The sequence below is a fragment of the Ovis aries genome, chromosome 5 (genome assembly GCF_016772045.2).
Source record: "Ovis aries strain OAR_USU_Benz2616 breed Rambouillet chromosome 5, ARS-UI_Ramb_v3.0, whole genome shotgun sequence".
Taxonomy (NCBI): Eukaryota; Metazoa; Chordata; class Mammalia; order Artiodactyla; family Bovidae; genus Ovis; species Ovis aries.
The window spans coordinates 50579565-50645817 of NC_056058.1; the positions used below are offsets into that span (position 1 = coordinate 50579565).

The 66253-nt window shown below is 51.8% G+C and overlaps 1 protein-coding gene across 4 annotated transcripts; it reads right to left on the minus strand.

The window, feature by feature from the left end:
• Positions 1-11579: 11579 nt before the first annotated feature.
• PCDH1 (protocadherin 1) lies at positions 11580-38437 on the minus strand. Of its 4 annotated transcripts, XM_027970351.3 has the most exons (6): positions 38256-38437; positions 28447-29309; positions 23258-25453; positions 17706-17925; positions 16730-16768; positions 15484-15596 (listed from the first exon to the last, which is right to left on the minus strand). In XM_027970351.3, exons 1-5 carry the CDS (start codon positions 38293-38295, stop codon positions 16743-16745), a joined length of 3345 nt encoding a protein of 1114 aa, XP_027826152.1. In that variant the 5' UTR covers positions 38296-38437; the 3' UTR covers positions 15484-15596; positions 16730-16742. The 4 variants fall into 4 exon arrangements, with proteins under 4 accessions (XP_027826151.1, XP_042106536.1, XP_042106535.1 ...); XM_027970350.2 differs by lacking the exon at positions 16730-16768 and having other exon boundaries at positions 11580-15596; XM_042250602.2 differs by lacking the exons at positions 16730-16768; positions 38256-38437 and adding an exon at positions 35956-36186 and having other exon boundaries at positions 11580-15596.
• Between the last annotated feature and the right edge of the window lie 27816 nt (positions 38438-66253).

Genomic DNA, 66253 nt, shown 5'->3' on the forward strand with positions numbered 1-66253 from the left:
TGACCAGTGAGTAAATAGATGAACCAGCCACTCTTGATTTAGAGATAGGATGTCTCTTTCTCTTTCCATTGTCTCCTCAAGAGCACTAGACTAGGAGCAGAAGGACCTGGCCTGGGTTCAAGTTCTGACTGTTACTCACCAACTATGAAGCTTCAGGCAGGTCACCTTTGACCCTCCAAACCTTGATTTCTTTTCTCTGCAAAAGTAGGGATTAGAAATAAAACATCTACCTTACGGACTTGTCAGGATAAATCCAAAAAGCCTTTGTAAATTCTAAAGCAAAAGAATTATATACACACACACACACAAAAATCAAGAAGTATGACCATCAGTTACGTTCTTGTTAATCCTGCACCCAGTTCAGGGGTAGTACAAAGTATGGTGGTTTTGAGGCTGAGGAGTCCTGATAGTCGTGTGACTTTGGGCGACTTTCTAAACCTCTGTACGCTTCCGTTTCCTCATCTGCAAAATGGGGATTCTAATAGTACCTACAGTAAAGGGTTGTTGTAGGTATAAAAGAGAGACTACATATAAATGGTTTCCCCGGTACCTGGTGCATAGCAAATTCCACAAATAATAGCTATTATTATTTCAGCACCGATTCCCAACAATTCCTCCAGCTGCTTCAGCCCTGCCCTCCCAGCTGCAGGAGGTAATGGTCTCACCCATACCTTCCTTGCCTGACACAGACATTCCCAAACTCATTTGATGAAAACATATCCTGCAGAAGCTGCCTACCCCAAAACCCTCAGAGGAGGCAGAGCAGGAGTGGGTGCTGCTGACGGGAGGCCAGAGGATGAGGGCACTGTGCAAGGCTGTGTGGTGGCCAGGGTCAGGAAACGGAGGGTCAGAGGCTTTGTCCCTGCACTCTTGCCAGCTGCCCAGGACTGGGGCCTCCTCTGCTTGCCAGGCTGGCCCTCATTGATGTTGGGAGCTGCTTATCAGGTTAGCGCGGAGCCGCTGTCTCTGGCTGTCTCTGCGTATTACCCGACCCATCCGTCCCGGCCCTCCTGCGTGCTCTGCCTGCCCCCAGCTCTGCCTGCGCTAACTAGCTAATTGGATCTTGGCTAACCTGGTTATGAGCCAAGTCAGCCCAGCTCCTCTGCCTCCAGAAGCACAGGTGGGGGCAGGGCAGAGCAGTTGTGCATGAGTGTGTGAGTGTGTGTGTGTCTGTGTGTAGGAGCCTGTCTTGGCGCCCTTGTTCTAATCCTCCGGGATTCCCTGGGCCCACAGAGATTGGTTCTTAGGTGCCCGAGGTGAGCTCAGAGCACCCCAATCCGCTGTAAGTGGTTGAAGGCATGAGGGCATACGCCCCATTCCAAAACTCAGCTCTTCCACTGTCACCATCTAGATGACTTCGGGGCAGCTGAGCCTCAGCTTCCTCCTCTGTCAGCTGTATTACGGAATAATAAAATGTGCCACCTTGAGTGGCTGTGAGGACTAAGAGAAAACAGAAGACACACTCTAGTGCTTGGAGCTCAGTAGGCTCTCTGGGAATGATAACTGTGATGTGTGACCACATTGTCATCATCATCGTCATTAGGCACGCTGGGTTCCTGCCACTTCCCCCATCCTGCGGTGGGGGTGGGAGGGATCTCAGGGTGGGAGGCGGGAAAGGCTTTCATTCACAGTTCCTGGCAGGTGTTTCCTCTGAGGCAAGACTCCAATCTCCTCAATTGTTCCTTATGCAAATATAATGCTAATGATCACCTCCGAAAACCCTAGAGCTCGGGGAAGGTGAAGGACGGACTGATTCCCCAGGTTTCACTTCGGACATTCCTTCTCCTTCTTCCCCCAAAGAGGAGCAAGTGCTGATCCCCACCAGTCCTCAGGACAGAGAGAGGCAGAAAGACCCCGATTGAGAGAGAAACAAAAAAGGCCCCAGTCTTGGTGGGAGATGGACAGCCTCATCATCGCCATAATCACCAACATCAAAAAGGCCTTTGGAAACGTCAGATTCTTCCCCGCCCTGTGCAGGCTACTCTGCAATTACAGAGGCGCAGCCCCCTGGCCCTGGAGAGCTGGAGCGGGGGTGGGGAGGAGTTGGGGGGAGGGGGAGGGGGAAGGGGAGGAGGAAGGGAGAGAGCTAGGGTTTGCTAAAAGGCGAGGGGCGGCTCCCTCATTGTCCTTGAAGGCAGGGGACTTGCTCAGGCCTCTCCCAGTGCCCCAGTGCCCCAGCTCCAGGCTGAGGCCAGGCTCACAATCAAGTGGGGAGACTGGAAATAAAGAAAGTGATCCTGAGGCAGCCACAGTGGGCCTTGCCCTGCTCTGCTTTCACTTCTGACCAGCGAGGGGCCAGTCACTTCATAGTCTTTTCCCCTCAATGTTAAATGGGTATGATAATCCCTGCTTCTTTACATTCCTGTGAGAATTAAATGAGATGCTGTAGGCCTCACCCAAGGATGATCATAACTGGCAAGTAGAGTAAGAGCAAAATAAAAGCAAATGCACAGTAGGGTGATCTGACAAAACCAGCCTCATTCTGTACCTGGCAACGTGACATAGGGTCTCCACTGAACATTTACCCTGCCCTCTGGGTTATGTTGGACAAGATTTGCAGTTGAACCTTAGCCTTCTGGCACTGTCCTCTGTTAGAACAGAGATGGAAGGGAAGTGTAACTGTGCAGGCAAAAGTACTGCTGAGGCCAATGTGGAACCAGCCTCTTCCCTGAGGGAACTCCCAGTGCATACTGCCTTTTTTTTTGCTGAGATGTCAGACCTGTAGGCAGCTCTACGAACCATGACCCCTCCTGACCCTGTTGTGAGGACCCCCGGCCTTTGGAACCTACTCCAGGCACACCTGGTCCTCAAGACTTAGAAGGTGCTCAGGGACTTACCTGGTGGTTCAGTGGTTAAGAATTCCCCTTGCAATGCAGGGGCCTCAGTTTTGATCCCTGGTCAGGGAACTAAGATCCCATGTGCCTCAAGCAGCTAAGCTTGTATGTGAAACTACTGAGCCTGACATCACTAGAGAGTCCCTGTGCCACAACAAAAGATCCCACATGATGCAGTAAAAAGCCCACAGCCACAACTAAAAGGCAAATAAATAAAAATTAAAACAAATATGTCTCCTTAAAAAAAAAGACACAGTAGGCACTCAATATATACAAACTGGGTGGAATGAGGAGAAAGCCATGAGGACACTGCCAAATAAGAAACCAATTGTGCAAGCAGCAAGCCACTGTAATTAGACCAAGGAGGATAGTCAGTTATTAATATCAGACATGTGGCAGGGTTAACAGCCATGGAGGGTGGCTGTAAGGACGAGAGAGGCACCTGCTACGCCCTCAAGGCCTCCTCTCCCTTTTTGGCCTTCTGAGGAGGGCTGAACCGCTCCCTGTACCCTCCCTGCCTCAGGATTCCCTTGCCTTCATGGTGGCTTCCAAGATGGTCTCTGTCTTGGCCTCCCCCCAACCCATTAGGGTCCCTGCCTCTCTCATTCTTCCTCCCTCCTAGAATCGCCCCCATCCCAGCCTTCTATCTACACCTCTATTATGATGTCTATCAGGATGGAGCCCAATTACAGTTCTTTATGCCCAAGCTTTATCTCTTCTGTGGGATTCTAAACTCCCCAGGGCAGGATTTATCCAATGGTGTCCATTGCTGCATTCCCAATGGGGGAGGGCAGTCCCTGGCCTGTAAAGGATGCTTAATAAATCCGTGTTGAAATGGAAAATTAGAGTGAGGAGGAGAAGGGGAGTTGGAAAGAAGGGAGAGAAAGACCTGAGAGAGGGAGAAGAAAGGAGAGGGGCGAAGGGAGGAGAAGGGGAGGGAGGGAGAGGGGACCATGAGGCAACCGGGCTGTTCTCTGATGGGGGCCGCAGCCTAGCCCTCTTTGGGTGCTTATAGTCTGCTTGGAAACATAGGTGGCCACACAAAGGGTGCAGGCCCCAGGACTCCTGCTGTACTGCTGGCTCCTGTGTCCGTGCCCTGGACCTCCTGTCTCTGTCCTGTCAGTCTAGGCTCCCCTCACTCCCTGGCTCCCCTTGGCAGCCCGGCTCTGAGGAGGTGCTCTTGGGTGCCTTCCAGGGGGAAGGGGCTGGGCAGAAACCACACCAAGCCAGGGAGCACGGCCAGGAAGGAGTCGGCAAGGCAGATGCCGCCCCTCTCCTGCTGCCTTGATTAGAGAAATTGAGATGTTAATAATATTCCGAGATGCAAGGTGCTAATTAAAGTTAATTACTGTTTCCTTGTGAAGTAACCTCTCCTCATGTTTACCAGGAGCAAGGCTGCCAGCCGCTCCCCTGGCTCGTGCCAATCACGGTGCCCGCTGCTTAGTGTCCCCACATCCTCACAGGTACCCTCAGCTGCCCCAGTCCAGCAATCTGAGGTTCCCAGGCCCTGCCTCTTGGCACAGTACCAGACTAGCTCTGCCAAGGTGCATGGGGGCACACGGGCAGGAGTGTCATGTGGGGCCTGGGGATAGGACAAGTGGCCTTTGAGGTTGGCACTCTGTCCTTTGCCTTCTCCCCTCCTGCAGAGTCTTGCCCTGTCTCTTTCCAGTTCCTAGACCTACAGCAAGTTACTTCACCTCTTAGAACCTCAGTTTTCACATCTGAAAATGGGGCTAATAATTCCTACCTTGTACAGTTGTTGTGAGGATCAAATGAGACTGCCTGTAAAATGCTCACCACAATCACAGGACTGGGATTTAATAAGCTCTCAATTAAGGTTAACTGTGATTGCTGTTGTCTTTGTTAATAATCATCTCCCTCCCAAGTCCCTCTCCTGTGTGGTCTGACTGCAGGATTGGCAGTGGGTGAGTTGAGTAGACACATCCTCTACATATACCAGGGACACCACCTCAGGGACCCTCCATGCGCTCCCCCCACTGACACCCTTGGGAAGCACACCCTGCCTTGTGGAGGGCCTCCCCATCCCTGCCCCTCCCCCATACAGCTTTTTCTCAGGCTCAGTCCCCGGTCTCAGCCTCACCCAGGGAAGTAGAGAGCAGAAGCGGGGAAGCTGATAGGGCTCTCTCAGGGATAGAGTTCTGCAAAGCCGTGTGTGTGTGTGTGTGTGTGTGTGTGTGTGTGTGTGTGTGTTTCCACCTTTGGCCGTGTGTGTGTGTGTGTGTGTGTGTGTGTGTGTGTGTGTGTGTGTTTCCACCTTTGGCCGTGTGTGTGTGTGTGTGTGTGTTTCCACCTTTGGCCGTGTGTGTGTGTGTGTGTGTGTGTGTTTCCACCCTTGTGTTCCAGGCCACCCTCTTGGGATACAAGTCAGGTTGCCATGACAACCACTGCAGGTGCACAGCACCTCCAATCTTTTCTGCCTCCCCCTCCACAGCCACTCTGACCAATGCTGGGGGAGACACCATCTATCAGATGGGAGTCTCCCCATCCCCACCCCAGGCTACCACCCCTGTCCCTTTCCTGCCTTCTCAGGAAGCCACAGCCTCAGGAGGGGGCCCAGGGATAAGGAAGAGCCCTGGGAAAGGATTCCTCCTTTAAGCCCCGGTTCCTCTATGGGCTTAGTGCTAAGAGTTAATATTGCTGTCACCTTTGATTTGGGCAGACGGAGGCTTCTGAAGCTTGGGTAATCAGAGTCAGGACCCCCTACTGATTTTGTGTACCTCCCTCTCTCCTGCTCTGGGACATTCCTGACTCTCTCTCTGAGGGCGGCACTGGTCAGCCCAGCCTGGGGCATTTCCTGTTTATGGGCTTAGAAGGGCAAAGGGAGGGGCTCTCAGACTGGGCATCTGGCCCAGATTTCAGATGAGGGTAAGTTGGAGGAACACTGATGGTACCAGCAGCAGGCCCTGGGAAACTCCCATGGCTCAGCTATTCCTGGTAGATTTCTGCATTCCACCTATTCTGACCCCAAACCCGAATTCCAAGTGTAGCCTTGCTGAAGGTAGAGCCTGTCCTTAGCTTTCTATTCCAGACTTGATCTCTTTCTGCCCAAGTACCTGCCTCTAGCCCCTCTGGAGGCCTGGATCCCTTCCCCCAAAGCCCATGCCTCATGGCTCCAGCTCCATCTACCCTAGCCCCCTCCTCACAGCCCTCTTCCCCAGTCTCCCTCTCATCCCCATCCCACCCACCTTCCACACCTCCTTCCTCGTCTCCACCACAGCCCTCTCACCCATATCCCTGTTCACCTGTCACCACCCTCCCTCTGCCTCCTTTTCTTGCTCAGGCTGCAGAAACCCCAAGCAGATTTCCTCCCATTCATTCATTCATTCGTTCTTTCAGCAAACATTTGCTGAGGGCTGACAAATAAGTTAAACAAGATTTTTGCCTCCTGCAAGCAAGCTTTTATTCTAGTGAGAAGAGACAGAAATCGAAAAAGTAAACATAGAAATGAAATAATGACAGACTGGGCAAGGTCAAAGAAAAGGATAAAGAAGAACCTGTGACAGAGATCACAAGGGCACCTTCTAATCCCCCTCTTAGATATGGAGTCAGGAAAAGGATCATGGAGAGCAGCCGACAGGGGCCACCTGGAGGCAGAGATCTGGCAGAGGCTGTCCCTCAGCTCCTCTTTAAGCAGGAGACAGAGGAGCTACTAGACCCTGCTGCTCGGCACCCACTCCCCACCTGCTCTCATTAGATACCTTGCTCTTCAGTCAACCATGACGGACAGAGACAGGAAATCAGAGAGACCTCATCCCTACCAGCCCTGCCCCTACCCCCGCCCCACCAGCTTTTGCCAACAGCAGCTCTCCTGATGGCAAGGGCATCAGTCCTGGGGCATCTAGAGGGGGAAACGGAGATACAGGTAAGAAAAACGTGACCTTGTCAAAATAGTTTGTTCAGCTTCATGCCTGAACAAACTACCACAGCTGTAAGAAATAAAATATGCACGTACCGAGACACGTTCCTGGCCAGGAAAGGGTTCACTGTGGGCAGTTTCCCATGAGGTGCGGGCACTGAGCATGTGGAACAGCTCCAAGCCACGTGGAGTCCAGGGCACGTTCACAAACACAGCTCGGGGACTTTGCCCTTCCCAGTGCTGCAGCCCCATGAAATATTTAGGCTTCTGGACTCAGCTTATCCCTTCTTGTCCCCCTCAGCAAGTGCACTTCCCCTACATCATTTATGGCTGTCCCTTTCCCTCTTCTTGGAGTCCTGCAGAGGAGGGAAAACCAGTCCCCAGACTGGAGGAGGGTATGTCCTGAACCTCCCATCCTGGCCCCGTGGGCGGGTGGGGGCAGGAATCAAGCCTAACCTTCTATTCCCTGTCCCCTCCCCACCCCATAGCAAGGACAGCCACCCGCAGATAGAAGCCTTGAGAGCAGGGCAGTGGGGTTGAGTCTAGGAGCTGAGAAGTAATTTGGGGGCCACAATAAATGGGAAGAAGAACAAGAAACGGAAAATGCACACGATATGGTTCCTGAAGGGCCCCAGGAAAGGAAAAGAGCTGGGGACTGATGATGATAAAAGCTGTGTTCATTGAGCTCTCACAACTTACTGTTCTAAGCAGCTCACATGCATTATCCTTTTAAATCTACACTACAAAGTTAGGACTATTATCCCCATCTCAATAGCTAGAGAAACTGATGCTCAGAGAGGTTAAGTTACTTGTCCAAGGCAATTCAGACAGTTCAACTTCAGCTCCACATACTCCAGAAAGGTGATGAGACTTGGTTAGGGGTGGGAAGTGGGAATAGAGTTGCATGTGTGTGTGTGTGTGTGTGTGTCCGTGTGTGGGGAGTCATACTAGGGTAGTGTCTGCTCTCTTCCGTCTTACTCCCAAAAGATGAGGCTGCTCTCAGTATAATCCCACCCCCTTGCCCCTCCTCCACTCCAAAGTGGATCTGCCTCAGTCAGCAGTCCTCATGGCAAACGTTGTTGCCCAGGGATTGGGAGACCCTGAGGAAGGGGGAAAATGAAGGCGAGGAGACAGAGGAGGAGGAAGAGCTGGAGGAAGAGACAGACACTAAGCAGAAAGCAGGTGTGTGTGAGGGAACATGAGTGACAGCTGGGTGGGGGGATTAGAGTGACCCACAGCTTGGACAGCTATAGTCCAGCCCATCCACTGGATGGTGACAGAATGGATGGAAGGTGAGAGAAGGAACTCCGCTCCACTCCCCACCCCCACAGGGCTCCCTCTCCTCCCACCCTTCCCCCTTCACACCCCAGCTTCTCCTTCCCCTCCCCCACTGTCTTCTTCCCAACAATTCTAATTAGACTAAGTGACTAAGAGGTGGTTTCAGCCTGAACAGCCAATTAGGCTGGGAAGAAGGGAAAGAAGCTCCCCCAAGTCTCCCGTCCCTCCCCCTTCATCTGCCTTTTACTCAGACCAAGTATTCTGTGCCCCAAACTCCTGACTTGCTCAGATTCTCCTGATCCTGCTCCTCCTTCACTGGCCACTGGGCCCCAGTTACCTGTGTCCAGACAGCTGTCAGCCCATTGCTTAGTGCCCACCTTGAGGCCCTCCATTCTCAGGCACTGAGAGTCCATTCAGGTCTTTCTGATAGGAGATGCAAGGAGAAAGAGGGGCCTCCTTGGAAGGCTATCTTCCTGAGTCTCTTTATTTATAATGTTGCTCCTCTCTCTCTCTTTCCTCTTCCTCTGGCACTTATTTCTAACATCCATGGACCAGACCTACTGGTTGCCATGGAGACACAATGTGCAGCTGGATGGTAAGCGGGTGAGAGGAGCTGTGTGCACTCTGCAGCACGGGTGGCTGTGTGTGATACATATCCATGTGCGAGGAAGCTTTCCTCAAGGGCTCCCTGAAGTGAGACCCTGGCTGAGGGGGAGACTCCAGAGGGCCCCAAGGACCTTCAACCTCTGCAGGTCAGACACTAAATAATTTTCAATCCAGGCCTTTGATCAAAAGATTCTGGAGGGGCCCCAAGCTGCCCCACCTGTCCAAGGAGAGGATTGGGAACCCCAGGAAAGGAACAGGAGTGGGCAGAGACCTTTCCTGTATAGAACAGCTGGAGGGAAGATTAAGCTGTGCAGATGGACAGGCTGCTAAGAGGCCAAAAGCACCCCACCCCAACATACTCTAGGGGATAGAGGTGGGGAGGTTGGCCCAGCAAGCTGGAAATTCCTCTCCATTTCCATTTACTTCATCCCATGTTTATCCAGAAGGTTCTAAGAAGTGAGACCTCAGTTCCTGCCCACAGAAAGCTTAGCATCTTAGATGAAACAGGCTAACTTCCTTTTTATCTCCCATCTCAGGGTGTTGGCAGCTGTAATTTTCTGCACTGGAATACTGTTTTAAGCTCTGAAACTTAAGGTTCCCTTAGAGAAGCTTCCTGGGCCACACTGAGCAAGGCAGCCCCCTCCTCTCCCCCACCTCCAGTTATCCTCCTTCATGTCCCACTGTTTGTTTCCTTCACAGAGCTTTAACACAGTCTATAATTATCTCATTTGTTTGTTTATTGTCTGTCTTCTCCACTGGAATGGAAGTTCTAAGAGACAGTAGGGACCAGGCCTGTTTAAATGAGTGCAACTGGCACAGAGCCTGCCCCACAGTAGGTGTTAAATATGTGTTAAATACAAGAGTGGACACATTATTTCATTGAAGTCCCCAAATAATCCTCTGTGATGGTAAGCATTATTAGCTCCATTTTACAGATGGAAGTAGCCAAGGCTCAGTCATGTGCCCAAGCTCATACCACAGGAAGTGCTACAGATAGATTTCTAATGTAGATCTCTCTTGATTCCAGGAATGATGGAAGGACATGGGGACTGAATTTCCTGACATACACTGTGCTGTGGTTCCACTTCCCCACTATCTGTGGGTATATGCCTCCACCTCTACCCCAGGCATCTCCAGAAACCTGGGCAGAGAAGGCAAGAGGAGAGTTTTAGAATCTGTAAAGAACACAAATCTGATCTCTCCTTTTAGAGGCTTAGAATCCCTGAGTGACTCCCTTGCCCTCCTTAGGTTGACCAGCAGGCCCTGCCAGCTCTGGCCCCTGTCTTCTCCAATCTCTATGGCCTTCCTGAACCACTTCATCTTCTCCTGCTGTACCTTCAGGCCCTTGCACACACCACTCCATAGCCTGGGAAGCAGACCCCTTCCTCAGTGGGCTCTTCCCCAGCTGCCCTTCAAAACTCAGCTCTGGCCCAACTTCTTCCAGGAAGCCTGCTGCAAGGTGCTGGAAAAGGCACCTCCTTTGGCTCTCCAGCCTGAATTTACGGCTCAGGGCAGGGCTGAACATATGATGTGGTCATTGTTTACCTGTCTGCCTCTCCCAGAGACCTTGAAATGTCTGTAGCATGAATAAACCAACCAGCGACAGGATTCTAGTACCCAAGTCCCTTAACCCTGACATCATTTCCAAGGCTTGGCCTCAACAGGAGCTCCTCAGCCCTCACTGTCTGGCCAACTCAGAGGTGGAGATGACATGGGGCCCTCTTGCTGACTCAGTGCCTCCTCTGATCAGGAAGTGAGGCCTCAAGGTTAGGCGCAGGTCTCCCTGGCCTAACTGGTAGAGGAAGGGTTGGAGATTCTGTAACTGGAGGAAGGTGGGAGCACAGGGTTGCACACTGAGCCAGGGAGCTGATCTCACCCTTTGTGGATTCAGAGGCTGCCAGAGGGACCTCTGCCCTTCCTTTCAGGGTGTCCACTCCCGACCCCACTGCCAGGCTTGCTTGAGCACAACTGATCAGACCTGATCTTGGTGGTGTCTTCACTCAGCCCCCTCCCACTCTGCCCCTGCTGCCCCAACATCTTCCTCACAGCAGATCCAACCACTTGTCTCCGATTGTAGCGAGGGGGCCGACAGTAGCGAGGGGGCGTGGGGTGGGTCCAAGCCTTGCGAAGGCCGGAGTAAAGGAATGGATAAAGGAGCCCCCACGACCCACGCCGTAACCGCGGTCGATCCGGGTTTACAAGGAGGCTCATCCGGGATTAGTCCCTGAGCTCGACTAATCCCAGCAGCTGAACCGACCCCGGGGTCCGGGAGTCAGGCCCACGCTGCGAGAGCTGGGGGGTGGTGGGGTGGGGAAGGGTGCACGAAGACTGAGCGGAAGCGCACGCGGGAGGAGGGGCGCCCGGGCAGGCGGGGCCGCGAAACCGGCTGATCCGGCCTCTGTTCTTCGACTTCTTCCGAGCTGGTGTTTAGCAGGGAGCCGGACGGAGGAGGCCTGGCCACTCGGCCCGGAAGCGGGGTTGGGGGAGGGGAGCGCATTCTGGGCCAGAGGTTGAGACCTTATCGGGTCCCCATACATAAGACTTCCATCCCTCGTTCCTGAGCATGCGACGGAGCGACAGACAGGTGTCCCCTGCCCCTTCTCCCATCCAGTTCTGTGATTCAAACTGCTAAATGAGGGGTAGCAGGAATGGATACGTGCCCTAAGGAAGACGGCAGCATAGCGTAACCCTCCGCAGCGCGGCGCGTCCTCCAGCCTAAGGCCAAGCCTACACCGTAACTCCGGTGGGAATGGGTTGCCGGGAGCGGATCGAGCCCAGCGGATGGCTTTGGAGTACGAAGTAGATCTGCCATCAATTTCCGTCCTCTTGTCCCCATCCCTGCGTGGCGCCGATTAATGCCATTATGGATCTCGATCCCTCTTCTCCCGTCCGCATCCCCCGACCCCCTCCCAGGTCGCTACCCCAGATTTAGCCTCCACTTTCCTCGGGACGCCGACCCAGGGGCTGGAAGAAGCCAAGTGGGGTCCGGTTTTCACACTTTTATTGTAAAGCTCGGGAATAATTACACGGGTCTTTCATTGACAGCTCAGCAAACAAACCGGAAACGAACCGAACCCGAGGGGTAGGGGCGGTGCCTGCGCATGCTCGCGGCGGGGGGCGAGGGGCGGTCAGAGAAAGAGAAAGACAAGAGAGACAGAAATCATTACAAATCAACGGGATTGTGCTCGCAGCGCCAGGGACAGGGGTGGAGTGGGGCGGAGCGGGGGCCCTTCCCGGGAGGAGCGAGGCGGTGGGAAGTGGCACGAACCAAGAGAAACACGACCCCAGTGTGGGCACCCGACGCGCCCAAAACCCCCCTCCCTGATCCCCACCCCCCCAACACACGAGAGAGACACGGCCCCCCTCCCCACTCAGATAACCCGAGGAGACACAGTCTCCCCCTCCCCACGGGCAGACACACCGCCCGGAAACCCCATGGGCGAGACACAGTCCCCCCTCCCAGAGAAGTCCCACGTGGAGACGCCCCCTAAGAGGCTTTCTCTTGGCCAACACAAGCCAACCCAACACCAGGAGACAGCCCCCATCCAGGGAAGAAATGGCTCCAGAGGCTGGGCCCTCAGGAGATAGAGGTATCCCAGAGCCCCTAGGAGAAAAGACAACTTAGAGCTGCCCAGTCTCATCCCAAGAGCTGCAGGTCAGAGACACCCCTGGAGGAGAGGTGCGGGGAGGGCCAGAAACATCTCTTCCCAGACATGCTTCAGAGATAGCCCCCTTCCCTGGGAAGAGAGATGGCCCAAGACTGACATGCCTTAAGTACTCCCAGGAACCCTGGGAGGAAAACAGGCTCCCCAGAGAGCCTGGGTAGGGGGGAGACATGCTCCCTTGGTCCCCAGAGGGAAGACATATCCCTCTAGAGACTCCCGGGGGAGAGATAGGGCCTAGGGAGCCCCCAGAGGTGAGGGATGCCCCAGAGACTCTCCCCTGGGGATGTGAGACACGCTTCAGGGACCCTAGGAGAGAAGTATGTCCCCATATACCCTCCCCCTACCAAGAGACATGCTCTGAAGTAGGGGGTGAGGACAGACTAGGTCCCCTCTAGGAAGACACTGACTGGGTCAGGCTGGGTTTGAGCGGGGTCTCCTCTGGCCAGATGTCGCCTATTTGTACATAAAACTGTACGCGACACGAGGCATCGGGGAAGGGCTTCACAGACCTAGGACCAACCGGAGTGGTCCCCAGTGCTGCCACCCACCCCCTGCCCACCTTTGGTTTCACCTCTCCAGTGCCCAGGTGGTGACAGACTCAGTGCCCCGACCCCAACCAGGGGGCTAGGGGCTCTGCCTTCGCCTGTGGGAAGAGCTCCTCTGTGCTTCTCAGCCCTCCTGGCCACCTGGGCCACTCTCTTCCTTCTGGCTTCTCCATTGTGCAAAGTGCTCCTCTGCCCTTTCACTTAGTGCTCAGGGGCCTCCAAGACCAGGGCAGGGTACCCAGGCCACCAGGGGCTTCCAAGGGGAGTCTGCCAACCCCAGGAATGCCTCCTGTCTGGACCACCCTCTCCACCAAGCAAATGGGCCGCATACAGTCTTGCCAGAATCTTGAACTGCAGGACCCAGGACAGCCCTCAAAGCCACTGACCCACCAGCTGGGCAACTCATGGTACTAACTCCACCAGTATTGCACCTGCCCCGTTTGTGCAGGGGGAAGGGGCTATCTCTTTAACCAGCCCCAGCCCACCTCCTGGGCCTCCCCGAGGGAAAGGAGCCTTTGGCCAATCCCTGGACCTGGTTGCTGCCACCCCAGCCCACTCTACCCCCTGCCCTCCATAGAAGGGCTATGGATGCTGGGGCCACCAGCCTAACAATGTTCTCCTTCCCAGCACTGTTACCCCAAGCCAAGTTAGGGGCAAGGAGCAGAGAATAAGGTGATTCTTCAGCCCCCTGGCTTTCAGGGGTGGAGGTGGGGTCTATGGGGATACAGGAGTCAAGACCCCAGCAACACAGCTCCCAAAGGCACCAGACGACCCAGCAGCCTGTACCCACCCCTCCCACCCTTGGGCTGACCCCCCAAGCTTAGACGAAGTCAAGCAAGGGCCATACCCTGAGTCTCCAGCCTCCCAGCCTGGGCCCCTGGGGAGCTGGAGAGGTATGGGCCAAGGCAGTGGGGGTTTCTGGAAGGAAGGGGGACTGAGGCTTTGAGATGGCCACAGTGGGAGACGGAGGCTCTGCAGGATGCCCCTCACACCCTGGCCCCCTGAGGTGAAGAAAAGAATCCCACCTCATCATGGCTGACTGGGCTTCTCTGCCCCCCAATCTCCCCACCCCCATGGGACCCCTGACCCTGGCAAAGGGAAGCCCAACTGGAAGAAGGGGGCCTGGAGCCCAGGGTGCCCTGAGGCGCCCTTCCCACCCCCTGAGATCAAGGCAATGGTGGTTTTACAGGCTGACGGGTCAGTCATGGCAGGGGCTGGGGGTGGGGGGCAGAGAGGGGACAGGGTGCAGGTAACCCCTACTGGGGGCAGCAACCAGCCACCCCCTGAACAAACCTTCCTGCTCCCAACTCACCCGACCAGGCCAGAGGCACAGTCATCCCACCCCTGTCCAGCTGCCCCCCACAGCCTCAGGGCCCCTCTGTGATGCTCATCTGGATGTGGGGGCCAGCCTGAGTGGGGATTCCCCCCACCAGGGCACAGCATAACAGTTCCAAAAAAATAGAGATTTGTTTCTTAAAAAAAATTAAATAAAAGCCCAGCTCTGCTGATAGGCGAATGTTACCCTCACCCCCGCCCACCCTTTGTTTCCCTGGCCTGCACCCCCACCATGGCCCCAGGGGTATTTACAACATGGAACAATAGAGGCCTGGGGTGGGGGGCACTGCGGCAGGGAGGAGGGGGCGTAGGGCAGGCCCCCCCAGAGGGGTCCCCCAAGACAACACAACATCAACAAGAAAAGTTGCAAATCAGGCAGAAATGGGGACATCATTCCAAGGTCCTTATATACAGACACTGCATGACCAGTGGGGAAGGGGGGCCCCCAGATGGGACCAGGCATGGGCATGTGGCAGGCAGGTGGGCCGGCCCAGGAGCAGTACAGGAAGACAAGGCCTCTGCCCCACTCTCACCCCCATCCCCACCCCACCTTTGGTAACAACAGCCCTTTGGGGAGCCCCTGGTGGTTGAAGTTCCTCTGGGAGTTCCCAGGGAAGGGGGCTTCCCAGTTCAGCCCTGCTGCAGGGCTGGAATGGGGCATCCTATCCCCGCCCTGGTCGGCCATCCGGGAAACAATGACTTAAAAGTGTGCTACCTGCCCTTGACTCCACCATCTGCCCAAAGTAAGGGGGTGCTCCCTGGAAGTCGAGGGAAGGGAGCCTAGTCATCGGAGAGGAGCCCTCTTGGGCATCAGCTGGGAGGAGCCCCATAAAGGGGAAGAGGGGGCTCCCTAGGGTCTGGGGGATGAAGTGAAGGGAGAGGACCTGGACCCTGCATGGGGGAAGGGCCAGCGTGGTCATGAGGCCAGTACCCCACCCCACACTCAGGGCCCTGGCCAGGAAGTCCACGCTGGAGGAGTCAGGAGCGGGGACCCTGGAATGGGCCCGCCTGGGAGCTGGCCGGCGACTGGGGAAGGGATGGCCGGCCGGCCGGAAGGGGGCTCACAGGTAGATCTCGCGCTTGGCCGTCTGGGCAGATGCCGGTGTGGCTGCAGGTGGGAAGTCCGAGGTCTGGGTCAGGGGGATTTCCTCCAAGGTGGCCGAGTCCTTGCAGGAATCATGGCTACTGTGGGAGAAGGCACTGTAGGAGGGCAGGAGGCGCACGGGGGCCGTTTTGGTGTTCCGGTCTTCTGGGGGGCTGGGGCTGCCGGCGCCCGCAGGCTCCTGCCCTCCTCGGTCCTGGTAAGGCACGAAGGTGGAGAGTTTGAGGGCGCTGCTCTTGGTCCGGCGGCTGGGAGATGACTGGCCTGGCATCCAGCACGTGTCGGAGTGGCCAAACTCGCTGCACTCGCGGGTACAGGTGCCCGTCATGGCGACATCAGGCAGAGGGCGCAGGTCTGCAGGGAAGCAAGGGGAGGGTCTTCAGGCAGGGCAGCCTCCCAGGGCTCTGCTCCACGGCCTCCCAGCAGCACCTCCACTCTGTCTTGGAACAAGAGTGCACACCCCTTCCTGCCCACCAAGCTCACAGGCACACACACCCTCCCACCATCCACAGCGCGTGCACTCTCACACACACGGCCTGTCCTTAAATAGACACCTCCTTTCTTCCATCCTCACCCATCCTCCAGCTCTCCTCTCACACACCCACTGTATCTGCCCTCAGACAGGTGCACACACAACTCATCCATGCACTCTGTCATCTGCCTCCAGCCAGGCTGACACACGCACCTCTGCCCCCAGACAGGGATGAGGAAACCCCTGTGCTCATTACAGACACAAGCTCTCTCTCCCTTGTCGGCCCCCACCCCACACACACACACCCATAGCCTTCCCCTCAGATAGGCATGGACACACAAATCTACACTGGGCATCTCCATCCTCAGACAGAGGTGGGCACATATCTTCCTTCTGAGCCCCCTCGCGCCTCACCATGCCCCCAGCTGTCCTGAAACCCCACCCCAGCACAGCAAGGCCCTGCTACAAAGCCAGGGGTTCCCACAGAAGCACACACTCACATAGCCACAAGCACGCTCATGCAGCCCCACCACGCCTTACTCTGGCCCCTACAGCAACCACCACCCCTGGCCTTGCCCCGGCTCCCTGCCCAGAACACCCACGGGAACAGGAGTTGGCCGCCTGACATCAGCAGTAGCCAGTGTGGTTGCTGGGCAGCCGGGGTCTCTATGGGAACGGCTGGGCCTGGAGCACTTCCTGTCACAGTTGCCCCCGTCCCGCCCTCTCTTGGGGACAGCACCAGGCGGTGACTCCCCGCCCCCGCAGGGACATGACTGAGCAGCACCACCTGGGGTGGGGGCTCCCCTGGCACCACCCACCCTGGTTTGGCTTCCTGCCAGTGCAAGGTGAGAAGGGGTCAGCTCTGTTGTTAACCCTCAAAGCACTCAGGCTCTTTAGCTCAGGGCAGAATGGGGGACCCAACATGGCATGGAGCAGAGCACGGGCACTGGGTGGGCGGGGCTGGGTGCTGGGCCGAGTCCCACAGACCCCAGACCCCAGAGCAGCTCCCACATACCTGGCAGTCCGCCTCAGGGCCTGCTCCTGCCAGCCGGCTCTGCGCGGGCACAAAAAGGACGAGACGGGCATGAGATCGCGCGTGGACGGGCAGAGTGGGGAGAGAGGACACTCTGAGACCTGGGGCCTGGGAGGTCAGACAAGAACCTTGTGCCCAGGGGATGAGGTGTGGAACCTCTCATCTTTTGGGGGGCTTCGGGACTTCAGCCTGAGGGAGGGGGCGAGACCTGAGGACAGCTCCAAGCTGGAGAATCTGTCTATCCCAAGGGCAAGCTGATTTAGGCTCCCCACCACGGGCCACCACAGATGCCTTCACACACACGCACTGCACCCATACATTCTGACAACACATCCCCTGTCTGTCCCCACACTGCTCCTGCCCAGACTTCACTTCTGCCATCACCCTCCAAGCCTCTCCCAGACAAGACTTTCCACTCCCCCGCCCCACCACCCCTTTTCTCAGCCAAATAATCTCCTGCTCCCTCGGGGACCATAACACCCTTCTCTGGGCTCCTTAGAGCATCCAGGGCCCCTTGAGCATCCTCAAGGCCCTCTGACCCTCATTACATCAAAAGATTGCCTCAAGGCTCCCTCACCACTGCCTGAGCCCTCTGGTCCCCATTCTTGGGGTCCCTGTTCCTAGGAAGCAATACAGAGTAGTGCTACATGCAGTCTTTGCAATCAGAGAAGCCTGGGTTTGAATCTTTCCCAGCTTTGTCACTTCCTGTATACGACTTTGGGTAAGTGACTCAACCTCTCTGAGCCTCAGTTTTCTCCACTGTAAAGTGGGCACAATAAAGTTCTCAGATCAGAGTGGTTATGCAGATTCAACGAATATCTGCCAGGAAGCACTCTGCACAGTGATTACTGCTGACCACAGAAGAGCTCAAGAGATGGAGGCTGTTTTGTAAGGTCTTTTCATCATATTCAGGCTTCTACTCATTGCTGGGGTGCCCGACCATGCCAACGCCCCTCACCATTCTCGGGGTGCTCCATCTCTCCTATGCTGCCATCAGGGGTGGTGCGCTCATAGTGATCCTCAGGCAGAGCCAGGGGACCCAGTCGGGGCCCTGACGACGACTTGCTGGATGGCGTCTCGGACTCCTCCAGGCCACTATCGTAGTAACTATGCTGGGACGGGTCCTGCAGCTCCTGGGCCTGGCTGGTGGCGGAGAAGGTGACGCGGCGGTGAGGTAACTGCGGGGAGAGGAAGCGTCACTGCTCGCCGGCTAGCCTGCCCCACGGGCCCACCACCACACCAGGCTGCAGCCCCAGCCAAGCCTACCCTCAGAGCTTCTAGTCCTCTAGGCCTCAGCAGCAACCAAGAAGAGGCCCAGCCCCCCAGCACAGCACAGCCCCCCAGAAAGCAGACACCTTCATAGAGGACTGCTTTTCATTCTAGGACAGCTCCCAGGACAGCCAGGACCACACACTGGAAGTCCTAACACAGCACAGGCCCCAGTGTTATGATAGCCCCCAGGTCAGCAACGATAAGCCTAATCCAGTACAACCACTTGTTAGAGCACAGCTTCCCAGTGTTGGCACAGCCTCTCTTTCATTCCAGACAGCCAACACCAAAATAGCACAATACCAGCCAACTCCCTTAATTCCAGCATAGCCTCTAACCACCAGCAAGCCTCCAGTTTCTAGAACAGCTCCCTGAAAGCAGGACACACTCCTCATTCCAAAACAGCTCACCAATACCAGAACAGTTCCCTAATTTCCAAATAGCAGCCTCCAGACTCCAGCTCCTCACCTGTCTCATTGCTCCGTAACTTCCTATTGCCTCCATCCAGTTGGGTTGCTAACCGCTTTCTGAGCTTCTGTTCTTCACCCCTGGTGTGCAATGCCCCCTGGTCTGTAATGCCGTAGACGGGACTCCCTGCTGAGTCCTCTGCCACTCAACCCCTGTCCCCACTTGTTCCCCTTCAGAGAGGCCAGGGAGTGGAAAAAGGTGGGAAGGAAGAAGGAAAAGGAGCCTGATAACAAACCAGGGCACCTTGAGGGTGGGGTGGCAGAACAATGGACCAGCCCTCCACATCAGGAAACAGTATTAACTGGAGAGGGCAGGGCCCAGGAGGACCCGGGCATAGGAGGGGGGCGCCCGGCATCCATCAGGGATTCAGAAGGCTGGCTTCAGATGAAGACTCCTTCTAGGAAACAGGAAGGAGCGTCTGGGAGGGGCTGCTGGCTTGGTGGAGTCAGGATTTAGACTGGGAGCTGGGGTCGGGGGAGTGCAACAGTGACAGGCTGCTCCCAGCCAACAGCTCCGTCTGCCTGCCATGGGTTAATGATCATCCCAGGAACCTGGCAACCTCAGCCTGGCACTTGGCACAACCAACCAATCACCCAAATACCCACCTGGGACTGCCACTGGTTCTCCTGCCAACCAGAAATTAGGAGTTGTGGAGGGAAAAGATCAAGGGCCCCTGGAGCCCAGGGGTGGGAGCAGCCCATGCCCAGGCCCCTGCTGATGAGTCTCCAGGTTCCCTCTAATCCTCTGACTTTGTGCTGCTTTCTTCTTAAAAGTCTCAACAGGAGGTCATCGAGATGGAGGGTGGCGCAGGTTTGCATACCCACCCTCCTGATACCCTACACAATTTGTGTCCCATTCAAGGCAGCTGGAGGGGGGGGTGTCAGCACAGGGAGCTGCCTTCCCACCTTGCCTCCCACTCCATCTTCAGGCACAGGCAACCCTTCTCGAGATCCATGTTGGGATCCAAAACACTGAAAGGTCTGGGTGATAACAGACAAGATCTTCCAAACTGACCTGACAATAGGTTCCAGGTGCTCTGGGAGGCACAGAGTAGCCTGGCTATCAAGTGTTTTTTTCTTCAGTTTTCTTTTTAGACATTAGCCAGCAGCCCTCTGTCCCTGCAGAACCTGTCCCTGGTAATCCAAGGCTGCAATCCTGCCTCCTGGAATACACATTACTTGGTCTTTTTCTATGATGCTTTTCTTTAAAATGGAGGGTTGGGTCACACTCAATACTAAATATTCCCTATAGTTCTATGACTATCAAATCTTAAAAAGTCTAGGGGCTTCCCGGCAGTCCATTGGTTAAGATCCCACACTTCCACTGCAGGAGGCACAGGTTCAGTCCCCGGTTGAGGAACTAAGATTTCACATGCCATGCAGTGTCGCCAATAAATAAATCTTAAAAGCCTGTGTCCAAAATCTGTCTGAAACACGCCCTAGTCCAGAAGTTCTAGACACTTGCTAGATATTTCTAGTTGGTGTCCCCATGGATCCTTCAGATTCAACATGCCTGAAACCAAATTCTTTTTCTCCAGTCAGCTTATGCATGGGCAATGATCTTACCATTATCCCCCCTATCCAGACTCAGAAGGATGGTATCTACCTGGAAATCTTGGTAGCTCTCTCCTCACTTCCCACCCCTACCCCATATCCAATTATTCCTTGAGTCTTGTGGGTCTTTTCTCCAGAACATCAGCCTGATTCATCCATCCATCATTCCCTTTGCCACCATCCTTGCCTGGACCTTAGGGGTTCAGTCTTGTACCTTCACCTCTACCAATTTAAATCCACCATACACTCCAGTGAACTTTCTAAAACTCAGTTCATCCAAAATTTTAAGTGCTTTCAGGGGCTCCCATTTCCTCTTAAGGAACTTTTGACAAGGCCTCTATGTCCTCTATAGCCTACAGTCTTCCAATCTCCTGTCTTAGCTCCCCACTCCATCCTCCATTCCGTTCAGAATCCCCTCTCTGCCCTCTTCCTGCCTCCAGCTTGGTGACACTCACTCCTGCCTCAGGGACTGGCTCAGCCTCCCGTCCATCTCCTGCTCCTCACTTCATGAAGAGCTGGTTCAAGGTGCTCCCTCTCAGGAGCCCACTCCCATGTCTTCTCATACTATATGCCTCAAAGAAAGGGAGGGGACACCATGGTCAAGTAAATGTGGAAAACCCAGAGTTATACAAAGCTTAACACTTTCTCCCTTCTTGCAGAACTTTGTAGAGCCTTTATTAGGTTAATCTGAACTTAGTCAGAAAGTGCATAATGGAAAATAGACTCTGGCAACCAGATCTCCTGATGATTTGAATTTGACTCCATCGCTACCTAGTTTTCATTTCTGTAAAATGACCTACTCACAAAGAGTTATGAGCGTTGAATGAGCTAATTCACATAAAATGCTTAGCATGGTACGTTGCACCTGGTAAGGACTCAAAAAAAAAAAAAAAAGAAAGAAAGCCAGTAGTGGCAGAAGTGGCAGAACAAGTTGGGAAAAGCTTTTCTACGTGGCATTCTCACTGGTGAGAACCAACACCAAGATTCTCAACTGCCTCATCTTTTCACTTGTATGTCTTGTAGAAATATGACCATTTTTTCCTTAGGGTCTAGCACAGTGCTGAGCACACAGTAGGGATTCAGCCTTTGTGTTTTGATGATAACAGCGGTGTCGTGACTTGGTTATGTTCGAGTGTGCAGTGTGGCTCCATCCCTGGGTTGGTCTGGAGCCAAGTAAAGGATAATCCCTCAGACTCCGGGAAAGAAAAAGAGATGAAAGAGCTACAGGAACAGAAGAAGGAGGGAGAGGCAGCGGCAGCAAGGAGAGGAGCAAGAGAGAAAGGATGGTTGGTCAGGAGCTGCCGGAGGCCACCCGAGAGATGCTTATTCATCCAGGAGAAATGAGATGAAACCAGATTTCACTTCCCCATGCCCCACTCCTCCAAAACCCCCAGGATTTTCACTTTGGGGGTGCCCCAGGGCGTTGGGGAGTTTGTGGACGGAATCAGAATAGAGAGCTGGCGCCTTGGACCTCCTGGGAGTGTCTCAAGCCTCTTCAGTCACCATGGACACAGGTTGCCTCTGGCCTCAGAGACTCCCGCAGGACCTGAGTCCCCTCACTCTGACTTTAGCCTCCTCCTTGGGCACAGCCAGCGACAGGGCAGACCCAGGAGAGCAAGAAGTGAGAGACGGAGAGAGAGAGAGTGAATGAGAGCTAGCAGCTAAGGGTGGCCAGAGCAAGGAGCTGAAGGAAGGGAAAGGAGAGGGCAATATAGGGTGCCTCAGCCTGGGTCAGCAGTGGGGACACAGAGAGGAGGTCGGCCCGCAGCACTGGAGGATTCCCTCCCCTCTCCCTGGGCCCGCTCTCCCGGCAGCCCAGACTGGTGACCCTGGTGGGAAGACAGGGCAAAACAGGCTAATTGCTGGGTGTTGAGTGGTACTGGGATGAAGAGGCTGGGAAAGGGACCTGGGAAGATCTTGCCTCTAGGGAAGTTGCCTAGTATAATTAAGAGGTTCTGTGCCTTCCCCTGAGGCAGCCAGACTGCACTCCACCTACCCCTACCAGCTACTCGGCTCTGAGCTCTATTGGGACTGCTCGTCTGCACAGAGGGGAACGGTCAAGTCTTAGTCAGTGGAGAAAGGTCAGGACTTGGGTGCCTCTGCACCCACTTTCTTGATGAAGGGCATCATTCCCAGGGAGGCCTCACAAACATGAGGGGAGGGGGACTTCCCTAGTAGTACAGTGGGCAAGACTCTGTGCTCTCAATGCAAGGGGCCCTGGATTCGACTCCTGCTCAGGGAACTAGATCCCACATGCTACAACTAAGACCTGGCCCAGCCTAAACAAACAAATATTGTTTTTTTTTAAAAAAAAAAAAAAAAAAAAAACATGAGGAGAGGGATACGCTGCTGGACAGCTCTATTTGAAGGGTGCTTCACCCAGACATGGACTCGGTCATGGTCATGGGTTGGGGGGTGGGGAAGGTGATCAATTAAGATACAGTTGGCAGAGAGGTGCAGGCCTGAGACATGGGGAGGGACAAAGAGCAGGGATGGGGACCTTGAGGCAGGACCTCCAGACAAAGATTTGTTTCCAGTCTCTCTCACTTCTCCTCTCACTTCCAGGAAAATAAGAAACCAAAACTCCAAAAATAGAGAACTTTATTATCAGGGGGAAGTGTTTGGGATGGGGGAAGAGGAAGGGGGCGCCCAGCCCAGGAGTCTGGGGTGGGGAAGAGGGTGACACAGTACACAGAGAAGGCACAAAGGGGGGGCCCCTCCCTGACAGAGTCCCCACCTGGTTACCCACCAGGGCCCCAGGTCTCCCTGTTTCCCTTTTAGAGAAGCACCCATGGCTGGCCTCAGACAGAGACCCAGGTCTGAAGGAGACTTATTCTCCATTCCCTCCAAGCTTCTGCCTCCAAACCCTTCTGGCTCCCCTGCCCATCCGCCCCCACCTGCAGGACCTGGCATCTGGTCCTGTCCCAGGATGTAACAAATCACAGGCCTCTCCCAGTGGGGAGGGGTGATGGGTGGGGGGACACAGAATGCACCCTCCATTTTCACTGGGCCCAGCCCTCCAAGCCTGGGTGAGGCAGCAGGGTCATTGCCAGTCCCAGCATTCCCTGACCTTTGGTTCCACCTCCCACCACTGCCTTGGGCTGGTGAGCAGAGCAGGTCTGAGACACCAGCTCCGTCACTCCCACACCTCGGTCCAGATGGCCCCACGGTAGGGGTGGGATGGGGGCTGGGGTGTGCTGAGCCTCAAGGGCTGGCCTACCTGCTTGCTGGGGTATTTGGGGGGGTTGGTGCGGTAGCTGTAGTCGGAGTACTGCTCAGAGCCCGTGGACGTCGTGTCCCCGGTGCCCACGAATGTGTTTGCAGGTGGCAGTTCCTGCACCACCTGGTGCTTCTTGGAGGCAGAGGGCGACTGGGGCTGCAACTGGATGGAAGGCAGTGGGGAATTAGAACGATAGTGGCGACCCAGGTCAGGGCTGCCTGGTGGGTAGTTGAGGGGCAGGTGGATGCGCGGACTGTCCCCGGGGGCGTCGCTCATCAGGTTGAACTTGAGAGACTTCTGCAGGCCAGTCTCATCCTCATCCTCCACTGGTTTCACGGGCTTGGGAGACTTGCTCTTCTTGCCCTTGCTTTTGTTGCCCTTGGAAACTTTGCTGCTGGGCTTGGGGGCATACAGGTCCTTGGTCTCCTTCTTGCCAGCCTGGTAGCCACTCTTGGCCTCCCGTTGCCGGCAGTAGCGCACGAGCACAGCCAGGGCGATGAGCAAGGCCACGGCCACGACACCAGCCACCACGCCAAAGAGGATGTTGCCACGCTGCTTGGAGCGCTCGTATTCTGGGTCCCCGGCGATGTCGATGTCCAGTGGCGTGTCCAAGCTGTGGCCCAGTAGGGTCTCCAGCAGCGTGCGGTTGGCTAGAGTCTCATTGACATATAGGTGGACCAAGGCTGTGCCATAGCGTGGGGGCTTGCCGCGGTCACTGACCTTCACAACTAAGCGGTGCAGCCCATGGTGGCGGCGCTCAATCTCCTTCTCCAGGGTGATGGCACCAGAATGTGACCCAATCTGGAAAAGTCCATAAGGGTTGCCACCAGCGATGCTGTAGGTCAGCTCAGCATTGACACCAGAGTCAATGTCCTCAGCTGTCACCTGGCTGACCGTCTCACCCAGACGGGTCTGGGGGGTCAGCAGCCGGTGGGAGGTGTTGGAAGGGGCAGTGATAAAAGGTGCGTTGTCATTCTCATCCAGCACGTTGATGGTGACACCAACGTAAGCTGAGCGAGGTGGGACACCACCGTCCACAGCTTTCAGTTGGAAGGTATAGGTGCTTTGCTGCTCCCGATCGAAGCTCAGGCTGGAGAGTATGGTGCCCGTGCCATTCTGGATAACAAAGTCACCATTGTCCTGCTCCACCGTGAGCTGCACCCGTGCGTTCTCCCCCTTGTCCCCATCAATGACAGTCACCATGCCCACCGGACTCAGTGCTGGCATGTTCTCCATCACCGAGAAGTTGTAGCCACTCAGCATAAACTTGGGGTCATTGTCATTGCAGTCCAGCACGTTGACGAGGACAGTGGCTGTGCCCTGGAGACTAGGGCTGCCCCGGTCGGCTGCCACCACCTTCAACTCATAGCTTTCCCTCTGTTCCCTATCCAGGGATGTCTTCACCCGGATCTCTCCAGTTTCAGGTGAGATGGTGAAGAGGCCCTTGGCAGCTGGCTCAGGCTCGAGAGAGTAAACCAGCTCAGCATTGGAGCCCGAGTCGGCGTCACTGGCAGTGACCTCGGCAACCACTTCACCCGGCTTGTTGTTTTCTGGGAAAGCGACCTCAGTGACGCTCTGGGTGAAGACAGGCGCATTGTCATTGACGTCCACCACCTGCACCTTGAGGGAATTGGTGCTGGAGAGTGGCGGGTTGCCCGAGTCCACGGCCACAATCTCGATGGTGTAGTCTTTGACCTTCTCGTAGTCGAGCGGGGTGGTGGTTTGCAGGAAGTACTTCTTCTTGCTGTCGCTTCCCGTCTCGCTGGCCTGGCGGAGTTGGAAGGGCACATCGCCTGCGACCACACAGGTGACAGCCGCATTCTCTCCCTCGTCTCTGTCAGATACCTGCACCAGGGCCACAGCTGTCTCTTCCGCCACATCCTCTGAGATGTTGGCCATCCCGTCCTGGTGCGTCACCAGCCCTATGCCACGGATCTCGATGGTGGGTGCATTGTCGTTCATGTCCTTCACAGTCACCACCACCTGGGCTCGGGCACTCTTGGGGTTGGTGCCACGGTCCTTTGCAAGCACCGAGAAACGCAGGGTGCTCAGGTCCTCACGGTCCACGGGGCCCTGCACAGTGATAAGTCCGGTGTTCCTGTCCAGTCGCAGAAGGCGTCTCACGACTTCAGGCGCCTGGTGGAAAGTGTAGTCGATCTCTGCGTTGGCACCTTGGTCTGAGTCGTTGGCCTTCACCTACAGGGCAGGGGGAGAAATGAGGGAAACAGGGCTGGGTTAGCTTGGAAATAACAAATTAAGGGACACCAGGGCTGTCTTTCCAGAGAGCACAGCAGACATGACTAATCTAATAAGGCAGCCTTTCCAAAAGCAGCACGTGTGAGCCCTGCCCTTTCCCAGTTCCTGACACTGTAGCTGATATTACTGATCTATTTCCCTGAAGAGCACAGATAACAGCCCACAAATCCTCGATGGTGCTGCAGGCTTACTACTAGAGATGGGATAGGGCAGAACTGAACTCTACTTATCATTTCTATACTAGTCCACCCAAATGTGGGGATTAGGATCCAGCTAGCAACGAGGGTAGCCCTTCCACCCAGTTTAACTGACCTTCAACCCTTCTGAAGAGCTGGGAATGTGTGAGTAGTAGAGATGGTGTGTATGTACGGCATATGTGTATAATAGGCATGCATGAACATACACGTGTTGTGACTATGTGAGAAGGTATATATGTTTGTGTACGTGTGTGTTTGTACATGAATGGAGACCCACATGCCCGCCTGGAGGCCACAGGTGAGGGGACTGCTTTTTTTGAAAACAGCCAGATAGGGATGTGGGTCAGAGGGAGCCCGCCAAGCCAGGCCACTACCCTTGTCAAACCGGAGAAACCTGTTTCAAGTCTCTTCCCCTCCCAGGTCTGGTGCTGGCTAGGCACCAACTTGAGGAATCCGACCGAGCCCGCCGGCCAAGAAGGAGGGACTGGTGCAGGCCACAGAGCCTGCTGGTAGCAGGCTGGGCTCCCAGCATCAAACAACGAACTGCCTGTCCCTCTGCAGTGGGCACGCCCTCCCGCGCTGAGGCCGACGCACACCCGGCCCAGGTCTACACAAACACGGGTGGTGACGGAGCAACAGGAGCCAGGTGGGAATAGCCATGAGGGAGCACTGGTCAGGTAGAAACATGCGATCTAGAGTTAGGTCACAGCCCAGCAGAATGTGCTGGCAGTATGCGTGGGGAGATGAGACCTGATGGGTGCAACTAGGCAGAGTCTCTGGGGAGCAGAGCAACAGAGCCTTATGTTCAAATCCCAGCTCCACTACTTCCTAATAACGTGACCTTGGGCCAGTGGTTTAACATCCTCAAGCCTCGGTTTACAAATGTGTAAAAGGGGGATAATAATAGAACCTATTTCACAAGGTTGTGATGAGGGTTAAATGGGATGATGTCGGTAAAAATGTCTAACACTGCCTGGCACGTGCCAAGTGCCCCCTAAATAGCATGTATCTCTCTTTTTGTTCATCCATTCAGCCATCCATCCGTTCACCTCTGAAAATCAGTGCTGACACTCTAAGGGCCACTGCTAGTGTCTTTCCTTCCCATCAGGATTTTCTTCGGACAGTAAACACACGTGGGTCAGGATTCCCAGCTGCTTGACCTCTGCTCACTCCTTAACAGTTTCTCTTCGACCCTCCATCCCCTCAGTCTGTCACCGACTTTTCGTTATGATTCCCACTGTCTGCCTCCCTGTCTCTAGCTTGGTCACACACCTCCTTATCCCCCTTTCTTGCCAGCTTACCTCTCTCTCTGGCTCTTGACTTCTGTCTCTCCCCCCCATCTTGCTCAGTTCTTCAGCCTCTTTCCCACTGCTGGTTCTCTCCTATCCTCTCTTTTCTGCTCTATCTACCTGTAGCCTCGTCTCTGCCCCGTTGTCCTGCTTCATCCCACTTCTTGACTCTTACACCCACGGGCTTTGAAGTCAAACTGTTGGACCTCTGAAGTCAAACTGTTGGACGTCGCCGAGGTGGGATCTGAACACGTCAGATGGGTGATATGAGGAAAGTTTCCTAATCTCTGTGGGCTCAGTTCCCTATCTGTAAAATGGGATAATGCGTACTTTGTACTGTGGGGATTAAATGATATAATACACAGAATGTATTCAGAACAGTGCCCAGCACTTAGTCTATTATTAGTCACCATCCCCGACTGTCTGTCTCCCTTCTCTCTCTCAGTCTTTCTTCTACAGGTTCCAGTCCACCAGCCACTAAATACAGGTCCAAACTCCCCCTGTGCCCTGCTTCAGTTTGGGGATGTAGAAGGGATGGTTTCCTAGAACAGCTAACGGTGTGCAGGGCAGTCTGAGCCCTCCTCAGCTCCCTCACATCAAAGACAGACAACTTCAGCCCATGGGGAAGGAGAAAGGCTCTGGGGCTGGCAGGAGGCCAGGGCTGAGATGACAGCGCGAGATACACCCACCTGTCTACAGGGACGCTTTCTTTGCTCCCTCCCAGGCCCTGGCCCCACCAAGCTGCCCAGCCCCTGGGGAAGTTCCCACGGAAAGGGGTGCTGAGAACTGAAACAGAGGCCACCAACCCCCCAACTGTGCCCAGCACCCCATACCCATGGGTGCCCGGTGCCTAGGGGAGGAGACGAATGTATAGACATCTGAGCACAGTTTTCTAGAATTCTGAGGACTCACCTGGCTAAAATGATTTCATCTGACTGTCAGGGATGGGCAAAGGAAGGCTCTGGCTTTCAGCCTCGGGAAACTCATCTGGCTAACGGGCCCCTAGTTGGAAAGACATTCTCATCTCTGGAGAGAATCTACTTGGACAAAAGGCGATTCATTTGTTCAGCTCGCTTGGCTAGGGAGGAGAACGTCATTGGACTTGGGAGGGGGTCTCACTTTGCAGAGGTTTCTCCAACTCGACTCTGTCTCAGGGATGGGGGATCGCTGTTCTTATGCTATGTCACTGTCATGTAAATAGCTTGACAGAGGAAAGTCACTCCCCTGCTGGGGTGTGGTAGGAAAGTCTCACCAAGCAGGGGCTGGGAAGAGAGATCTCACTGCAGTATTTTGACCGTTTTGCCCTTAAGTGAAGGGAATTCTCACGAGGTTGGGGTGGGCTCCCATTTCTAAATGGAAGTCAGCCACAGGGTAGAGCAGGGAAGATGGAGGGTAGAGTGGACCCAGGGTAGAGTGGGTCACCCTGACAGACAGAGGGGCCTCTCACCTGGATGACTGAGTGGCCTATGGGGCTGTTCTCAGACAGCTCAGCCTCATAGGACGGCCGCTCGAACTTGGGGGCATTGTCATTGGTGTCGAGCACGGTGACCCGAAGCAGGGCACTGCTGGCACGTGGGGGGTTGCCACCATCCTGCACCTTGATGGTGAGGTCGTAAGAGTCCAGGCGTTCCCGGTCCAGGTTGCCCATCACGATGAGCTGTGGCTGCTTCCCCTCCTGGTCCTCTGCCACCTGCAGCCCAAATAGCTCCTGGGCCTCGGGCCCCACCTGCAGCTCATATGACGCCACTCCGTTGGGGCCAGCATCTCGGTCCGAAGCCACTGGGATGGAGAAGAGTGAGCCGATGTTGGTGTTCTCGGGGATGGGCAGTGTAATGACTGGTGAGGCGAAGTTGGGCGTGTTGTCATTGATGTCCTGAACCTCTATCTGGCCCTCCAGCAGCCGGGGGCTGCCATTCTGCACGAGGTCCGTGATAGACACCTCAAACTCCAGGATGCAGGGCTCACCAGGGAGCTGGTTCTGGCATTCACGGAGCCCCTCACGGTCGATAGAGGTCTCGGTGGTAAAGATGTCGCCCGTCTTGCCATCCACCCGCAGGTACGGGGCGCCCACCTCTAGTTTGTACAGATGGCCCACGTCGGGAAAACCGTAGTCGGCAGCGAGGCTCCCGATGAGGGTATTGGGCGGCTGTTCCTCAGCCACCTTGTATACCACCCGAGTGGCATGGCCCGGGGACGGAGCCAGCAGCAGCAGCAGTGCTAGCAGCAGGGTAGGCAGCAGCAGACGTCGCTCCCCAGGCCCTGGGCTGTGCCTCAAGGGCCCCATTGGGGCAGGCTCCAGAATCAGGAGGGCTGTAAAGGGGAGAGACAGAACACAGTCGTCAGCTGGAAGGAGAGCCCAGGCTCTCAGGGCTGCCCAGAGCCACCCCCAAGTCCCTCCTCCCACCCACACACTGATCTCCAGGAGAGAGAATACCGATTCCAGGACCCAGAACCCAGAGTCTCACCCACAGCCCAGTGTAGCAGCGATGTCTGCTCCAGCTGGAGGAGCCGGTAGGCGCCGGAACAGGTCTAGAGCAGTTCCCGCCCCTGGAACGCCCGGACCCACCTGACACTCCCTCCCTCCCTGCTCTCTGCTCTGTGCTCTGCCCAACACCTCCTTCTCACCAGCATCCTGCCTTAGTCACCCATGCTAATTACCCTGATACTGAGATAGGGAGAGACAGCAAGTGCAAGGGTGAGACCTGGAGCCCCCCACCCCCTGCTGTGAACACAGTAGGAGAGACGCAGGAACCCTCACGTTCCCCAGACCCCAATCATCACCACCACCGCCCACGCTGAGGGCCGCTCAAGTTGGCTGCAGGCAGAAGGGATGACGTCACGTTCCTATCCCTTCTGAGATGCCAAGTCAGTGTGCGCATGTGAGGTAGGACATCTCAAATCCCCTTCTTCTGACACTAATCACCCTGCTAACCAGGGTGCCCACCCCTGCAAAGGGCCAGCTTGAACAGGGCCCCAACCAAGGCTTGCAAACAAGGTTGAGTAATAGAGGTTCTCCCTCCCCGACCTCCCTGCAAACACACATGCCCCTGAGCATGGACACCTGTGTGTACACACACAGCTCCTCCGCCCTCGCTCTCCACGGCGGGGTGGGGAGGAGAGACATGGGCAAGTACGTGGAAGATACCAGACATCAATACTGGGGTCAGGGCAGTGGTCAGAGCTGACTAGCCCTGGAACTGGCATTGGGAGCTGCCCTGGCCTGTCCTTAGAGACTAGGAGTCCAGCAGGTCTAACTGGGATAGGGCTGCCGATGACACGAGCAGCCTTGCCCAGACCACTTCCCACACATCTGTTCAGTCTCCCAGTGTGCCTCTCACCTGGCCCCTCCCGGCCTTAACCGGTCCAGCCCCCATCTCACACCTGGCTCTCCCTGCCCACCCTCAGATCCTTCCAGTGAGAGGCCCGTATGCCCAGCCAACCACAAGCTGCACCGCAGTCACAACAGCAGCTTGCTGCTCCGGCTGGTCTCCCCTCAGCTTTGAGCTGTGTGTCAGCAGACCCCAGCTCAGTACCAGCCTTGACTGCCTCCTCTTCTCCAGCACCACTCTGCCACAACCAGCCCCGCTTTGCAAATCCAAAGTCTTTGGCCCGACATCTTCAACAGAGGCTCAGGCTGGATCTCCTGTCCCCAGCTCCTTGCCTGCCCCTGGAATAGGTGCCCCGCACCTGGAAATCCTACCCAGGCCCTGTCACAGGCCACACCCACCCCACTGAAGGCAGCCGCTGGTTGCTCAGGAAGCCTTCCCAGCCTCTTCAGCCCACAGTGACCTCTCCTTCCTCCAACTCACAGCCACTTATTGTGCATACCAATCCCTTGGCAATGAATCACCGTGCAGTCGGGGACACCGCCCGCCGTGTTATTCAGTCCCCATATTGTGCACCTATTCTCCACCTCCCCAAGCATTCTGAAGGAAGGGACAGGGCTCCCTGCACTCATCCCCTTCCCAGAGCTGGGCTCACTACAGTGCTCATTCATGCTTTCAGGGAACATTTATTGGGTACTTAAAATGTTCCAGGCTCTATCCTGGGCAGTGGAACACAGCAGTGAACAAGACAGATGCAGTCTGTCGTTGTGGAGCTGACCGTTCTAACTCATGACTGTTTGTCACTTTTGTTGGGTTGCACCCATTTGGCAGGTGTAGGGCAGCAGGATGGAGAGAGCAGGGACTGTGACATCAGGGAGTCTGAGGCAGACCCCAGCTGCCCACTTCCTGACCATGTGAGCCGCAGCAGTTGATTTACAGCCTCGGTTTCCTTGTCAGTAAAATGGGAATAATACTACCTCTTTTCTAGGGAGTTTGGGATCATGTGGGCTGAATGCCTAGCACATGGGCACTCAACAAACGCTCCCTTAAAGCACTTACAGTTGTAGTTAGGTAGCCGATTGGGGAAAAATTTGTGAATTGTTTGTCTTTCTGTGAGCAGAAACTAAGAGAGCCTCTGCTTTGTTTACTCGTATATCCATCCTGAGGGCCTCACCCTGGACCCTGCACACAGTTGCTGCTGCTGCTGTTGTTTAGTCGCTAAGTCATGTCCAACTCTTTCGCATCCCCATGGACTGTAGCCCGCCAGGCTCCTCTGTCCATGGTATTTGCCAAGCAAGAATACTGGAGTGGGTTGCCATTTCCTTTTTCAGGGGATCTTCCCGACCCAGGAGTTGAACCGGGGTCTCCTGCGTTGGAGGAGGAGCCACCTCCTCCTCCAGCTGAGCCACCAGGGAAGCCCCTGCACAGCACAGTGGGTGCTCAGTCACAGCTCATGAATGACTCTGATCATTTTAGCTAACCTATCCCGGAACTTGGTGTGTGTTCACTGCTCATCCTCACCCAGCTTCTCTACTCCACCGAGGACTCCCCGGGCTCTGATCTAACCCTTTCTCATGTAGGTTGCTGCTGCTGCTGCTGCTGCTGCTAAGTCGCTTCAGTCGTGTCCGACTCTGTGCCACCCCATAGACAGCAGCCCACTAGGCTCCTCTGTCCCTGGGATTCTCCAGGCAAGAACACTGGAGTGGGTTGCCATTTCCTTCTCCAATGTACGAAAGTGAAAAGTGAAAGTGAAATCGCTCAGTTGTGGCCGACTCTTAGCGACCCCATGAACTGGAGCCTACCAGGCTCCTCCATCCATGGGATTTTCCAGGCAAGAGTACTGGAGTGGGATGCCATTGCCTTCTCCTTCTTGTGTAGGTTAGATCTCAGCAAATGGTCATTGAATGCAGATTCCTTACACAAGCACAGCCCCTCCCTGGTCATTTCTCCCAGTAATAGGCTCAGCACATGTGAGGCTGTTATCAGATGAGTAGTGTGTGTTTGTTCCCAGCTGCAATCTTAATCTCTTTAAAGGAGAGAGGAATTTATCTGATGCTCTATTTGGATCCATCCTTCAGCCATTTCCCCTCTCTCCATGGACCTGGCACTGGGCTCATCTTACCATCAAGCCCCAACCCAAACACACCTATCTCCAAAGAACCTCACTCTCTTCTGGGCACCTTATTCTGCCCTCCCTTGCACAGCACACACACAATATGGGATCACTGTGAGCACCAACTCCGTGCATAAGTGTTGGCTGGGTGGGGCTTAAACCTGACAAAGAGGAGAAATAAAGCAGTGACGGCCTGCCTCCACTCACTGTCTCCAGATCAACAATTTGTAACCTTTTGGGGTCACATCCCCCTTAGTGAATTTTATGAAACTACATGGCAGATTTTCCCAAGAAGAACGAATGTTCACAAATTTTGGCTACAACGTCAGAGGTCCGTGGTCTGGCAGCGTAAGGGTGACTTTGATTTGTAGCTGCTCTAAGAGCTACAGATTAAGCACAAATCTCGGGGGCTTCCTTCCCCATCTCAGGTCACAACCAGGGGCTCTGACCCCTCAGGCCTCCCAGGCAGCACAAACATAGCATGTGTGTGACGCATTCTCCCCACCTCCCACCTGCCTCCTAATACTCACACACATTCTCTCAGTCACGCTGTCACCCTTGCTCAGTCGCTCAGTTGTGTCCGACTCTTTGCAACCCCTTGGACTATAGCCCACCAGGCTCCTCTGTCCATGTAATTTTTCAAGCAAGAATACTGGAGCCGGTTGACACTTCCTTCTCCGGGGAATCTTCCCCACCCAGGGATCAAACCCACGTCTCTTGCATCTCCTGCACTGGCAGGCAGATTCTGTACCACTGAGCCACCAGGGAAGCCCCCCTGTCACCCTTAGGAGTCAGGAAAGGATTGTGGCATCTAACTTCTGATTGGGAGGAACACTAAAAAGAATATCCAAGGCAAAGACAGTTGGGGGCAGGGGGAGTTTCCAGGGGTTGGGAGAGGCTTGCCCGGAGTAGGATCAAGAGCTGAAGAAGGCTAGGCTCTTTAAGTACCTGAAAGTGAAAGTGAAGTTGCTCAGTCGTGTCCGACTCTTTGCGACCCCATGGACACCAGGCTCCTCCGTCCATGGGATTTTCTAGGCAAGCGTACTGGAGTGGGTTGCCATTTCCTTCTCCAGAGAATCTTCCTGACCCAGGGATCGAACCCAGGTCTCCCACATTGTAGACAGACACTTTAACATCCCTTTAAAATGAGTACTATCTGGCCCCACCCGTAGGAATTCTGATTCTGGAAGAGGGGCCTGGAGAAACCCCCCAGGCAGCAAGGTGGAGGCAGCAAGGGTCCGGAACCTTCTGGGAACAACCTTGAGGTACTCTAGGTCTTTGGAATTAAGAATGAAGTATAATTTCTATCATCATCATCTTTACCACCATCATCTCTAATACTCCCAGAGAGTCTACTACATTTACATCCATTTCCCATTTAATCCTCTCAATCCTCTGAAATGGGTCTTGTTTATTATTACATGGCTTCCCATAGTACAGATGATAAAACTGAGGCTCAGAAAGAATAACTGCCTTAGGTCATAGAAACAGTAAGCTGAAAAGTTAAAGTGAAGTTGCTCAGTTGTGTCTGACTCTTTGCGACCCCACGGACTGTAGCCCACCAGGCTCCTCTGTCCATGGAATTTTCCAGGCAAGAGTACTGGAGTGGGTTGCCATTTCCTTCTCCAGGGGATCTTGCCTACCCAGGGACTGAACCTGGGTCATCAGCATTGCAGGCAGACAGACACTCTACCAACTGAGCCACCAGGGAAGCCCCTAGTAAGCTGAAGAGTTGGGATTTGAGAACTAAAAATGCCTTCCCACATGAGTTGAGAAAAGGCTGGATTGGGGAAGAGAAATCAACAGAAATCACTGGTTGCTATGTACCCCCGAACACACACACACACAATCCCTGGGTTGCCAAACCTGCAGGGCAAGGAGTGAAAGAGAAAGAGAGGGTCTAGAGTTCAAGGGCGGAATGGACGCCAGGCCTCCCTGGATGCAGGGAGAGAGAACAGAACAGCCAGGAGTGGCAGTGAGGCAGCCCTTCCTACTCCTGCTCCCACCATCCCTGAACTTTGTCCTGGTGGTTGGTTAGAGGGAGTCATTAGCCCCAGACTGCAGCCTCTGAAGCCACTGGTGCCTTATCTGCCCTTGCCTAGGCACTGGCTGCCTTCCCGGCAGGGGTGTTCCCACCTCCACCTGGAGACACTGGGCACCCAGGACCCTGAGCAGTCAGAGCCTCAGGAGGGTCAGTGACTCATTCTTCTCAGGCTCCACGAGCACAGTGAGGTGGGAGGGCAGAGTCCAGGGAAGGCCAAGGAAAATGCCATCTGTGTCAACATTTGGGCAGGAAGAAGGACGGCAGCGAGGGTCACCTGGAGCCTTCATTGCCAGCTCACCTTGGGGACCAGGGGCCATTTCCTCCTGAAAGCTGTGGCCAGAGAGGAAACACACAGGGACAGATGTCACAGCCCCAGAGTCCAGGTCAGCTGTGACCCCCACCCCTGCACTGTAACAAACAGCCACCACCACTGCGGGCACAAAACACTGAGGGACAAAGCAAACATCTGGGAGAGGAGGGCAAGCAAGCTGGCTGTATGGGGTGGGGCTGTTCAGAGGCTTCCCACAGTGAATAAGTGCACAGCCCTCAGCTCCTCTCCCTTCTCTTTCACAACCCTCTATTAGCCTCTGTGGGGTTTCCAGGCACCTGCATTCTTGAGTCAGATTGTCAGAGTTCAAACCCTTGTTCCACCACTTGCTAGCTGTGTGACCTTGGCCAAGTGACTTTACTTCTCTGAAGATATTTCTATATTGTGGAATGGAAATAATCCTGCCTCTTGAAATTATTTGGGAGGATTAAATGGGAGCTGATACATTGAGGTCTATTGTAAAGGAGCGATATCTTTCTGTCTAAATGGAGCATTTCATTTCCAGCATCAGACACACAGTAGGTGCTCACTGGTTTCATTAATAAGTGAACAAATCCCTTGCCAGCTGGGAAGACCTATGAAGGCAAGGATAGTTGTGTATCTTACTACAGTATTGCATCCTCATCACCCACCATGGGCCTTGGCAGAGAGTAGGAGCTCAATACATGGTTGAAAGAATCTCTGCAGCACCAACTATCCTCTCTCATGGTAGGGGCAGCCCTCACCCCATATGAGGATCTCCTCCTTCCCCATCTCCTCTCCCCAGCTCCTCCCTCCATCCTGCGAGACCCTCTCCTGACCCTTCCACCCACACTCCGCAGCAGTTAGCTCAATCTCTACCTAGCCCAGGTCCCCTGACGAAGTAGCCACAGCAGCAGACCCTCTGCCAGCAAGACGCTCCTTTCCAGCTGAAATCCCTTTTGGGGGTGGGACTGGGTGGGAGGGAAGGGGGGAAACTAAATGCAGTCAGAACTGAAACCAGACCTGCTCCCCTGCCATCCTGCTCGGCAGTCTCTGGAGGCCCTTCTCATCCCTCTCTCTTCGATCCACTCCATGCCCTGGTCTAGTTATAATTACAGATCTCAATCCTCCGAGACCCCCACATCTAGAAAGTAACACTTGCCCCACCCCTAACCCCCACACACCTAGACCTCTGGCTGTCACAAACACCTTCTGGGCGCTCTCTTTCCAGGCAGCTACCGAGGGTTGGCTCAAAGCAGGTAATGGAAGGCCCTCGGCGTCTTCCGGCACGACATCCTGGACTCAGCCGGACAGGCCTGAGCCGGCAGACCCCAACCTACACGGCTGCGGTCAGCTGGCGCTCGCGGCACACACCCTGCGCTCGGGGCATCTCCTCCCAGAGGACACTGGAGAGTGTCGGGGGTGGGACAGCGGCAGTCCCTCCAGCATCCTCGGGCTCGCCCGGCCCCACCCCACCCCCACCCTCACCCCCGCGGCGCCGGGCCTCCCGGAGCTCGAGGCGAGGTGCGAGTGCGGCGCCGGGAGAATGCGCCTCACCAACGGGCCCCAGGCGCCCCCTGCCCCAGGGGCCGCCGCGGGGAATCCCTCCTCCTCCGTACTCCCGGTGTCAGCCTAGGGACCCCCACAAGCCGGCGTCGCCGAGAGCCGCCCCGCGGGCGCCGGGAGGGGCAGGGAAGGAGCCGGCGCCGGAATCACAAAGCGGCGAGCCCGGCCCGGAGGAGAAATTCTCGTAAAACCGAGCCTCTCGCGGACTGCAGAAAAGGGGGCTTCACCCTACTCTCAATCATGAAAGACCTCAGAGCCGCCCCGAATATTTCCTGCTAGAAGGAATGGTCGCCGGCCACTGCTGAGAAACAGAGGCCAGAAGTCTGGGCTCCCGAGGGTAGGTGGGGGGAAGGAGTGCGAGTCCTTGTCGCCTGCCAAGTCTGCTCCTGCGCGTGCCGCGCGTGCCCTCCTGGTCCCAGGGCCTCGCCCGCGCACACGACTCTGGCCTGCAGCCGGGACCTGGCGCAGGGGACGCCTAGGTGTGAGAGAGACACAGGTGTGTGGGACCCAGGTCTGCTGGGGATCCAGGTGGTTCGGAGAAACCAACTGAATGGTCCGAAGAGGGTCGCAAACACTGCCCAAGGTTGGCACCCTCTGCAAAAGGGCCTAGTGTCCCGGAGCTTCGGGGAGGCGGGGTGGCGCGGCCTGCCAGGTCCAGCTTGTTCCGGGAATACCCAGCCGGCCGGCCCGGTAGTGGGGGTGGGGGAGGCGCCGGCGGGGAAGCAGGTCCCGCCAGCCCGCCCCTAGGGTTCCCGCCGGGCGGATATTTACACTGCCTGTATCGCGATGAGGGGAAGGGGCGCTAGGTGCTCTCCAGGCGGCCCGGCGGCTTCCCAGGACGGAATCTGGCCTCTGAGGGAGAGGGACAGAGCGCGTGTGTTTGTGTGTATACTCCCCAAGGTGTAATGTGATATTGTTGGTGGAAGGTGTGTGTGGAATCCAGTGTTAAGATGTGGGAAGCAATAAACTCTGTGTGTTTGACCGTGAAGCGCTGTTGTGGGTGCCACTTGCTGTTAGGGTGTATGCCTTCAAGGCGTGTGCGGAAATACTGGGTTCTGTGTTTATGGGTGCAATCGAGGGGTGCAAGCAAGACGCGTTGGGTACCTATGTTCTGGCCAAGGAGTGTAACATAATTTATGTTAGGGTGTGTTCCTTAAAGGAATATGTGTGTGTGACTGGGTTTTGAGTGTTCATCTGGCGAACTGTGGCCGTGACACTCCTGTTTTAGGGCACGAGATTGCGTTTGTGTGTCCAACTCGCCGAATGTCACACCCGGTTGTGTTCTATTGCTTTGTAGGACCACAGGTTGTGTGTCCGTGCTGCTGAGTGTGCAGGCGCTGAAGCGGATTCTCAGCTAGCGACGGTGCCCCAGCGGGCGCTGGTGTGCGGGAGGTATGCCTGTGTGCACATATGTATGTATGTGTGTACATATGTCCGTGGTCTGGCCCTCCGGGTGCCCGCGGGGAGCTGGACGCGCCTGAGTGATCCGAGCTGGTCGCCCAACAAGTGTGTGTGTGTGCTTGTGGATGAGGGTCCTTGCTTGCTACGTCCTCGGGGAAAGCCCCCCCCCCAACTGGGGGCTGCGCACTTGCCCCAAACCATCTCCCATCTCTCGCGCTCCCGGAGCCCCCTTATCCTCGCAGCTCCAAGCGCACCGGGGTGCAGGGCGCCTAGGCTGGGGTCCAGTCCAGCACTCCCTCTCCTCGCTCGGCTTCTTGCGGCGGACCTTGGAGGCCAGGGTGCCCCGGCCGCAACCCCCACTCCTAGCTCCCAAACGCCCCCACTTCAACCCCGGCACGCGGAGCACCGACTGGGCCGCCGTGGCCTCGCTCGGCCGGGTGCCCCTCCCTCGGCTCCCGCCGGCCATGGCCGCTCACGGGCGGGAGCCACCGCCGCCTCCACCGCCACCGATCCTTACCCGACTCTGGGCAGCGCCGGCCGCGGGCCCTGCAGTCCATGAGCCGCCACCGGCCCCGGCCCGGGCTGCGACTCGGCACGGCTCGGGCTGGCGCTGCGGTTCAGGCTTGGCTCCGGCTGGCTTTGCGCGCAGCAGCCCCGGCGGCTTCGCGTCCGCGCCGCGCTCCCGCTCCCGGAGTGTGTGAGGCGGCGGCGGCGGCGGTGGCGGCGGCGGAGCCAGCAGCGAGCGGAGCGCACAGCCGGGCCCGCCCCCTCCCTCCCCCTCCCTCCTGGCCCGCCCGCCCGCCTCCCGCCCGCCTCCCTGTCCCCCTCCCCCAGCTCCGTGGCCGGGAGGTGGAGCTCGGGACCGCTCTGGTTCGGCTGGGAGGGGACCCCAGCACCGCTCCGCAAAGCCGGGACCCCTTTTGCTATCTCCTCGCTACCCGAGAGCCGTATAAGCAGATTGTCCCCCTCCCAAGCTCTTCAGTTTACACTTATCCCACCCTTGCCCCCACCTGGAACCCCTCCCGAATTCCTTTCCCAACCTCATTCAAACACCTGTCCTTTACTCTGCCCCCTGGGAAGTCGAGGCACGGGAAATGTCTCCCGATGCCTTCTCTGGGCATCTGCTCCTCCAGATCCACGTTCTTCCTGCCCAGACCCCCAGCGCACCCCGAGTGGCCCTCCCTTCCCACTGCGCTCTGGGGAAGTCCACCCCTCCCCCTCTGGCCGAAGCCGCAGAGCGGTCAGCGTCGGTGGCCGCAGCAAGTCTTGGGGGTGGGGCTACGGAGGGGACCGTGGAAGGGGGAGGGTAATGGGACTCGGAGGCTGCCCTAGAATGAGGACTGGGGAAATATGCAAGTGTGAGGATGAGGTGACGCGCCTAAGCTCGGGCTATTAGAGGGTCCCCCAATCACCTGTCCTTTGGGCGGCATGGAGCTGTGGCCCCAACACATTTACCGGTGACAAACATGTTCACACTGAGTCACACGGGTCCCTACCCCGCGAAGCCGCGCGGTGTCACGGCCTGTATCACACGCCCTCGCAGTGCCACACTCTGTTACACTCACACTCACCGACTCACACACGGTGTCACACGCAGTGTCTCACACACTCGATAACTCAGTTTCTCCCACTCAGTTTTGGCTCTCTGGCGCCATCTAGAGGTGGCTGAGCGGCCTGGGAATTCCTTTTTCTTCGCTCAGGGTTTGGTACCCGAGGCTCTAAGTACCCCAGTCCAATACGACCTCCAGCCTTTCGCCATGGATAAGCCAACGCAGAGGGTTGAAGTTCAGAAGAGTGAGAAAGACTGTGTTCCTGGCAAGGCCTGGCACTGGGTGAGGAAAGGTCTAATACGGGATGACCGATATCTGCGTCTCTATTTGCCTTGGCCTCTGACTCCTCCTCCCTATCCACCCGCATTTTCCCATCCCCATCACTCTTCTACCCCTTGTCTCTTTCCTCTGCTATCTCCCCTTCTGACACCTGGATTCTCGGTGGAGACCTCCTCAGGATAAGGGTGGGCTCTCGGGCCAGCTGAGGGCTGGCCAAGATCTCTCCGAGAGCAGCCCTCTCTTCATTGGACTCCCTTTCTGGCCTGGGCCCTGCTCTAGTCTGCACCCCTAGCCCTCAGCCCTAGAATCCCAGGTTGGGGGCTCTTGGTGGGAGATGAGGTGAGCTAGTGGTAGGCAAATCTGTCCTTTAGGTGGTTTCTCTCTGTCCCTTGCAAAACTCACACTCTCCCCATCATTGAGCACAGCTTCACGGGAGGAATCAGTGGCCCAGAGACAAGAAATCTTCCACAGAGGAGCTGCCCCAGCCTCCCTGCCCCCAGCATGTGCCTGCTGCCCGCTGCAGCAAACCCTCCCCGGTCTGCTTGCTGGGAGCCATTCAAAGGCTCCTCTGTTCTCCTCCCTTGCTCAGGGCTGAGCAAGATAGGCAGCCGCAGAGCTGGGCAGGAAATGCTAATCTCCCAGATGTTCTCCTCCGTCCTCCCTACTCTACCACCATCAAGCCCAAATCCTGCACCAAGTGGTGGGAGCAGAACTGGGCCGGCGCAAGGCCAGGGTGTGTCTACTCTTCTCCCTGCTTTCTATCCCTTCCTAACCCGCTGCCAGGCTGGGCACTCTGGGGGACCCGAGCCTAGGACAGTGTAGAAATGAGGATGAGGCTGTTTTCCCAAAGAAGGAGGGCAGGCAGAGGGCAGAGACCGGGAGGTTACATTTGAGAAGAGAAGCCAGTTTCCTGGCCCCATACCAAACTGGGAGGAGGACCTGACTGACAAGTAGGATATGGGGTCCGGTTCTAAACTGGTGCTGCCTGAGATTCTAGCTGAGACTATGGCTGGGGATTGGACCCTGGGTGATGCTTGGTGTGGGAGTGGTTGCAATGCTTGGGACCTAAGGCTCTTGCTGTGATATGTATGTACCTGGGATGGACTGTGACTAAGAAGGTTAGGATGGTGTAGATCCTGGCATAGTAACACAAAAAAATTGTTGCCACTGATAGCAGCTGGGGCACTGTTGTGATGCTATGATGCTGATGTGCTTAGGCTATTGCCAGAACAATCAGATTATGAGAGAGGCTGTTGTGTGTGTTCATGTGGAAAGGAGGGCTGTAACTGAAGATGTGAGGCTGGCATACCTGAGACTGGCTATAGCTGAGAAGCTGTTCTCTGTTCATATGACATAGATAGAACTGTAGCTGGATCCATTGCTTAGGTCCTAGGAGATGAGAGGCTGTTGCTAGGAGCCTGTACCTGAGAGGGAGGCTGTTACCTGGGATAAGAGCAGAGCTACTGTTGTGTATAGGACTGTAGCTGGGATGCTATTGGTCCTGAAACTATAGCTGTGATGACAGCATACTGGGGATTGGCTACAGCTAAGATGCTGTTGCCCAGGCTTGTGGCTGGTCTATTACTGTGTGCAGGACTCTAGCTGGGATGCTGCTATGCCTGCAGCCATAGCTCTGAAGCTCAAATGTAGCTGGGAGGCCATTTCCTGGTAATATAGCTGGACCACTCTTGTCTGGGGGATGGAGCCCAGACTCTGTTGCCTAGGAGATGAGAAGCTGTTCCCTGGGAAGCTGTTCTGGGAGGCAGAATGCTACCTGAGATGGGAGCTGATCTTCTGTTGGAGCTGATCTACTGTTGTACTTGGGACGGCTCCCGAGTGGCTGTTGCGTCTGAGGCTGGCTGCGTGGGGGAAGGCGAATGAGTTCTGCCTTGAGGTCTGGGAGATGCCAGGAGCCCAGAGCTGGGTGGGGGCTGGTGCTCTGGGAGGCTTCAGCAGCTGCTTTGCTGTGAAGCTGGGAAGCCTGTTTTCATTACTGTTTTAACTCTTTTTTTAACCTTGTTTTTCTCTCGGCTGCACTTTTGCTCACTCATTAATTTTGGTATTTTTCTCACGGTGCCTCAGCCCCTGTCACGGCTGCCATGGCAACAGGAGACAGTTTGCACAGTGCCAAAATATCTGATCAAAAAATAACCAAAATAAGCAAACACCAAAACGACTGTTCTGGGGGCTCCGGCCGAGGGAGAGCCAATGGCTCAAGTCCAGGAAACTCTAGGCTCCCAAGGGACCCTTTTTCTTCCCCAGGGAAGCTTTGCTAAACCTTCTGATAACCTCGGAGGCCCCTTCGCAAGGGAATCCCCCCAACAAATTCTCCCAGGACTCTAAGATTTCCAATGGTCCCTGCCCAAGAGGTATTGAGAAGATGTAAGGAGTGGGGTTCACTTCCCAGGAGCTGAGTCAAACCTCTAAGAAGCTCCCTCCCTGCCCTCACCATACATGTCTGCACTACTCCATCCACCCCTCTTCTGGCCCTCCCTCCTTCCTCAGGCTTCTTTTACTTTCTCTCCTCCCAACCCCTGCTTGGCCACCTCTACTCTCTTCTTCTCATACCCCAGCATCCTGACAGGTTGGATAGAGGGGAGGAAGCTGCAGCCTCCAGACCCACCCCCAACTCTTCAACGGAGATATGAGGAGAGATGCCACAAAAGCACCTGACACTCCTAGGCTCTGGCCACCTCCAGCTCCAGCTGCCTGAACAGCCCTGAATACCCACACCCACTCTGATTCCCCCCCAATAGCGTTCTAGTTTCCTGGGGACCTCCTTCTCTCAAGTGGGCATGTCCCCGGGAGGAGTAGAACAATAGAGCCTCAGGTGGAAAAGGCAGGGGCAAAACTCTTGGTACTACCTGTTTCACTTCTTCACCCACCAGTTACCCCTCTGATGGGGCTTGTCTAGATTTCTAGAGCACTAAGAACCGGAGCAACAAGAAGGCGCCCTTCAACTCTGCCTGAGTCACATCACAAAATTATATTTCTGGCTTCCCTTCTTCGTGCCCCTCCAGCAGTGAAAATCTCACTCCCAACAGGTCTTTGTCCCCCTCTGAGAGCTAGAACTCACTTTCTGCTCCTTACGTTCAATTCCTATAGCCCTCTCCCCACCAACAGCAATAGTGGCCTTGGCCTCCTGGCAGAGCCTTCCTGGGCCTGTTACCATAGAAACCGGATAGTCTGTGCAGTGTGAGATGGGGAGGGGAGACAGGAGCAGGGAGGAGGGACCAGACCTCAGGGACAGCCCTAGAAGAAGGGACCTGGGCACTGAGAGGAGGACGCTGCCCCATCCAAAGGGAGGGGGGACCTTGATTTGGAGAGGGGAGAGAGAATCTTTGTAGGTTCTGTCCTTACACAGCTTTCTCTGTTGCCTCCCAAGGAGGCACGCAACTGTCTCCTCACCTGGCACAGAGAAGGGGAGTTCCTCTTTCCCCACACCCCTAAAATCCTTCTTTACCAGGAACTTTCTGATCTGGGACGATTCTCTTTCCCAGGAGGCACCAGTCTTAGTCTAAGACCAGGATCATAGGATACTTTCCCTCCCCCAAGAGCTATGCAATCGCCCCAGACCAGTGACTCTGTGCTCTGAAGGCTGGGCAGCCCTGGGACCCGGTGGCCGCTGCTGACCCTGTGGCGTGGGGCTCTGAAAGGCCCCATTCATCTCTGGGGGCTGAAGGAACCATTGTCCCTGGCAGGGGGTGGTGGAGTCAGTGGGGGGTCTCGACTCAGAAGGAAGGAATGTGTCTGGAGAAGTTGCCCCCAGGGCACCAGTCTCCAGGTCCCCACCACATCTCCATCAGGACCCCCTCACAACCCCAAGCGCTCTCCCCCACTGCTCCCGGCAGCCTTTGCACTTCTCCTAAGGGTGGGAATTGTGGCCGTTTTGGGTAGAAGCCTCGCCCCAACTCTCTGGCTCTCTCTGGAGAAATATTTCTGGGGCTGGGAGCTGTCCAGCACCTCGGGTCCTGACAGACCAACGATTCGCCTAGGTGCCATCACACTAGAAGGGGCTCCGGGCCAGACTCAGCTGGCTGGGAGCTTGGGAGTTCTCCACCTAGGCTGACACTGCAAACCACACCTAGCCTGGGTGGGCATGGGTGCAGCTCTGGACGTGGGCATCCATGGGTGCTGAGAACTGACCCAAGGAGCAACTTGACTCCTGCCCTATCTGAGGAGAATTGAAGGGTCAAGTGCCACCAGGCCACTCCCCTGGAATGCTGTCTCTGATAGAGTTAAAGAAAAAACTGGGAGAGGTCAGGCCCTGCCTCCCTTCCCCCCGTCTCTGCCTTGCCTCTGTTTCTGTTTTCCTAACTCTCTCCACCCTCCTCCTCTCTTTCCCTCCCTGCTGGGTTGGGGGCTGCTGAATTATCATTTCCCAGCTCTGCTAATGTGCTCCCTGCTGCGGGGAGGGATCATAATTCTAGGAGATGATTAAGTTTCAAATTGTTTTTCTCTGTGTTGTTGAAGATGAGGCTTTAATATGGTCCCTCCCCAGATAGGGAACCTGGCCTGGCCCCAGCTGCTTTCCCTATCCTCCTTTGCCAGCCCTCTCCTCTCTGATAGACCAGGTCTGGGCACATGTCCCTTTGACCTACCTTTGACTCAAACAGGAATATATATAATGTGGTGGTGAGAAATACTGGTTTTGAAGTCAGAGAAGTCAGGATTCAAGTCCTAACTCTGCCACTTACTATCTGTGTGATCTTGGATGAGTTACACTGTCTGAGCCTCAGTTTCTTCATGTATAAAATGAAGATACTTTAACAGTTGCCTCATAGAGAGCTTTGTGTGTTTAAATCCATAATGCATGTCAAATGCTTAGCAGAGTGCCTGGCTCATGGTAAAACTTGATAAATGTTAGTGGTTATAAGTATGCACATACCCCATCCTGTGTGATCCTGCCTCCCCCATCCTTCCTAACTTTGTTCTTCAGTTTAGTAAATGTATATCTAATGCCTGCTATTTTCCAGGCATTGGGCACTAGAAATCAAGTTATTCAGGAGTGAGGAGGTTGGTTTTCTTGTTTATCTCCCCTTAAGTACCCCTTCATTTGCCTCCTTTCCTCTTTTCAATTTAAGTTCACTCCCAGTTTACTCCCATATACTTCCAGCTCTTCCTTCATTGTTCCTACTTCATTCGTTCTCTGCAGTCTTATCACTTCACCTTGATTCTTATCCTCCTAACAGACACACACACAAACACACACACATCTTTTATCTTCTACATGATTCTCCATCCCATTTGGGGCCATCATACTAAATAAAGGGGGCTGAATTTTCAAGCTAGGAGAGAGAATCCCGAATCATGCTCTGTGTGTGTGTGTGTGCGCGCGTGTGTGTGTGTACCTAAGGATCACACATATTCAGTGTGCATTCTATGGTGGATCTGTAACAGACTTCTGAATTCACACATTTGCACTGTGTACTTATTTGCCTTCTATCCCCTTTGTATAAGCCTTATAGGCCTTGAAATATGTCTATTTCTTTTTGTGCTATCTACCTACTCTGCCCCGCCTCTATCTTTGTTATACCCTAATTGGGAAAGCCTACTGGTTGTCAGTAACAGAAGCTGATTTATGATAGTGTATTTTTGTTTTTGCTCAACTGGTTTCATACCTACCCTTCATTATACTGACCAGTTTGTCCAAGAAGTCTTTCCACAACTCTTTGAGGGCTTGATTCAGTGCAGGAAACAGAAACTACTCTAGGTGTTTTAAACTGAAGGGAATTTAATATAGGGAATTGAGTCCTTACAAAAATATTTTTAAAGATTTGTGGAGTGGACTCCTAGAGGCTGTACCAAGAGGGCTAGGATATAGTCCATAATCAGAAATGGGGACTCAAAAGGCCACCATTGGTACTATTGAATTAAAGATCACACTGCCAAAGCTTTGCCATCTAGGAATTAGGAAGAAGAGACCAGGAAGCTGGAATAACTGCTGCAGGAGAACTGCACCTCTCCAGAATCCTGCTTACCAGCAGAAAGCCCAAAACAGTAGAAAGAAGGCTCTTGCCACTTTCTGCCTTCCAGTCACACAAGTGCACTTAACTGTAAGGGAGTCAGGGAAATGTAGTCTAGCTTTCTAGTCTCCAGAACACAGTAGAAGAAAGTAACAATAGAGGATGCATGCCCACTGACCCTATTTAACACTAATTTGGACCTTGCCCTTTAGCAGTTCACAGACTAGAGGAGAAAACACCAGGATCAATGCAGGCTAAAAAGATGAGCCAGAAAATATCTGTGACAGACCAAATTTCAGCCGCATGGGGTCTGGGACCTTAATGGTCTTAAACTGAATCCAGACCTACTTTGGAGCTCAGGCTCTGCTAATCACTGGAGGAATAAAACTGAGGTGAGCACATGAGGGAGAGGTGGGGGGAAAAGAGACCATGACCTGGTGTCCACAATAGTTCTCATTTTCTAGACGGGGCTCTGCACAATAATCCAGGATCCTAAGTGAGATCCCAAGAAAACAGCCCATGCTCCGTCGTAGATCCTCCCTCATATGGGCTGGGTTGGGTTTATGTGACCCTGTGTGGCTCATCTGTCACTTACCTCAAACCATCAGTCTAAAATAAGCCCTCAACATCACCACTGGGGGAAGAGAAGTCCAGAGGGAAGGCTAAAATGGGCCCAACTTTCAAGCAGGAGGGCCTGAGCCCAGACATGTTTTCCTGGGGAATATCCAGGAACTGGCACCTTCTAGCAATATGTATCTGCTTCCTCCTGCAATTCCAGATGTTTTGGCATCTTTCCTCTTCTTTGAGCTGAGTCTAGGTGCTTCTAGGACAAGATCCCAAATAAATCCCGAGTTTATAAATGGTGTCAGTTTCTATCTTCTGAGTAAGTATGAAAGTCTAAGGATAAGGGACAGGCTGGCGTTTCCCCATGGGCTTAAAATTGTTGTTCAGTCACTATGTCGTATCTGACTCTTTGTGACCCCATGAACTGGAGCACACCAGGCTTCCCTGTCCGTCACTATCTCCCTGAGTTTGCTCAAACTTACGTCCATTGACTTAGTGATGCTATCTAACCATCTCATCCTCTGCTGCCCCTTTCTCTTCTTGCCCTCACTCTTTCCCAGCATCAGAGTCTTTTCCAGTGAGTTGGCTCTTCACATCAGGTGGCTAAAGTATTGGAGCTTTCGCATCAGTCCTTCCAATGAATATTTAGGATTGATTTTCTTTAGGATTGACTGGTTTGATCTCCTTGCAGTCCATGGTCCACTGGAGAAGGGAATGGCAAACCACTTCAGTATTCTTGCCTCGAGAACCCCATGAACAGTATGAATAGGGCTTAAAATGGAAGGTAGTATATCCTGGTGGGTAAAAACTTGGCCTCTAGAGTCCTGTTCTGACTCACCTCCTTCCTAGTTTGGTCCTCGGTTACCTTGGGCCGATGACACAATCTCTCTGAGCTTGTTCCCCATCTGTAAAGGGGAATAATACATACTTGCCTCTCAAGACGGTTGGAGAACTAATTGAAATAATTATATATGTAACTATTGTTAAGTGCTTGATTCAGTTCTTGGCACATAGTAAGCTTTCAGTAAATGCCAGCTGTTAGTATTTTGTTATTATTATTGATGTTGTACATTCTCAGCAACAAACAGCTTCCATTTTATTTACCAGGAGACATCTAGAAGAGGGGCTTCCTCATACAAGGCTTGCTCTAGAATTATGAGTTCTTAGTCATTGGGAAAAGTGGGGAGCCAGACCAGGCAGGATGCCCCTTTTTCTTCCAGCTGAGAAGTCTCTGTCAGCTTAAATCCTAGTGCTGTCTCCATGTGGACCTATTCAGACATCTTAACATCACCCAGGGAAGTGGACCTGATGTCACTCTGGCAGGTAAGGAAAGGCAAGACTAGTGATATTCACAGGCCCAGGATTTTAAAAGTTTGGAATTATCTGCTCTGACCTTTTGTGCCCCCTTTTCTCCTTTCCTTTCCTCAAACCCTCCAATTTCATTTAAATTTTATTGAACATCTACTATGTACCAGGCAACATGTTAGGCACTAGGGGTACAGTGAAGATCAGAGAGAAAGACAGCCCCTAACCTACTGGAGCTCTGTTTTATTGCAGCCACAAACTATGCAACTATAATGACACAAATAGTCATTTAATTACAGTTATAGTGGTTGCATCTAAGGAAAATGACAGGAGTAATGAGAGTGGATGATGGAGAAACTTAACCTCCCTTGTTAGTCTAGAGGAAGAGGGAGCGGGCAGGAAAGGCCAGATCAGACCTGAAGAATGAGTAAGAGTCAGCCAGCCACGCAGGGGGAAGTGCCCTGGGCAAAGGGAGTTCCTGCCAAAATGTTAGATGATAACTTTATGGTGTGTTGCCTTCACCAGAGGTATTTGATTCTTGACTGGGGACTCCCAAAGGGATAAATATTTAATGATGGGGTTTTTGAGAGACATGTGACCAGCTGATAGGGTAAGGAGGCCTTCTCAGCAGCATTCGAGCCACACCATGTGTCCAGGAAGCCTATCTCTGGGTATGCGTTCTGTGTTGAAATGTAAATGCATGTTTGAGACTGTGAATGTAGGTGCAGGTGTGTATGAATAAATGCAGAGCTATAACTAATAATTTTGACATCTGAGCCACGCAGCAGAAACATATCTTTAAATCCAGGGATATGCCAATTCATGGGGGAGATGCAGGAGAACCAAGAAGGAAAACTTCCCCGGCATGCGCATAGGGCCCCCATCAGGTAAACCCCTCACCCTTGACCTTGGACATCCCAGATCATCCATCTCTGCCAAGTGTCAGGGGCAGACTAAGCAGCCCTGCCAGCGAAGCATTGGTATTGAAGGTGGGGGAGGAGGAGAGGCTTTAAAATTTGCACAGTCTTTTAGAAAATTGATATTCAGAACATCGGCATCCTCCCTATTTTTGTTCCTGGGCCCTCGGTGAGTGCCACGTGCTCAGTTGTGTCCAACTCTTTGCAACTCCATGGACCGTAGCCTGCCAGGCTCTTTAGTCTATGGAATTTTCCATGTAAGAATATTAGAGTGGGTTGCCATTTCCTCCTCCAGGGGATCTTCCAGACCCAGGGACAGAACCCTCATCTCCTGTGTCTCCTGCATTGCAGGAAGATTCTTCACCTGCTGAGCCATTGGGGAAGCCCCTGGTGAGTGAGCATACCTTTACTGAGACTTTGAATGTGTGCATACATCTATGTGTGTGTGAATGCTGACTGTACGTACTTATGTGGATATGAGGAGGTGTTTGGGACCAGTGTCAACTGTGATAACTAAGAGTCTGGGGCTGGCAGGCATGTTCCTGTGTTCCTCCTCTCCCATTATGCCTGTCTCCACTGATCTCATGAGATGCAGAGGCTAGGATTATCTGCTGGTCAGGGCTGAGTCCTTTCATATTCACGGACCGAAAATGTACTGACCACAAGGCAAGCAGAAATAATATGCTCACCTTCACCTCCATCCCATAAAGCAAGTGGAACCTGGGCCCTTTGCAGTGAATGAGCTTCAATAATTCATCCCAGCTGCGGGTGTGGTATTGACATAAAGCTAATTTAACACTGGGAAGCCAAGGGAGGTAAGGAGCAATTATGCCTTCACCTGCAGCCTGGTCACTCTGCTGGCTCTCTGATGCTATGTTGGAAAGCAGAATCCTCCCCCTCCAGGGGGGAGGTCACTTGTCCCTTTCCCTCCTTGTAGGCAGTTGACTTTCTGAGGCTAAGATGATGTTCTGTTTTCTTCTTGAGAATATTCTTGAATAGAGGCTTCCCATCCCCATTTCAGGACTTGAACTTCCCAAAAGTGACAGGGATGTTTCTTATGTCAGACCAAGTTCTCTGGTATCTCTTTGTGAGGCGTCAAAACCATTGGCACTTTCTATAGGGTGTGATGGGTTTTAGAGAAGTGAGATAGAGAGTTTTGCTGGACAGAGAGGGAATCTATGGTTAATATTTTAAATGACATCCAACAACTCCATTTGATTTTCTTTCTCAAAAATAAAAATCACTCATTCAACATCCAAAAAATGCTCTGAGTTCCTTTCTTCCTTTATTCAATAAATGCTTAATAAGCACCTACAGGTACTAAAAGAACCAAACAGTCTGAACCCTTGCCTTCATGTGGGTTTATATGATAACAGGAGAGAGAAACATTAAACAGATACACACGTGAATAAGTGCAAACTGTTGCTAATGCTACTTATTTGTATTCACTCACTCATTCAAATACCAATACAATGAGGGAGAGTAATAGGGAACAGCTTTGGAAGAAAAGGCCTCTCTGGAGCCCTGAAGGTTGAGTAGCCTGGGGAAGAGAGTGGGCAGAGTAAAGCAGGGGAGGGAAAGGGACGTGTTCAGTGCTTTGCTTCTTGCTGCAAGTAGATGGAGAAACTTTCCTGGGGCCTGATGGGAGAAAAGGAATTGGAAAAGAAAGAGCTGAGTTCAAATTCTGCCTTTGCCGCTTTATAGTTAGGTGGCCTTGGGCAAGCTACTTCTCTCTTTCAAGTCTCAGTCACCTCTTCTATAAAATGGAGATGGTAACATTTCCCACTTTATCGGACTGTTGTGAAAAATTAAGTAAAATAATGTTCTAAAGTGCTTACCAGTGCTTGGCGTATGGTAAGTGTCAATAAATTACTATTATTGCTATTATGATTATCCTCAAACGCTCCAAGTTCTTTATTACCCCCAGGCTTTGGCACAGTTTGTTCCCTCTGCCTGGATCACACCCCATTCCCTTTACTCACTTATATGCATCTGTCAAGTAACAGCTGAAATGTATTTCCCTGGAAGGACTTTCCTGACCCTAGATCAATGGCTCTCAAACTTTAGTGCATGTAAGAATCGTGTGTGTGTGTGTGTTTGTGTGTGTGTGTGTGTGTGTGTGTGTGAGTATGGCTTATTACAAAGCAGATTCTCAGTCTGACAAAGTACCATGGTAATGTGAGATGAAACATCATGGGAAAGTGAAACTGAATGAGAGATACACAGGAACTCTTGACTGTCTTTGCAACTTTCCTGTAAATCTAAGATTATTCTAAAGTATTAATTTAAAAGTTTATTTAAAAAAAGATTCCTATGCAAGTCACAGCATAATGAGATAACACCACATACTATTAAAAAGAGAGAGAGCGAGTAATAAGTGCTGGCTAGGATGTGGAGAAACTGAAACACTTGTGCACTGTTGGTAGGAATGGAAAATGGTACAGCCACTTTGGAAAATAGTATAACAATTCCTCAAAAACTTAAAGTAGAATTATCATGTTCCACCAATTCCAATTCTGGGTATAACCCTGAAAGAATGCAAAACAGGGTCTGAAAGAGATATTTATACACCCATGTTCACAGCAGCACTATTCACAATGGAAGCAGGCCAAATGTTCCTTGATGGATGAATCACTAAACAAAATGTGGTATATACACGCAATGGAATATTACTCAGCCTTAAAAAGGAAGGTAATTTTGACATATACAAAAATATGGATGAAACTCGAGGACCTTAATGCTAAGTGAAATAAATCAGTGACAAAACAATGAATACTATATGATTCCATGTATACGAGGTATTTAGAGTAGTCAAATTTATACAGATGAAAAATATAATAGGGTTTCTAGGAGCTTGAAAAAAAGGAAATGAGTTTTTTTTTAAATGTGTATAGAGTTTGTTTTGCAAGATGAAAAAATTTTGGTGGATACGTTGCACAGCAATGTGAATATACTTAACACTATCGAACTGTATACTTTTTTAAAAAGTTAAGATGGTAAATTTTATGTTATGTCTATTTTACTACAATTTAAAAAATTCAGATAGCAGATTCATGGGCCCCGTCTTCAGAGCTTTTGATTCAGTGAAGAAATGGAAAAGCTGACCCTAAAATTCATATGGAATTACAAGGAACCCTGACTAGCCAAAATAATCTTGAAAAAGAACAAAGTTGGGGGATTCACATTTCCTGATTTCAAAACTTACCATAAAGCTACAATAATTAAAATAGTGTGGTACTGCATAAGGATAGACATATAGATCAGTGGAATAGAATTGGGAGTTCAGAAATAGACTCATATATCTACAGTTAATTGAGTTTTGACAAGAATGCCAAGAATATTTTATGGAGAAAGAATAGTTTCTTCAACGCTTGGTGCAGAAAAAAACAGAGATCCTTATGCAAAAAGAAAGAGGAGAAGAGGGAAGAGAAGAAAAGCTGGACCCCTACTTTACACTATACATAAAGATTAACTCAGTGTAGATCAAAGGCCTGAATATAAGAGCTAAATCTATTACACTGTGAGAAGAATGCATAACAGCAAATCTTCATGACCTGGGTTTGGCAACGGTCTTAAATGTGACACCAAAAACACAAGTAACAAAAGAAAAAATGGGCATATTGGACATCATCGAATTTAAAACTTTTGTGCATTGAAAGACACCATTAAGAAAGTGGAAAGACATTTTGCAAGTTATATTTCCAATAAGGTTCTATATGGAACTCTTACAACTCAGCGACAAAAAGACAAATAACCCAATTTAAAAATGAGCAAAGGGCTTGAATAGACATTTCTCCAAAGATTGTACAAGTAGCCAATAAGTACACGAAAAGATGCTCAACATCATTAGTCAGGGAAACGGAAATCAAAACCACAATGAGATACCACTTTACATCCCCTAGGATGGCTGTAGTAAAACAAACAGAGCAAACAAACAAATGAACTCACCAAAACAAAAAACAACTGTTGGCAAGGATGTGATGACTTTGGAACCCCTGTACATTTCTGGGGAAATCGTGCAGCCACTGTGGAAAACAGTTTGGTGGTTCCCTAAAAAGCTAAACATAGAATTAGCATGTGCCCCAACAATTCTACTTCTAGGTATATACCCAAGAAAATGGAAAACAGATACTCAAATACTTGTGCATGTATGTTCACAGCGACAATATTCACAATAGCCAAAAGGTGGAAACAATCCAAATGCCCATTGCTGGATGAATGGACAAACAAAATGTAGTATATTCATATAATGGAATATTATTCATCAATAAGAGGAAATGAAGTGCCGGTATATGCCACAACATGGAGGAACCTCAGGAATATTACAAGTTGAAGAAAACAGGCACAAAGTGTTATATGTCATATGTGTATAATTTCATTCAGATAAAATATCCAAGGTAGGTAAATCCACGGAAAGCAGGTTAGTGGTTGCCAAGAGATGGGGGGAGGGGAACATGAGGGATGACTGCTTGATGGGTGATGAAAATGTTTTGGAACTAAATAGAAGTTATGATTGCACCACGTTGTGAATATGCTAAATGCCACTGAAATGTATACTTTTACAGCTATTGTTTGTTATGTAAATTTTGCTCCGATGGGAAAAAAAGCAGATTCCTGGCCCCACCTTCAAAGTCTTTGACTCAGTAGATCTGGTATGAGGCCCAGGAATCTGAATTTTCTGCAAAGACCTTAGATGCCTGATGCAGGTACAGGTACATATTGTGAGAAACAGCACTAAACCGTCTTAAGTCTCCTGTTGACAATACTTTCCCACAGGACGTAGGCTTCTCTTTTTGTTCATTGCTTCATTGTTCAGTGGCTAAGTCGTGTCAGACTTCTTTCAGACCCTACAAACTGCAGCATGCCAGGCCTCCCTGGCTCACTATTTCCCAGAATTTTCTTAAACTCATGTCCATTGAGTCAGTGACGCTATCTAGCCATCTCATTCTCTGCCGCCCCCTTCTCCCCTTACTCTTGATCTTTCCCAGCATCAGGGTCTTTTCCAATGAGTCAGCTCTTAGCATCACGTGGCTGAAGAATTGGAGCTTCAGCTTCAGCATCAGTCCTTCCAATGAATATTCAGGGTTGATTTTCTTTAGGATTGACTGGTTTGGTCTCCTTGCTGTTTAAGGGACTCTGAAGAGTCTTACCCAGCACCACAATTAGATAATATCAATTCTTCGGCACTCAACCTTCTTTATGGTCCAGCTCTTACATCATACATGACTACTGGAAAAACCATAGCTTTGACTCTATGGACCTTTGTTGGCAAAGTGATGTCTCTGCTTTTTAATACAGGTTTGTCATAGCTTTTCTTCCAAGGAACAAGCATCTTTTAATTTCGTGACTTCAGTCACTGTCCACAGTGATTTTGGAGCCCAAGAAAATAAAATCTGTCACTGTTTCCACTTTTTTCCCATCTGTTTGCCATGAAATGATGAAAGTGAAAGAGGAGAATGAAAAAGTTGGCTTAAAGGTCAACATTCAGAGAACTAAGATCATGGCATCCGGTCCCATCACTTCATGGCAGTGCATACAAGGTTTCAACTCCCTTCTCTCCATGAGTTTCACTGCGTGATGAAGTGTATCCTCCCTGGTGTGGAAACCAGCACACTCTGTTTGGGAAAGGCCTTCCCCAGGACCCAGATTGGGGTCCCCATGGGAAGGCACACAACTAGGGAACTCCTGGCCAAGCCTGGGGACAGCAATTTCGGTTCTGGGACCCTCAGACATGGCACCCAGAGGTACACACCTCTGCTGGCATCTCTTGGCTGGAAGACTTGGCCAGGTTTTCCCAGCCTCCTGGCTGAGCCCAGTGCCTTTTGGCTGGGTAACTGCTCTTGTGCTTGGCTGCCTCCACGGTGCCTTCGAGCATACCGTCAGCAGAGTGGCTTCCCTCGCTTCACTCAGCTGGGCCTGAGCCATCCTGCTGTCGCCTGTGCAGACTTCTGAGGCCCCTCCCCACTGCAGGAAGCATGATGGAGCCCAGAAGGTGTAGGTGAGACATCCCAGAAGCTGGCCAGAGCCTCACGCCTAGGCCTGCAAAATGCAGTTTTCTCCTCACTGCTCTTACCCCTCCCATCCAGGCTCCCTAGGGTTACCCTCCCCTCTGTGTCTTCTCTGAGGGGGCGAGTGAAGTTTCCCAGCTCTGCACTAAGCTTATGACTGTCAATTAACCCTCAATCACCAACCACCACCCCCCACAGACTTATATTTACATACCAGATATCACAAAAATAGGAAGACAGTGTGTCTCAAAGGAAAAACCAGAGCGTTTAAAATTTTTATTACTGGCTAATTATGTGGCATTTCTCCAAGGCCCCCAATATTTCCCTCAACATGAAAAAAGTCACTTCCTTTGAGCACATACTATACACTTCCGTGCATTACCCCATTCAGTCCTCACAGGACCCTACCAGGTATATGATGCTTAAGAAGCTTAATTGTAAAATATAACAGATACACAGAAGATGTCTAAAACATGTATATGAACTGTTTGACACATACTTGTCCCCTATAATGTATTAATATAATAACAATATTATAACATTGGTAGATCATGTATTATTATCACATATATCTGTGGTAAACATTCCCTTGTTTTTCTTTATAGTTTTATTACCCATGTATGCATTCCTATGGCTACCCAGGTGGCGCTAGTAGTAAAGAACCGGCCTGCCAATGCAGGAGACCTAAGAGACGTGGCTTGGGAAGATCCCCTGGAGAAGGGCATGGCAATCCACTCCAGTATTCTTGCCTACAGAATCCCATGGGCAGAGGAGCCTGGCAGGCTATATATACAGTCCATTGGGTCGCAAAGAGTTGAACACTTCTGAAGCGACTTAGCACATTACTAAATTGTATAGTTTTATTTTGCTTCTTTTAAAACTGTGCATGAATGGAATAATACAATATATATCCTCTAAAGGTTTTTTCTTATCATGAATCTATGTGGAATTCATTTATGTTGTTTCACATATCTGAAGTTAACTAGCATTGGTATATATTCCACTATATGAAATACCACAATTTATATTTCCATTCATTATAGATGGGCATTGGGGTTGTTTCTCCTTTTCGGACCACACAAACATTCTTGTACATGAGTTCTGGTGTACATGGGTGCATAATTCTCTAGAGCACATATATAATTAGCAATGGAATTGCTGCATCATAGAATATGAGTATCTTCAGCTATGACAAACAATCCCAAAGATCGTTTTTCAAAGTGGTTGTGTTTAGTGTTGTGTTTATCCCTCTCATTTTACTGATGAAGACATGGATACTCATCAGTAGCTCAGGATCACTGGTTCCAGGTGGAGGGGAGCTAGGATTTATACCACGTCAATCTGACTTTGAAGGTTAGGCTCTTAACCAGCTCACTACCTACCCTGCTCTGATTAAGGTATACTCAACTGCTGTAACTAGAAAACCAGTAATAACTCAGTAGTTTAAAATATAAATCTCTCATATAATGGTCTGAAGGGAATGTTTCAGATCAGTAGGCAGTTCTGTTCCACAAGCCATTAAGAAATCAAGGTTACTCTAGGACTTTGTCATGAAATACATGGTTGAGGCCAGATTGCTGCCATGTTCGAGATCCAGCTGGCGAGAGAGCAGAATCATGTGTAAGCCCTACTGGTCCAGTGGCCAAGACCCCACACTCCCAGTGCAGGGGGCCCAGGTTCCATCCCTGATCAGGCAGCTGGATTCCCCACAGCTAAGCATTTGCATGCTGCAGCTAAAGATCCCGTATGTTACAACAAAGATTAAAGATTCCATGTGCTGCAACTAAGACCCAGCACAGCCAAATGAATAAATAAATAAAGATTTTATGTACGTGTAAGGTTTTATAAATTTGGCCTGAAAGTGCTCTATATCACTTCTTAGTCTCCTGGCTATACCTAGCTGTGATGGATGGTGGAAAATATAGACTGACTAGACAGACATATCCCAGCTCAAATCTATTACCATGGACGGGAGGGAAGATGGATTTTGGTGGATAATTAGCCTCCTCACCACAATGTTTTGCCTCTCCTCCCCCCATTATTTCTAGAGTTGTTTCTTCCTTGCTTATCTTACTAATAATGTTACTCTTCTTTTCTATCTCATGACAATCTCAAGGATAAATTATGTAACCAAGAAGTAGGTTTCAGTTCAAGAAGAAGGTAATGGGGGCGGGGGTAGGGGGTTTGCCTGATAGCTCAGTTGGTAAAGAATCCTTTTGCAATGCAGGAGACCCCGGTTTGATTCCTGGATCGGGAAAATCTCCTGGAGAAGGGATGGGCTACCCATTCCAGTATTCCAGCCCATTCTTGGGCTTCCCTGGTGGTTCAGTTGGTAAAGAATCCACCTGCAATGCGGGAGACCTGGGTTTGATCCCTGGGTTGGGAAGATCCGCTGGAGGAGAGAACGGCTACCCACTTCAGTATTCTGGCCTGGAGAATTCCATGAACTATACAGTCCATGGGGTCGCAAAGAGTCAGACTCAGCTGAGTGACTTTCACTTTCAGGTAGTTGCTGAGCAAAGTGAACAGAAGTGCCCCCCTATACCATCTCATTCTCTTTAATAATCTTATTTTGAGGGCTTACTTCAAGGCACTGAACACATACAGAGACATCAAGCATGTCTGTTTATCATATAAGGGAGTTTCAGAAAACAACTCATGTGGATGAAGAGTTAAGGACATGTGCACCTACAGAGTGAGCTTAGAACCAATCAATCACAGAGTCCCAGATATGTAGCCATGTCCTGCCCTGCAGGGAGAGCCCCACAGAGCACATGCAGAGAAACTTGGACTGGATGGAATATACAAAGGGAGGGAATGTGCTTCACAAAGGATGTGCTAAGGAAAAATCTCACACTGAGGGATCTCAGATCCCTCCTTCTGAGCAACAAGGGGTCTTAAGGCACTTGGTCTGTGGAAATTGTGGTTTGTTACATTCAAAGGGTCTGTGAGTCTCCTGATACCTAGAGGCACCCTCAAATAGAAGGGGCTATAAGGAGGTGAGTTTTCTGTATCTGTGGGGAAACTCTAAATGGATTAGGTAGAAGACAGGATGAGATGACCTGTAGGTGCTGCCCAAATCAGGGCCTGTGTTCTAAGGTTGGATGGGTATTGTTCTAAGATGTCAGACATCCTGAACCATAACTACTAATCTTTTCTTCTGCCTCATGGAAAAGAGGGTGCCCCCTTTCTGCTGCAAATGGCCTATCCTGAGAAAGCTGGAGTAACAGTGGGGCAAGAGTTGGGAGTGAATAGGGTGAGGATCAGAAAGACATAGGAATGTGTCCTGTCTCCAAGCTAGTCAGGCAAATCTCTAAACTACCCTCAGCATCAGTCTCATCTGTAAAATGTAACTGTATCTGAGGAAGAAACAATAATCACCCCCATTTTACAGACTCTGAGTAGTTTTACAGGCTCATTTTAGAGGCTCAGAGTAGTTAAGGTGCTCAAGAATGCACTATACAAAGTGTAGTCAGGATTCAGACTCAGGCAGTCTGACTCTAGAAGTGAAGCTCTTAAGAATCACTACTGGGGTGGGGTGTGCAGGGGCGGAGGTGGGGGTTAGAAAGAGATACTCTTTAATATGTTTAATGCAGACATCCACTGTTAGATGGAGAGTAAGTGTCTTGGCGTGAAGGGAGGGCAGTACTGTGGGTGGGCAGGAGGAAGGAACGGACTGGAGTCTCTCCCGCCGTTTCTTTGTCGGCTTTGCAGGCACCAAACAGGGCAACAGCCATGTTAACGGGGGCCTAGGGCGCCTGCCCCGCCCCCTCAGAAGAGGACCTGCCGCTGCCTTCTCCACGGGGTGCCACTCACTCCCTTCCTCCTGGCAACCAAGGTTTGGAGGAGGGGAGAGGGGTACAGCGGTGGGCACAGTTTATGCTCCTCCAGAGCTTCGGAGCAAGATTTCCCCAAAAAGCCGTATTAAATAAATAAAAGGAAATTCAGCAGATGGAAACATGAATCAATGAAAACTCCCATATGAGTGCAAAGATTTATGTCAAAAAACAAAACATCAACATCTGGGAGCTGCCGCGTCTCCTCTTGGCTGCTCGTTTGGAATGGATTCTCGGTGTCGCTTTCCGCCCCTTTCTAGCCTTGGGAGAGGACAGAGAGAAAGAATAAAACCCATTTTAAAAACAGTCATTTTTTAATCAGAGGACGCTGGGTTTTTTTCTCCCTCAAGGCTGGAGGGAACGTGATCCGGACTACGAGGGGCATCGCCGGGAGAGAGGGCCCTCTGCAGGATGCGGAGGGGCGCCTTTCCTTCCCGACACCCCCGCGGCTCTCTGGGGTCCAGTACCTCCAGATTTCACAGCCGCCGCGGTAACGCTAGCATACATACCAGTGCCCACCGCACTGCGGCCGCGCTCCACGACTCCAGGCGCCCGCGCCCCGACCCCTCACGTGGGTGGAGGAGGCCTGCGCAGAGGCGGCTGGGTGCCCGCCCCTACCCGCAGTCCGGCCCGCCGCCAGGGAGCTCATCTCATCCAGGCGAGCCTCTGCGTGAGTTCCTCCAGTTCCCGGGAGAAGGCTTGGGGACATGCTGAGAATAAAATGCAGGCTTTGAGGATGAAGGGCAGGGAAGACGACGTTTAGCTCATAAGATGGGCCACGCAGGGATTAAGAGGGCAAGCATTGGCAACCTGATGGTTCAAATTCCATATCGGTCACTGCCAACTGGATGACCTTGATTAAGTTAACCTCTGAGCCAGGGTTTCATCATCTGTAAAATGGGAATAATATCACCAGCCTCCTGGGGAACGGTGAAAAGTAAATGAGAAAACACATAAAGTTCTCTATTCAGTACAAACACACATAAAATTGAATAAATGTTAGCTATTATCATCAGGATAAAGGCTTAGATTCTCACCATAACCTATAAGGCTCTGCATAATCCATGCTCCCAGCTCTCTGGCCTTGGAGAAGCCACTGACCACTCCAACCTAGGCTCCAGTCACTAACTTCTACACAGCAGCCTAGCTCCCTTGCATCTCGGGACCTTTGCACATGCTTTTCCTGTGCTTGGAAGGCTATTTTCCACCTTCCACTTCAACCCAGGCTGCCCATTCTTAGGGCTTCAGTTTGCTTGTTACATCATCCAGGAAACTTCCTGATTCTCCATTACCACCATCAAATGTAGTCTCTCCTCTGATACTCTGATAGCAGCCCAGGCTTCTTACTAGCAATGCTCCAGTTGTAATATATCATAATTTTTGTTATATCTTTAATGTCTGTCACTCCCTGGACAGTTCATACCATGAGGCCTGGAGCTCATCCTGTTCCATTCATTGTGGAATCCCCAGCCCCCAGGACAGTGACTGATGTAGGCCCTCTATTTGTGGTGAAATGATGGGACTCTGAGACCAGAGAATCTTGAATCTTCGATATTGTTTTACCACTTCCTTCCAACAATAAATGTATTTATTAAGCAAGGCACCAAGGGCACAGATCCATACAATTCTGTTGCTGACCTACTAGAGCTCATAGTCTGATAGCAGAGACAGACATATAGAGGACAACACAGATGTAGAGACAGCAGAGTGTGTGTGGGGGAGGGGGAAGACTGTGTCTACAAGGATAAGACCCTTGGCTCCAGGTGGTCTAAGTTGACTAAGCTTCATGCTTGACCTGCATTATCTTTCTAAAACTCACAACTATTAGATAGGCCTATTACCATCCCTGTCTTCACCAATGGCTCAGCAGCTAAGAATTCTCTTGCAATGCAGGACAAGCAGGTTCAACCCCTGGGTCGGGAAGTGGAGGAGGAAGTGGCAACCCACTCCAGTGTTCTTGAGTCAAAACTCCCATGGACAGAGGAGTCTGGCGGGCTACAGTCCAAAGGGTCACAAAGAGTTGGACATGTTTGAGCAAGTGAGCAGTTATCATCCCTATTGTACAGATGAAGCATAGAGGTTAAACAGCTTGCCTGGGATCCCAAAGATAGCCATGGCAGAAGTGGCATTCAGAAGGGTGCATTCTGCTTCAGGCCCAGAGCTCTTAACTAGTTGGCCTTCTGCCTCAGAGCAAAGGGCTCTCAGTGAGGTTAGTCTTCCTGCCCACGACCCCAGTTCTAGTTCCGGACCAAGTGACTGTGGGGTACTGCCCCTCACCGCGTTCCTGCTGGTAGAAATCCCGCCAGCCAAGCAGCAGAGAGAGAGGTGGGAGTGCCAGGCTGAGGGGCACGTGAAAGCCGTACACCCTGTTCCGCACAACAGCCGAATGAGGAGTGTTCGCAGGGCGGCAAAGGGGACGTGCAACAGCTCAGCTAAAAACAGGAGCACCTCTGGCTTCTGTGCTGCAGAGCCCCAGCTCTGGAGGGAGGCCCCAGCCTAAGCCGGCTCAGAGCCCTGAGGGTGTTGTTCTCACCTTTCACACCCACCCTGAAGCTCCAACAGATCCTGCTACTTCTCCTCTCACCACCCCCAGGGCTTTTTTTTTTTTTTTAAAGGTTGGATTCACATCCTTCATTTGCTTTCTTAAAGGCAGCCCTGCCTGTTCTCCCAGATTCCAAGAATCAGCCAGCTTTTGGAGGGTTACAGGGGAACTGTTCTTCAGTCTTATCTGCTTGAGCCTGGTTGAGGCTAAGTCAGAATTCCTTCAAGGATCTGATGAGACCACTCCTCTTTTTCAGCTTCCCCCTCCTCCAGCTCTCAGAAAGCTGCATCTTTCAGCCAGTGGCTCCTGCAAATTCTGACAGGAGGACCTGAGGTCACAGCAGGATATCCAATGGAAGAGACTAGCTGGTGATGTTGGGAAAGAAAACAATAAGGCTGATAATAGCTGACATTTATCGATTCCTTTCTGTGTGCAGGGGTAAGCACTTCATGTGTGCTTGCCCAGTGAATCTTCACATCAACGCTGTTAGGAAGGGACCCATATTATCCCCATTTCACAGACAAGGAATTGAGGCTCAAAAATTCAAGTAACTTTGCCAAGTTCACTCAACTATAAAGTGGAGTCGGGGGATACTTCCCTGGTGGTCCAGTGGGTAGGACTCTGTGCCCCCACTGCAGGAGGCATGGGTTCAATCCTTGGTCCAGGAACTAAGATCCCATATGCCTTGGGGCAACTAAGGCCAGATGCAGCCAAAAATAAATAAATAAAAACAACAACAAAGAAAAGTGGTAAGGGATTCAAACCCAGGCCATTAGGACTCAGGAATTCAAGCTCTTAACCACTCTACTCCTGTTTAGGAGTCAGCAGCCCAGAAGGATAGTCAAACAAACAGCAATGGACAGAGAACTGAAATGTGGTCAATGCTGTTACTCAGTGTCAGGAGGAAGAAGCAATGGCAGCAACAATAATCAGGAGGTAAACAAACACAGGCGATCGAGTACAAGGGAAGCTGGAGAGGAGACAGATTCAAGGACCTGACACAAAAGATGGCCATTTTTACAGGACTTGTGACCAGCTGGGTGTGGGTGTGTCTGACACTCTGGAGTGCAGATCATCCCCAAAGTCTCCTGGAGAAATCTGGAGAGAGAGAACTCAGTTCATTGACTCCAAGTCTACAGTCCTGGGCTTTCCTGGGCTCCAGCTGCATCCTGTCTTTGGGGCTCCATTAGCTGTCCCCCACTCCTCCATATTCTGATTAGACTTTTCTAAAAAGCTAGCTTCAACGAGTTTCTAATATTTGCAGTAAGACTCAAAAGTAATGTGGGGGTGGGCAGAGAAAGGAGCTGAACGAACCCTGAGTTCAAGGTTTATTCCTGAATGGTTGGGGAAAATGATACAGTTGACAGAAATAAGAAAGAGAGATGATAAAGCAGTTTGGTATGTGAGAGTTAAGGAGTGGATGGTCAACTGAGTCAAATGCTCTGGGTCAAGGAGGCTGACTGAACAGAGGCCCACAGGTGGTTAATGGGGTGGTCTTTAATGACCCTGGTGACACAACTGGTGACAGTTGTGTCAGAAGAACAGCGATGGAAGCTGGGAGGCAGCTGAAAAGTGAAAGAGTCAGGAAGGAATGGGAGGCAATGTGTGTGTTAATTAAGAAATCTGACAGCGGAGAGAATGAAATAGGAGCTGAAAAACACTGGAGGATCAAATAAAGGATGTTCTCCAAGATAGGAAAGGCCTGTGTATATTTCATAGAAAGAAAAAACCAATAGATGTATGCTTGTCATGAGGGTCAGGATAATTATAGAGACAAGGTTCTAGAAGAGATAGGAAGGGAATGGAACTAGGAACAAACACAGAGTTTGGCCTTAAGACAAAGAAGAGAGACAGACCTCTTCAAATGAGTCTGTGTTCTTGTCATTTCCTTCGACTCACATTCATGCCTTACATTTATTTGGACAGTATGCAGCTAAACACCCACATCTGTGCTCATAGCAGCTCTTCCAGTTAGAGCCTTCTTCATATCACTGCTTGTTGACCATGTGCCAGTCAAGATGTGTGACCTCATGAGAAGGGTACAGCTATCATTCCCATCTTACAGATGAGGAAACCCAGATAAAAGATTATAGTTCACTTGACCAAGGTCACTCAGCTGGTAAGTAGGAGAGATGGATTGGAGGCTGGTCAGTCCCATTCAAGTGTTCTTCTGTTCTCTTCCTGAAATTTTAAGTTGAAAATGGTTGTCTCTAGGTAGTAGGATGAGAGGGTAGAGAGCTGTGTGTGGCATGGGTCTGCAGGGTTTTGTTATAAGCTATATAAATAGTTTTTTACTGGAGTAGGCTCTCCTTTAATAGACCATTTCTTAAGTGAGGGGTAGAATCCACTGAGCCTGGCACAGTCCCTGCTTTCAGCAGACGAACTCGTCCTTCACACAGTTCACACTTAGGTATGAACTGATTGACCACCTGGCCAACCTTATGTCCAGATCCTACTGGGAATAGCAGGCTTTCTGTGACTTTTTGTTTGTTTGTTTGTTTCTCTAATACAAAACAAAATGAAAACAAAAACTTAACAAAGGAAAGTCCCTTTAGTCCAATGGTTAAGACTCTGTGTTCCCAATGCCGGGGGCACAGGTTCGATCCCTGGTTGGGGAGCTAGGATCCCACATGCCACAAGGCATGGCCAAAAAAAACCCAACTTGCACAACACAAAGGAGTTTGTATTTTTTAAATAATACAAATTCCTACTAACAAAAAGCGAAAACAACTGGTATAGGTGCTGAGGTGATGACTCAGCCTTCTCAGTGATGAGGGTGAGGTCATTGGCCAGAAGGGACAGGATGACGGTGAGGGCTTGACTTTCTTCAAACCGTCCCCCACACAGCAGCCAACAGCCTTTTACTATCCTACAAGCAGGCCTGATCATGCTTATCCTTCCTTCTTTGATGCTCTCCAGAGTCGAGACATGGGGTAGGGGTGGGGACCAAATAAGACTTCGTGATCTGGTCTCACTTACCTCTCCATACTAAAGGGCTATTGCTATCCCATACCACCTCTGCCCTAGCTATAGCCTATAGATCTTAAATTTTGCTCTCTTTGCCTCCATGGGCCTTTTTATCGGTTCTTTACCCTTCTTGAATTGTTTTCCCATCCCTTCTTCATCTGATTAGTTTCCATGCCTCATCATTCAGGTTCATCAGTTTAGAGGTCAGTGTCTCCAGGAAGTTTTCCTGACTTCCATACCTACGTTATGAGCCTCCCTGGGTGTCCCCATAGCACTCTGTACTTTCCCTACATTCCCTAGTATTCATGCCCTTATGTCTTTCCTCAAACACTGATGCTCGGATGACCCTGTGAATTGTTTTAACCAACAGAGTGAAGAAGTGACCCTGGGCAGGTTCCAGGCCTAAGCCTGAAGAAGCCTGGAAGTTTCCACTTCTGTACATTTAGAAGCTCTGAGCCACCATTTATGAAGTTCAGCTACCCAGCTGGAGAGGCCCTGGGACTACATGAAGAAAGAGGCCTAGCTGAGTCTTCATATGACTCCAGCCCCAGCTGCCATCTGACTGCCACCTCATGACAGATCCCAAGTGAGACTAGCAAAATTGCCCAGCTGAGCCCAGTCAATTCACAGAACTGCGAGAAATAATAACATGATTGTTTTAAGCCACTAAATTTTGGAGAGTTTGCTGTGCTGCAATATATAACTAAAGGACAATTTGGGATTTTAACTGTCTGTGAGTTTGCTTACCCTGCCAGACTACTGTCTCCATGAAGGCAGGGGCCACATCATTTTTAAAAATTGTTATACACTCAGGACATTCCCCAACACAGAATAAGCTCTCAATACTTGATGAATGCAAATTAAGAACGTCTACAGAATGAAGGCAACAACAAATGTCTAGAACATTCACTGTGTTGACTATACAATGATATCAACAAAAGGTGATTAACTGGACATTTGGGCAGTAAGTTCCCAATGTAAGTGAGATAGCTTACCTTTGTAGAAGGATTTGCAGAGCTGCAAGGCAACACAGAGCAACCTTGGGAGCAGAAGAGAAAGGCTAATGGTTTGGGCCTGGAAGTTCAGGCCAAGGTAAAGGCCAGGGAACAAAGGTGTCATCCCCCATAGTACTCCCCTGGGCAGCACTAAACAGGTGACCTGGCCTATCAGTGAGGACGACAGCTGCCCTCGCCAAGTACCCCTCACTCAAATGGTCTGTTAGTGTTCACAGGCTTCTAGAGACAAGGGACACCGAAATGCCATTCTACAAATAGGACTAGACATCATCTTCAAAAATTTTCAACTCACTTTAAACACGGAGGGCCTTCAGTGTATGTGGAACAAATACATTTCCACTCAAGTCAATAAATCCCATGACTGAGGTCTGGTGGTCTTATCTGAAATAATCATCAGCACAAAGTGTCTAGTCAACTCAGTGGGTATCTTTTGAACACCTTCTGTAGACTGACAGTTTGTGTCAAGCCTTATGGGGGACACAAAATGGGAAAATGCCATCCCTGCCCTGAGGGAGAGAACAGGGGAGACTAGACCTACACAAATGAGATAATTAAATAACAGGACAACATATAATTACTGCTAAATTGTGTGGTAAGAAACTAAGTGCTACAGGAATTGGGGAAAGTGGAGAACAGCAAGGGCTCGAACAGTTGAGGTGTTGTCACTAAAGAACTGGAGGTGGCTGAGCCTTAAGGAATGAAACCAACTCCCCCCCCCCCACCCCCACCCCCATCTCTCGCTGAAAGGAAGGAGGCAGAAGTTCTTAGGAGGAAGAAGAGACCCGAACCAGCATGCTTGTTATTTTACTTTGGTGCAGCAACACAAGGAATGTGAAAGGTGGCTGCCCCAAATTCCAAAGCAAGCGTATTTCTTAAGTTTCCCAATGTTAACCTTCTAGGCCTTTATCAGTTTCTTGCGCTTGCAAGCCTTTTCCCCTTCTCCCTTGACCTGGTGAATTCTTACTCGTATTTAAAGGTCCAGCTCAAATGAAACTACTTTTCTGAATTCTCCCATGGTATCCAATAATCCATGCTCATGCTTCTACTGGAACATATCTATGCCTTTGGCCTACTCACTTCCTCTACTGCTGCATTAAGCCAACTTACACTTACTAGGCTTTTACTATCTGTTGGGAACTAAACATTTAAAAAGTGTTATTTAAGCCTCACAATAACTGCATGAGGTATTACTTTTCCTATTTTATAGATCAAGAACCCGAGGCTTAAAGTGGTTAAGTAAACCGCCCAAGAATATGAAACAGGAAGTAAGAAGGCTGGGATTCCAACCATTTGTGGAACTCCAGAAAGAAAGTGAAAGTGAAGTCGCTGAGTCCTGTCTGACTCTTTGGGACCCCATGGACTGTAGCCTACCAGGCTCCTCAGTCCATGGAATTTTCCAGGCAAGAGTACTGGAGTGGGTTGCCTCAGAGGCCACTTTTAAAATACTAGACCGTGTCTTCCTGGAGGCTATAAATGCCTTTTACTCATCAGTCTTCTCAGATTCTAGGATGGTGGCTGACACATGGCTCAGAATTTGCCAAACAAAGCAATACACTTGTCATAAC

Coding starts and splice junctions, on each gene's coding strand:
- PCDH1 (XM_027970350.2), bottom strand. CDS start 38,295: ATGGACTGCAGGGCCCGCGGCCGGCGCTGCCCAGAGTCGG. Junction 25,454..28,446: donor TAGGCCACTCAGTCATCCAG/GTGAGAGGCCCC, acceptor CCTGCCCTGTAG/GTGAAGGCCAACGACTCAGA. Junction 15,597..17,705: donor GATGGAGCACCCCGAGAATG/GTGAGGGGCGTT, acceptor GCTTCCCTGCAG/ACCTGCGCCCTCTGCCTGAT.